This window comes from Thalia democratica, chromosome 3 (genome assembly GCF_965202585.1).
Source record: "Thalia democratica chromosome 3, ktThaDemo2.hap1.1, whole genome shotgun sequence".
Taxonomy (NCBI): Eukaryota; Metazoa; Chordata; class Thaliacea; order Salpida; family Salpidae; genus Thalia; species Thalia democratica.
The window spans coordinates 42,312,583-42,379,955 of NC_139167.1; the positions used below are offsets into that span (position 1 = coordinate 42,312,583).

General features: G+C 25.0%; 2 protein-coding genes across 3 annotated transcripts in view; one reads left to right on the forward strand and one right to left on the reverse strand.

Annotated features, from left to right (window-relative positions):
• The window catches only part of LOC145831823 (uncharacterized), a 12,519-nt gene extending 6,821 nt beyond the window's left edge, over positions 1-5,698 (reverse strand). Inside the window, exons 1-4 of the mRNA XM_082939164.1 lie at positions 5,526-5,698; positions 5,286-5,408; positions 3,921-4,021; positions 1-173 (exon numbers count right to left, since the gene is read on the reverse strand). The exon at positions 1-173 is cut by the window's left edge and continues 40 nt beyond it. Of these exons, the coding sequence (XP_082795290.1) occupies positions 1-173; positions 3,921-4,021; positions 5,286-5,408; positions 5,526-5,677 (549 nt within the window). The 5' untranslated portion in view covers positions 5,678-5,698. The remainder of the gene's footprint in view (positions 174-3,920; positions 4,022-5,285; positions 5,409-5,525) is intronic.
• A 24,754-nt stretch (positions 5,699-30,452) lies between these two features.
• Positions 30,453-59,613, forward strand: LOC145831738 (DNA helicase MCM8-like). Of its 2 annotated transcripts, none has more exons than XM_082939060.1 (17): positions 30,453-30,572; positions 32,105-32,267; positions 32,676-32,853; positions 36,407-36,515; positions 36,585-36,681; positions 37,481-37,681; positions 39,675-39,789; positions 41,446-41,574; positions 41,656-41,801; positions 42,163-42,377; positions 43,022-43,201; positions 46,236-46,385; positions 52,297-52,414; positions 55,637-55,774; positions 57,764-57,888; positions 58,663-58,831; positions 59,349-59,613. In XM_082939060.1, exons 1-17 carry the CDS (start codon positions 30,487-30,489, stop codon positions 59,511-59,513), a joined length of 2,484 nt encoding a protein of 827 aa, XP_082795186.1. In that variant the 5' UTR covers positions 30,453-30,486; the 3' UTR covers positions 59,514-59,613. The 2 variants fall into 2 exon arrangements, with proteins under 2 accessions (XP_082795186.1, XP_082795187.1); XM_082939061.1 differs by having other exon boundaries at positions 41,446-41,529.
• The last annotated feature ends 7,760 nt before the right edge of the window (positions 59,614-67,373 follow it).

Below are 67,373 nucleotides of genomic sequence, written 5' to 3' on the forward strand. Positions count from 1 at the left end.
AGTGCAACTAAATCCATTTGAAGGCCCTGCTTCCATTTTCATGTCACTATTGTTCACATGATTGTTTTGATGAAAAAAATTTACCGAGTTCGAAAAAAAACTTTCATCAATAATGCATGGTGAAAGATTTATTTTTGATGAAGAATTCGGTAATAAAAAGCTTTCACTGAATCCTATACATATAATTTTGATTGTAATTTTTGTACAATTTTATTTTTCCTAAAAAGATTTTTGTAAAGCATTGTAATAACTATTCTATTGTATAACTTTAAGAGTACTGGTTTTATAAAAGTCTAGTTTATACAGGACTTTTAAAACCGTTGTGTTAAGTAGTTTTAAAGTAATCGATGTATCAAATATTTTAAAAGAAAAATTTTATTATTGTAAGATTTTACTGTTGGCTTGTTTTAGCATAATTTTGAATCTGATTTTTTTTTACAGTAAACAGTAGTGCTGTTCTGGCATTAACTGTTGGTAAACTTTAAATTCTCATTTCAAACTTGATTATTATTTCATTTTATACTTATAAATGTTTTGATTTCAATATACTTTTATTTCAGTTTTTATTACTAAGATACTGTTCTGATAAGCCTTATTTGAAAGATAAATTAATAATAAATTAGTGTTTTTAAAAAACTAAGCAAGAGAAAAAAAATCATACAAATTTAACAACGAAATAGATTACAAGTATAAACTAGGTGGAACAGGTTTACAATTCGTTGAAAATAAATTAAACAAGAAGTCAAAATACAAAGAAATGTACAGGAAAAAATACACGGACTTCATGTTTAACTTTAGTATAACAGCATCTACAAAAGAGAAATTATTCTCAACTTTTGGTACCCCAACTGAGCAAAAATTTTATTGTCAAGTAATACAATGAACGAACAAATTAAAAAAAAAAATTTAGATACAGTTCAATAAAATATTTCTTACAAATTTCATTGGGTCTTTGAAAACAGGAATAAAAGGAATAAAACAATCTTATAAAGAACTAAGCAGTTTGAGGTAACATTTTAATACCATACTTATAAAATTTTGGTTACTTTTTTTCTGTTTTTTTTTTTATTACAAGTACTAAGTTTACGAACTTCTATACATTCATAATATATAAAAAAAGCTATTAATTTAGATTTATTGTTTTAAAATGAATTTTATCACTATTTAACGTATATAAAAACTGGTTTTTTATTTACAACCATTTTTAGTAGTATAATATCGAAAAATCTTCTTTAAGTACTAATTACAAAAAACCAATATGCTTCTTCTTAATATGAATATTAAGCTAAGTATTACGAACTTAGTTTAAATATATACAATATACATAAAACAAATTGTATCCTTAATATATAGTTATTTTATTTTGGCAACCAAAAGTATGTATTTTTTAATCTATATACTCTAAAAATCTATAATTATGACAAGTAGACTTCATAAAACTAAGCAGAAAGTTAATCTAAGTTTGTTTTAATATAAATTATTATTTTATATATATATATATATTTAACTTATTTAACTACAAAAAAGTGGTGAAGTGATACTACTAATATGCTTTTATTATTTATTTTTACTTTTAAAATATTCTTATTTAAAAATCCAACTTCAAGCTTTTCTAAAAAAAACTATTTTTCAAAAGTCAATTTATTATTCATTTGAAATACTTCAAAAAATAAGAACTAGACTATAATTTTTTGGGTCATAAAATTAAGTTGTTAAAAATACTGCTAAGTACAAAACGAAATATTATCATAATTCAGAAATTTAAGTAGGGGCTTAAATTCAAAAAAGACATAAAATTATTTTAATAGTGATGTGATGTTTTAACTAAAAAAGATCTATAACTTTCAATTGTATTGTAGCCTGATCACTAAATGAATAATTCATATTGGTTGAAAATTAAACATTATATGTCTTGAAAGAAACGTATAATGTTAAAATAAAAACTATTTGTATAAAACAATAGTTTAATTATCATTTTAAGACCAACAATTAAATCAAACCAAAGATAAACAACAGTCAAAACATTTTAGTAGATGAATACTTATAAAATAAAACCAAAACTTCCGTAATTTAAGCATTAAAAACAACTTGACTTTATCATTATTAACTTTCATTGCTTTAAACTATAAACACTTAATATTGAAAAAAACTGTCTTAAATTTATAGTTTTTGTACTTGTTTCGTATCAACTAATTTTCTTCTCAACTTATAATAAATTATAAATAAAATACTTAAACCTGGTTATTAAATTAAAACTGAGAAAATATTAAATATTTAAATATGTAAATACTGACAATGAACTTTTACTCATGTTGACATCAAAAAATCAATGACATCAAAAGATATTTTTTATTTGTTTTTAGAATTATAATTGGCAAATACTTCACAACTCCTGTCATTTTTATTATTACAGGTTTATCTTAAAATTTCATTAAAAGTCATTTATAGTTCTGCTGTAAGTGCTTGTAAGTGTCTACAAATTTATAAAAATATAAATTTAACAGTGTGGCCACTTGTGTTTGAAAAATTTCTTCCAGGTCTTTGAAAGTACACGTTGTTGGGTCTGTTTTTAAATTAAAATTAGTTTGAGTTAAAAAATTGTGCTAAATAGTACAAAAACATTGAAAATATTCTGTAAAGCTACTTTTAAATGTGTTTTTAAGAGAAAACCTTTTGACGATGACAATCTTTTTTATCTATAAGGTATGCTTTCTGAGTCAAATCGAATTTTTACTAACTAACATGTAAAATTCTAGGTTTTTTTACCCCAGATTGTCAAATACCAGGTTTTTCCAGGATTCAAAGTTTTGTGGCCAACCTGAATTAAAGAAATTTACCATAGTTTTTTGTTTAAATAGCATTTATTTATAATGTTTAACAGATGATTTGTTCTAAAATATCAATTTCAAAAAATTGATAAACAAGCTGCTTAAAATTAAATAAATAAAACTTTTTACTTCTATTGGATCAAAAATTTCAACCCACCTAGATTCAAAAAAAAGTAAACTCATTAAATCTGATTTATTTTCGTACCAAAAAAAAACGATAAATAAACAAATAAATAACTTGCTTACATCAATCTTTTAAAGTTGTAAAATTTTTAAATTTACAGCGTCCCTGAAATAATTAAATTAGATAATTTTACCACATATTAGAAACACATAAACACTTAAGAAAAAGAAAATGTATAAACTGTATGTAAAAGTAATGTATAGTTGTATGTTTTAAAACAACAAACTTAATTACTAAAAAAAGTCTACAAACAATTAATAATAAGATAAAACCATAAAATAATAAATAATTATACTGAACGTATAAATAAAACTAATTAGCACTAGAAACGCAGTATTTAACAAACTCAATATTTAAAAAGATTACTGTTATTATAATCCAATAAAATTATTTTATAAATTTATTTCATTATGAAGGGCATAGCGAAGTAAAACACTTTACTTCATTTTATTTTAAATTCCAGTTTTATTTTCAGGTTTTAAAGTTATTTTTTCAAAGTTCCAGGTTTTTTTTAACCTAAATTGTCAAATAAATTTGAATGATTGGTCAAAAATTTTTGTCATAAATATTTTTTGTTACATAAAGGAAGTTAATTTTAATTAATTTGTCATTTTTTGGTGTCATTCTGTTTAAGAGAGTGCTCTAACTTTACAATGAGCCGTGATTTAACTATTGAGTTAAAAAAAAATTTTAAAGAGTAATCTATCCAAGAAGAAGATTGAGAATTAATATTTTATTATTTCAAAAACTCAATTACACTCTTTTTCCGCAAAGCTGATTTTCAAATTGTAAATCTATAATAAAATTGTAATAGAAAAATGACAAGTAATATAACATTTATGTTAATTAAGTTATATGTTGATAAAACTTAAGTTTAAAATGGAGTAAAAAACATTATTATAACCTACCATTAATTTGGTTTACTGTATTAGAAGTGTTATTATTTGTATTGTACTGGCTATTTCCAAAAAATTTTTGCACCTCATTGCTTGGTATTTTATTGTCCTTTCTGAAGTACAATTTATAAACAGTTTTAACATCATATTTTAATAAACATTGTTTGATATTACACTCTATTAGCTTTAATAAATATATAATATACAAACTGAACAAAATTTTACTATAACATTTAAACTGAACCGTGCAACCACTAACAAGAACCCATGCAACATTCTGCCACCTGGTTCCATATAAGCCGCAATAAACATTGTTTCAGCCAAACCAACTGTGCTTAAGTACTTTTGGATTGAAACGTTTATTTGTGGGTCAATTCGAAAAATTAACTGACTAAATCGACAAACTCAACGACTTCTTTGTAGCATTTTTCCTGAATGACCCACAAAGGAACTCTTTAGTGGAAAAATATTTAAACACATTTGGTTTGACTGTTACAAGACTGTAATAATTTTTTCATGTTTTTAACAAAATTTCAGATTTTTTGCAATTAAATTAATTATCATAGTCTATATTTTCTGCCAAATTTTCAACTTCTAAAAATTTTCATAAGTCTAGGTTTTTTGAAACCCAGACACATTTATTCATATAATGCTACCTTGTCAAAATATAATTTATGCTTTTACACATAATATAAAAACTGCTTTAGTTTTTGAACATATTTTGAAAAAAGGGATTGTCAAGTTTTTAGAGTTTCTTCCAGGCTTCTAAAAAACATACGTTTTTGGGTCTATTTTTAGTTTTAAGCTAAGTTTAAGGTTAAAAACAATGTCAAGTAGTATAAAAACATTGAAAAGATACTGTTAAGCTACTACTTTAAATGTGTTTTTCAATAAACTTTTTTTTGATGATGACAAAAATTTACATCTTAATTTTTGTTTTAGATTATTACTTCTTTACATGTAAAAACTGTTTAAAATTCCAGGCTTTTTAGTGATTTTTGTTTAAAACTCAAATTAATGATGATTTAGCCTATATTGTCAAATTCCAGGGTTTTCCAGGATTCCAGGTTTTTTGGCAACCCTGTATACATTATGCATATTTTTAAGTATAACTAAACTTAGAGTAACAAAAGGACTATATTGAATTTTTTTAGAACATTTAGATTACATCTTTAACAAGCTAAGTAACTTTGTTATTAAACAAAAAAAAATTTTTTTTAATTTGAAGGCAGCAACTGTATATTTTAATATGTCTAATAGTAATGCTAATATTATGGTTGATCACCTTATTTTTTAGAAATGAACTATTATTGTTTTATTAATACATAAACAATTTATATCATTATCAAAAATACTAAACAAATTAAATAAACTAACTTTAATTTATTTAAAAGCTGATTATTTTTTAGCTTCAGGTACTCATTCTTTTGTCTAAGATCTTTCATTTGATTTGACAAGCTATCCAATGTTCTTCTAAATGTCATACCGTCTGATAACAAGCTAAAATACAAAAAAAAGATTTTTTTCACTTATCCAGGGCATTTTTCCAATATTCCATTCAATTAAGTATAAATGATTTAATTTCTTTTTACAAAAATATCAACAAAGACTGCTCACCCAAACTCACGTTCAAGATTCTGATTTTTCGAGCTTAACACTTTATTAACATCTAATAATTCTTTGATAATTTGTTTGTGCTTTTTATTATCATTTTCAAGCATCACATTTCTGTCATAAATTTTTTTAAAACATCTTTTTAAATTTTCCATTGAAGTTTCAGCTTGACTTTGAAGTAGTTTAGTAGAAAATTTTTGCTGCTGAATCCATTGATTAGAAGCTAAAAAAAGACTTATGATTTATTCATAGACAATATAAATATACTTTACAAAACTAATATATAACATTTGTTTTAGTGATGATGTTTTCTTCAAAGTATGTAACTTTTTTTAAATACATTTTTATATGTCCTAACAACAACAAAATTATAAGAAATAAAACTAGTGAAACCATAAAAACAAATTCAGCTAAAATAAAAATCAAGGGTTTAAAAACATAAAAAAAACAAGAAACTTTTATTGTTTTAATTAAATTTATTGCCTAAAATGAATGTTTTTTTTTAAACATTTTTTTATCTGAAACTTATTGTTTTTTGTTTACAAATTTTCAAATTTTAAGTAACTTTTTATAGTCATCACAAAAAATTTTTTTAATGTTCTACTTAATAATTGGCCGAGTGCACAATACTTTGTTTTTACTTATATTCTGTGAAAAAATGTTAAAGTACTGAAGAACAACAGACTTATTGTTTGTCTTTCACTTAACTTTATTATTAATAGTTGATAAAAGTTCACTTTTTTATCATGGATTTTATGTTTATTTTTATTAAACTTCATAATAATCCAAAAAAATGTTTGTGAACATTTTATAGAGTTAACTTTATAGTATTGGTTACAACATCATACTAAGTACTTGCTATAAACAGTTAAAGGTTAAAGGCTTTCATAAAGATTTCAAAATACTTGATTTAAATGCTTTTACTAAAAGTATAAAATCTACAGTTAAAACTTTTACAACTTGTTGTAATGGACATAAATGAAATACAATGTTAGTAAAATAAAACTGAGGATTTTTAATGAATCTTAGTACTATCTTAAACTAACAAATAAGTCTTGCACACTAATTCTTTAAACTTTTTTGACTTTAAAAGTTTAATTTTTGCTTTTAAACTTACTTCAAACGGTAAATGTAGTTACTTCATTAAAAAATAGATTAATTTTATTATAAAAAACATAAATGTAACATAAAATTGGATCAGCACTAAGCAAAAAAGTAAAATTAAAAATTCCAGTTCTTTTTTATGACTGTTTTTTTCAATTTTGCTAAAAGATATCTAGGGTTTTTTTTTTTAATTTTAGTTATTTAGGGAAATTCAGTGTATTTGGAACCCTGAATACAAATAATACCACTTTTTTATCTTTTGTGGGAGAAACATCCTTGTAGTTGATTAACGGTCAATAAATTCAGTACAGGATACTTTGTTTAGCTAATTGTTTAGAAGTTTTACTATTATTAAGTCCAGCTAATGTAATAAAAAATTTCTTTTACCAGACTTTTTTTTATACTTATCTTTTTCTTAAGAATAAAAAATACTTTGTTTTGTTTTAACTTTGCTAATAGTACAGTTAATTTGATTTAGTATGGCTTTTAATAAATTTGAAAGTTTATTACTTTCAAACAGTAAATAGTGATGATAATCATCTTATTAATCAAATTTAAGTTGTACAAACTAAATTTTACAATTGTCATACTTTTTTATTTTGGCTTAATTTTTTTTTACTTCCTAAGTGTTTTACCAATTAGAATGGGCCAACTATAATCGAAAGTAAATTGCTATTGTTACACGGTATATTATAGTGTAAATTAAGTAGAAAAAGATTAGAGTAAATTATGTGAGAGATTACATTAAAAATTACTTTTATTAGTGCTTGGTTTTGAAAATTGTATTCCACTGGAAGTGTGAATCAAGTCAAATGTCATTTGGAACTAGCTTTTTTTTTTAATTAGTAGTTTTCTGAAAAATAAAATTAAAATGATTAAAAATAAAGTATTTTTTGCTTAAAAAGCTGTAATTATGAAAATTTATTATAACGTTAGTTTAAAAGTTAGGTCTGATCCATCCTAAATACTATAATAGGATTTTTCAAAAAATGACAACTATGAAATTTAAAGAAGTTGATATATAAAATTTAATATATAAAAGTTTATATTTATTCTTTCAAAAATTTATTTTACAAACTAAGTTTCGGTCAAAGACCTCTTCAGTGCTTAAATAAATCTTATTCAAATAGAATTCTATTTGAATAAGATTTATTTAAGCACTGAAGAGGTCTTTGACCGAAACTTAGTTTGTAAAATAAATTTTTGAAAGAATAAATATATTACTTCTCCTCCAGCAGTTGAGATCTCTCTATTTGTTTTCTTAAAACCAAAACATATTATATAAAAGTTTATATAATATATAAAGTTAATATAACTGTTCAAAATATAGGTTTAATCAATTGCTAACAAAAGATCCTAGTGAAATAATTTCACTGGAATATTAATAAAACAAATTGTACAGTAATCTTCCTTTATTGTACCAACATATGTATCTGTGTGTTAACAAATCAACACACTTCAACTGGGTTCTGTAAAAAGATAATTACTGTAATGTAAGAATAGAAGCATAGAATAAATATTACAAATATTACATAGTTTATAACAGTCGGATTTAATATTAGGTATTTTATCTATTATTAACTATTATCCGTAGAAAATATTTTATTTTAATGAAAACATGTATGCACCTACTTTATTCTATGGTTCTATTCTTACATTACATTAATTATTTTTTTACAGAACCCAGTTGAAGTGTGTTGATTTGTTAACACACAGAAACATATGTTGGTACAATAAAGGAAGATTACTGTACAATTTATTTTATTTAAGTTAATATATAAAAAAACATAGACCATATAAGTGTATATACACAATATACATACATCTATATAAACCTTTGATTTTAAAACTTTAGTAATACTAAGAGAAAATGGTCCAAGTGATTGTGTGTGTGATTTTTTACAATCTTTGAAGGTTTTCTAGATTAATGACCAAAAAATGTTCAAAAAATACTTAATTTCTTTTTAACTTTAGCAAAAAATGTGAAAATTCAGTTAAATTACTAACTATAATTAATGAACAAAACTTTAACTATTTTTTTCAAATCTAAAATTAATTATTTTATTTTAACCTTTTTTGGTATTTTTTTAGTATATCAAAATTTTATCTAATCTTTTGAATGACCTGCGCCAAATGGCATTACTTTGGTTGCAAACATAATACTTTTATAAAGTTTTCAGCTCTAAATGCATTTTAAACTTGGCTTTTTGACCACAAATTTTCACTAAAAAAAAAGTTTATTTTTCCTTTAATTCCAGTCAGAGGCTAACTATGGGACAACATAGAACATTAAGCAATACACTGGTTTTGGTCAATGAATTAAGTTTTCAAAAACAGATGTAGAAAGCATAAACATTCTTTTAATGGAATAAGAGGGTCCAAATTATTTTTTTACAAGTTGTTATTATTTAGAATAGTCTAACTTTAACCTGATAACAAAACCAGAAAAATTTTTGAGATTTAAGTGATCTTTAGGATCTTTTTGGACGGCACTAAGAAAGTTAAAGGCAAAAAAAAACACTAATTAACTAAAAATCTAAATTCTTCTTCTTTTTTTACTAATTGTTTATAAAATTTTAAACTTATTATTTTTAAATTTTAAACTAAATACTTTTCTTTAATTACTAAAAGATGTTTTTTGAACAACTTTTGTTTACCTTTTTCATAATCCGATGTTATGATTTTTATTTCAACACTTAACAAATAATCTTAAGACCTTTTAATGATGTTTGTTGATACAAAGAGTATAAGCAACATTTTAGAACTCATTAAATTTGAAGAAAACATGTATACACCTACTTTATTCTATGCTTCTATTCTTTCATTACAGTAATTATTTTTTTACAGAACCCAGTTGAAGTGTGTTGATTCGTTAACACACAGAAACATATGTTGGTACAATAAAGGAAGATTACTGTACAATTTGTTTTATTAATATTCCAGTTAAGTTACTTCACTTGGATCTTTTGTTAGCAAACGATTTAACCTATATTTTTGAACAGTTATCTTCCATTACTTATTCAAACTTTTTCAGAATTATTTTAACAAATAATCATTATTTAAAATCTGATATAATAGTGAAACTCTATTTTGTTTGTAATAGTCTGTGAGCATAAAATATAATTCGTCTTTTTAAAGATACTTAAGTTCAGAACTTTAACAAAGTTTAACTCAAAGTAAATTACAATATCAATTTATATGGTGACATTTTGGTACTTTTATTATCAAAATTATTTAGTTTACTTCTATAGAATAGAGTTGAATGTTTCACAGTCTTTACGTCTATTTTATATAGCTTATAGCATATAATGAAAACTTTATTCCAGTAGATCAAAAAAAATTAAGATATTAAAAGAGGCATTTTAAATACAGGGTTACCAACAGTTTTTGAGAAACTTCTAGGATTTTCAAAAGTAGAATTTTTTTTGGTCTATTTCAATGTAAAGTTAGGTGTGAGTTTAAAAATTGAGACTAGTATAAAAACATTAAAAAAATACTGTAAAACTACTTGAAATGTGATTTTCAATAAAAAAATTTTGATGATGAAAAACTTTTTTAAACTATATGATAGGTCTTCTATGCCAAATTAAAACTTTACTGCTTAACATGTAAAAATGTTCAAAATTATAGGTTTTTCAAGGTTTTGAATCCACCCTGAGTTAGACTGATGCTTTTCTATCATAAAAAGAAACACAGAAAAAAAATTTCTAGTAGTGGGCAACAGGTCAACCATAACTTGATATTTCATTAGGTACTCAATGCTAAAACCTTTTAAATAACTTTTGAAGGTTATTTAAAACCTACACAAACCTATGTAAGAGCTTCTACTTAAAATTTCTGGCTAGCCTGACATCCTGAGTTGATGTCTAAGGCAGTGGTCTTATAAGTGTTCACCAGTGCACACTAAACTTATTTTGGGGTGCATGTATTGTAAACTATCTAAAATCTTGAAACTTACACTTGATATTCTAATTTTTTGTTTAAATGTCTTATAATAAAAATAATTTAATATTGAACAACTTAACATTTTTAAGATGAAAAGCAAAATAAAAAATAAAGTTTAGTCAGGCTTAGCAAAACATTTGTAAAAAAAAACTACATGTAACAATACCTTATAACAAATAATATTTTTCTAAAAAATGTAATATTTTTCAAAAAGTCAAAAAAATTCTCAATTCAAATAAAAAACAAAAGGAGGAGTTCAGTAAGACTTCGCTTCGAATAGACAGAATTAACAAATATATCAAAAATATTTAATAGTTCAGTAATTATAAGCTAAGATAAAAAAGGTCAAACAAAAACTTTAAAAAAGATTTAACTATTTTAAAAACTCAATTTTTATTTTGATTAAAAAAAAATTAATCTAAAATATATATAATCTTTTAAAAACGAAAAAAAAAAAATAGTCAGACTTAGTTTTCAATATACAGAATATACAAGTAAATCTTAATATATATAATAGTCCACTGTTGTAAACTTACAAAACTAAAGTTTGTTATAAAACCTCTAAAAAAATTATAATAATAAAAATTATAAATAAAAACATCTAAAAACTTTTTTAAACCAAAACAAAAAGTTTAAAGTTAAAAAATTAAAACTGTTTATTAGAGTATATCATGGTTGCCACTGATCAAGCTGAGAAAAATTTCCTGACTTTTACAAAAATTTTCTTGACTTTTCTAAATCAAACTCTTAAATTAAAATTAATCTAAAATATATAATCTAACACTTGAAACTCTATAAAGCTTTCAATCTAATTTTAATACAGGTTAAAAACAAGAGTTTTTTGCTTAAACTTCCAGTACATCACTTAAACCTTCTGTGTATGATTGATGTTTGTAATAAACAGCTCTAACAGCAAAATACTTGCATTATTACCTTATAAACACAGCTTGTCTAAAAAAAAGACACAATTATTCAGCATTTCCTAGCATAAATGAATCTAGATAAACAAACAACATATAAGGAACCTTTACAATTAAAATCTTGAATTAATAACAAACTTTCACAACTAAAATCTTAAAACAACAACAAATTTTTACATTTGAAACCTTAAAACAATAAAGAACACAGTTTTTTAGAATTTCCTAGCATAAATGTATCTAAATAAACGAAAGGACATATACGGAACTTTTACAATTAAAACCTTAAATCAATAAGGAACTTTCACAACTCAAACCTTAAAACAATAACGAACTTTTACACTTAAAACATTAAAACAATAAAGAACTTAATCAAATACTGTTGTTTTAAATGTATGTACGAAAATTTATTTTCTCTGTTTTTTTATTAGGACTTCAACCTCTTTATCTAAGTAGATATGGTTTCCTTCATCTGAACTGCATTCCGTTTCATTTGCTTGACAGTTAAAATCATTTGACTCATTTTATTTAAATCGCTCTCATCTGCTGCCCCTACACTTGTTGAAGAGAATATTTTCTCTAAATCAAGCCACAACTTGTGGGCTTCATTTCTTTTCTTTTAGCACTCATTTATTTTACTTTCATTTATAAAATATTTCCTCTTATCATTTAATATAAAATTTGTAACAAATAAATATACTCTTATTTACTTTAAAAACTTAAGTAAGTTTACAAAAAAACAAATAATAAGAAAACTTAATCTTGGCATACACCTCTCTTATAACTCATTTTATAAATTTAAACAACTTTGAAAAAAATATAAAGAGGTAAAGTATACACATTAACTTGTTACATAAAATACTAAACTAACTGCTTAGTTATAAAGAACTCAATTATTTACTTAAACAAAAAACACTTTGATTCCAAAATTATGCTAGATAAACTTTTGTGTATATATTACAGTTTCACTATGGAAGTGTCCTTGCTACAGATCATCAATACTAAAAAGGTTACAAAATCTGCTTGTTCAAGTAGGGTAGTTGTTCAATATCTTAATAGAAAATTTTTGCAGTTTTGTAAAGGATGTTTTACTAATTTATACCAGATTAAGGCATTGGAAATAAAATTAAATAATTTTGTAAATTTTGGAATTTTTTTCTGACTTTATAGGACTTTTATTAATGTTTACTGTTTGAAGGCTTTGGAAAACAAGAAATTTTGTTAATTTAAACTGACAAAATCTGACTTTTTTTTTATATTATCAAATTTCCTGACTTTTCCTGACTTTTTTTCAAAACCCCCCATTTTTACTTGACTTTTCCTGACTTTTGTCATTTTTTTAAATTTTTTCTGACTTTGCCGACCAAGTGGCAACCCTGGTGTATAAATAAAAACTATTTTTAATAAACTTTTTTTATTTTAATATGTAGTTTTCTTTAGCTTGTTAAACTATTGATTTTTTTATGGTAAAAAAACATCAGTCTCAAACTCCACCACTTGCAACATAAACTTTTCTGGGCTGTTGATGATAAAGAGCAGAAAAAATAAGTCTTAGGCGTTTTTTATTGTAGTTTTTGGAGAGTTCTTGATGGAGGGGGCCATAGCTCTTAAATTTGTTTAAGGGGGCCTTTTGAAATAAGGTTTTGGAAACCCTGCACTAAATATTACAGTAAATTTGAAAACTATACTGGATATTCCCACATTTAGGTATACATAACTTTAATTTTGCAATTTAGGGTGCACATATTTTGATTAGCTCAAAGACTACTGGTCTAAGGCAACAACAGAGTTATTAGATCTACAGATGTTAAGTATCAAATAACTTTTAAATATGCAGGTATATAAAATTGAAAAAAATAAAAATACAATTTTTTTGTAATTATAAGTGCATAGAAAAAATGTATGTAACTTGGATTTTGGTGCTATCCTACCTCTATGTCTGTCATCATTTCTTACCAATGATTAATACTAGTAAAAATACTACAACACTCCAGTTCTATTGAGCATAGTTATGGGTTTACATTTTTTGCAGTATATTATAGTGTGTTGCTTTTTCTTCTTTAAAAATACTTGCTAAATTTACCCTCAAACATTTAATGTTTAATAATAAAGTAGGTTATGTTTTTCAAAGAAAAGTCTAGTTTTCAAAACTTTGAAAACGTATTGATAGTTAAATTTAGAAAGAGAATATACAATTTTAATTAAAAAATATGATTTAATTAGTAAAAATGGCCGATTTCAGATAATATAACAAAGTTATCAGGTACTTTTCAAAAAAGGGGATTTTATCTTTAAGAAATTGCGAATAGTTTAAGTGTGCAAACACGATCGTCAATTCGTTTGGACACAACAAATTTTCACCGCTTTATTTTTACTATAAATCATTAATTTTAAAAAGGCAAAAGAACTTTCCGAAAATGAGAGCTCTAAAATAGTAAATAAACGTTTGTTTTGATTTTAAACTTTAGGCTCAAAAAGTTTATATAGCAATTTACTACTAAAACTGGCAAAATATAGTGGACTTCATCCGGCCCGGCTCCAGTAGAGGCAAAGTGTTTCTTTGCTTCAAAATAACTTAAGAAAGTTTAATAAAATGAGCATTTATAAGAAACCGAAAGAAAGCGCTAAAGTCTAAGGAATAAAATTTCAGGGTTATCGAGTCGTGCACAACCCATCCGAGGTCGCAAATCAATGATTTAATATTAAACTAATATAATGATTTAATCCAATATTTTTTGACTTTTGTAACAATTATATTTAAAGTAACATAAACCAACAAAAAAATTTTTGAATAATATAGAAAATATGTAACTAAGCTACATACATATAGTTTTAACAATAAAATAATCAAAAAGTCTAAGTAATTGATGCATTTGAAATTAATTAAAACAAATACATTAATTTTGTTAAATAAATTTTCTTTAAAAATATTTTGATAAACAAAAATTTGTTTAAGTTATACACTTAACAGCCTAAAATGTTTGTTGAGGTTTTAATGTTTTATAATTTATTTAACATTTTGGTTTTATTATGTTAACAGAATATTATTATTATTTTTACTGAACGATAAAAAGCGCTCAAAAAGCTTGGTCTAAGGACTTGATTTACGAGAAAAATCTTTCAGGGTTATTTAGTTGTACAGGTACACCACATTTTTACCACCTTATAGGAACTAATAAAAATAAATTGTAAAAAAATAGAGTTTTAAGCTTAAACAACTAAATAAAAAAAGATTAAAAATTGCTTTATAATTGATTTAAAGTATATCGGTAGTGCTTAATAAACAATGTTTTATTTATAATGCTTTACAAATAAAGTTGTTTTTAAACGGTACTTAGTACAAACAAGCATCTTCTATTTATTTACAAACTTTAGTTTTAGAAAATATAAATTATCAAGCATTTATTTAAAATGGTTTAGATGAGAACTATTGTATTAAAAAATACAAACTTTAAAACATTATTAATAATGACTACTTTCTATAAGTTTAAAATACCTAATAAATAATTTTTTATTACAAACTAATACTCAGGCCAATTAAAAGAGTTTCTATTTAAAACAAAGTGTTTTATTTGCCATGTAAGAGGTTCTGTCTCAAGATATTAATTTTAAAGCTAAAAAATATTGGAAAATTATTATTAGTTTAACTTTATGAAGAGAAAATAAAAGTTATATGTAAAATGCAAGAAGATAAGTCTTTTTGAACATATCAAACAAGTTAAGGTATAATTAAAAAAGACTTGTAACATTTTCAGTAAAATAGTATCAAACAAGTTTAAAAATAAATATAGTTTTTTAAAGCTTTAAAGAAGAAAGGAATAATAAAGTAAAAATTTACGTAGTGTCTCACACTTTTGCAAAGGCCTTTTTTAAAAATTATTTCCTAAATATAAGCAAAAAAAGTTTTCTTAAATTTTCAAAGTGCTTTCTTTAAATTTACAAAATAAGTATGCGTGTAAGACCAAAACAGTTTTTGTGAGCTAAAATTTTGAAATACATACATGCTTTTTTAAACTCATGATAAGACTTATAAATCTTAAAAAAGTAGCTTTTGGATCTTAATTAACTTTTTTGTACGTAGTCAATGCAAATCTCTTTATAAGTTTGCAACAAGGGCGTGTTTTGACTAGTTTCCTGTGAACACCCTGAAAAAAAAAGGAAAAACATATCTTAGAATATCACTAAAAACGTTTTTTGTTGACTTTGTTTTGGTTATTTGATAAACTTTGAATAATGAATGTTGAATTTATAACACTGAAAGATTAAAAAGTTGTATTAGAAAAAAATGCTCGGTTTTGCTCAGCAGAAAAAGATTTTAAATAAAATTTTAAGTGTGACGTATTAATAGGTAAAATTTTTAAAGTAGCATTTTTTTCTAGGAAACTTTTTACTAAGATGCTCTTATTTCCTATTATAAATTGTTACTTAGTGTAAATAACTTTTGATTAAGTATTGTTTTTGAACTAGTAAGTACAATTTTACTTAAAAAATGTCAAATATAATCACTAAAGTTATATTTTACTTAGTTTATTATATATAATAATGTTGTGTGAAGCTTTTGTGTTATGTTGTTATATAATAATGTAGCGATTTTACTTAAAAAATTATATTATTTATTATGTGTCAACCAACTGGGTTTAAACCTTGAAAAATTTAATTCAGAAAATTTTCAAAATCATCTTTAGACGACTACACCACCTGGCAATTTATTTTTTTATCAGTTAATGGTATTTTAATACTTTATTTAAGTTGTTTTATTTTTATATATCTGTTGGCTACAAAGTTGATTCTTGATTTTTTTTAAATTTTCAACTCACAGGAATTTCAAAACCATAATTAGAATCCCTGCACCATCAGGCAAACATTTAAAAAAAAATTAAAGATATTTTTTATTATAGACTAAATTACTTGAAAAAAAAATTTTTTATCACAAATAGATTTATAAATGTAAAGAGTTTAAAATTTAAAAGAAATATTTGTAAGAATTCTACCTATACTAACATTTAAATCAAAATTGAAATTCTCTTTAAATTTTATTTTAATGTTATGAACTAAAAAATTGTATATCAAAATTCAAATATGTTATTTAAAACAAAAATATTACAGACATAACTAACTTGCTTTACAATAAATTAACTTTTTTTTCAGGAAACAGTATTATAAAATAATTTAAACTAGAATAAATTTTTATAAATATATTTTAATTTAATTGTATAAGTCTAAACATTTTTTTAGTGAAATTTCGATTTTTATAGATTAAATTACTTGAAAAAAATTATTTTTGTTATAAATAGAAGTATAAATGCAAAGAGTTTATAATTTAAGAGAAAAGTTTTTAAGAACTCTATCTATACTAACATTTAATTCAAAATTAAAATTCACATTATAAAAATTTATTCTAGTTTTAATTATTTTATAATATTGTTTCCTGATAAAAAATTTATTTTTTATATAGAAAGTTAGTTATATCTGTGATATTTTTATTTTAAATAACAGATTTGAATTATGATACACAATTTGTAAGTTTATAACTTTTTTCTGGTTCTTTTAGTTTTAATTTATCCAAATTTAGTATAGTATAATGAATAAATAAATTTAATATTTTTCTTTTACTACCTATTTGTTTTTTTTTCTAAGCAGAAAAAAAGCATTTTAAACACAGAGTTTTTCGGCCAGTTATTGCGTACTTAACTGGCAGTGCATACCTAAAATTGCGTACTTAAGCGGCAAATAAAAAAAAAAAAATTGTGAACCCCCTTTAAAAAAAGTCTAGACACGCCTCTGGTTTGCAATAAATATGTTAGGTATTATAATTTTAGAAAGTAATTCTTTTAGATTATACAAAATAGATAAATAAGCCTTTTAAAAGCTTTTTTTATTTGAGTTTACTTTCGATTGAAAATTTCTTTAGTAATTTAAGGTTTTTTAGGTAAAAAAAGGTACTATTGTAAACTAATTTAATTTAAACTTCCTTTAAATAGCAATGCTGATTAATTTAAAACTTTTTTATTAAATATTTAAACAAAAACTCTGATAAATAATATTGAAATTTAATTGTTTTAAATGAACAGCAATCTATTAGGTTGTAATACTAAAATAATTCGCTGTAAAAAGTTGTAACTTAATTAAATTTTGTGAATTTGATTTTACATATTTATAAGTACTTAAGTTTAGTTTTTGTTACGGTAGTTTAGAAAAGTTGTTCAATTAAGCAAAAACTAAATAAGCTTACATAGTACAATGTATTTGATTTTACTGATAAAAGTTGAATAACAAAGCTTGTTTTTAATTTTATAATAATCCAGCCAATTTTTTTGTATGTTATCCATAAAACAATGTTAAAACTATTCTTTTAAATGTTTAAACTATTCTAATAATTTATTGTAATATTTAAATGCAAATTTAATTTACTGCAGTTCTATCAAAAACAAAACAAAAATATAAACTTGAAAATCGACTGCGTTAAAAATTTTGAGTTCAGTTCAGACAACTCTAACTTGACTAATTCAAACAAAAATTTTTTTTAACGATTTATCTAAGTTATTATAAGACTGTCGAAACAGCGATAAGTTCTACACTATACCTCCAAAATGGGTTGGGTTGGGTATAACTTATGCACGAGGGGACACTTTTGCACGGCGACTATTTTGCACGTAGGGTCACTTTTTCATGGCGTCACTTTTGCACAAAGTACGCATTTAAAGAGGTACGAACCTGCGTAAAGTACACACCTACTTAAAGTAAACACCCACGAAAAGTACGCACCAACGTTAAGCACGCACCAACGTAAAGTACACACTCGCGTAATGTACATCATAAAAGTTTTCTGTTTTATTTATTTCGATATTTAGTGCGTACTTTACGCGTATTTAACACGTAAATAATGCGGGTGTGCACTTTGTGCGGGACCCTACCTATTTAAATGATTACTTTGTTGAAACTTGAAGCTGTGCACAAGTGATCCTGCGTGCAAAAAATTCCCCTCGTTTTAAAGTGACACTCGTGCAAAAGAGTCGCCGTGCAATAGTATCCATTCGTAAAAATGACCTTTGGTACAAAATGAGTAGGACTCATGTTTTTAGATTTTTGACAAGAAAACTTTAACATTTTATTTTAAACAATTAAATTTATGAGGAAAAGCATGATCTTAACATAGCTTTATAGTTAATTTTATTTTGAACTATTTTGGTAAATTTTTTAAATAAACTTGAAAAAAAACATAGTTTAATTAAAGATAATAAAGTAATATTATTGTTTTGGGTAAAAAATAGAATTGTCTCGAAACTTTAAATTAAGGTACATAGTTTTTCATAAGTTAAAGGTGTGTTGCGTATCTTATCAATTTTCTGTATAGTACTTTTAAGAGTTTAGACTGATATACAAAAATTTATAAAACTTTGACTAAAGCAAGTTTTAAATGTTGTAATATGTTTAAAAATTTTAAATAAAAGTTTTTGTGTTTCTGTTACAAACCAATTACGCTCACAATAGTGAACTTTAAAGCTAAACTATTACAAACGATGTATCGTACTTTGTAGAATAATAATAATCTAGTTACAGTAAATATATTTAAATTTTTGTGCTTTAAAATTACAGTTTTCTTTTGATTTTTATTGTTGTTTCTCTGATGCTATAAATCAATTTAAAAAAAGGCAAACTGGAAAGTTTTAAAGTACCTAAGTTAAAACTAATTTCAAAAAATTCAAAAATATATACAGGCACATGTTAACCAAGATACTAAATAATTGCATTTTTAACTTTACCACATATCTTTTCTTAAAACTTTAAAATCAATTACACTATTAAAGCACGCAAAACTGTCTTTAAATCATAAACTATTGAAAGGCTATAATAATACAAAGTAATCGATTTAAAACTGAATGTAATTTTTTTATGGTAAACAACATCAGTCTCAAACTCTACCCCTTGCAAGAATAAACATTTTCTGGGCAGTATTATAAATTGTTCCAACACTTTAGAGTCTCTTGCTTTGACAAATCTCTGAGCTGAACTTGAAAGATTGAAATTCAGTGATTAATACATATATTGAAGAAAGAGTTGAGAAATATGAGAAAAATTTAAATAAAACTTTTCCTGCTTTCTTTTATAATTTGTTAACAACTAGCGTTTTGAGATAACTTAAAAGTTCTGAGAAGCCCATTTTTATATAGAGAAACCTGTTAAATAGCTGTAAAGTAGTTGCCAAATGGCAATTAGGCCAAGCCAAACATATATTCTTCATTGCACTTGATTTTCTTGGATTTCTCTTATTAATCACAATTTTCCCAAAAAAGTACTCTATAGGATGAATTTGTAAAAACTGTAATAAAACACTTGAATTCTCAAAGAATTAAGTTTGAAAATAACAGTTTTTCCTAGTACTTCATCGATTTTTTAATATTAATTTTAGATTCTATTTGAGTAGATTTATTTAATCAACTGAAAATCTCTTTGAATTTTCTAAACCACTGAAACATTGGTTTTGTATTAAAATTAAAAAAAAAAGAAGTTATATTGTTTTCCTTATTTATAAGTTGAGAACACTAAGCTGAAGTTTGAACGATATATAAATATTGGATATATACAATATATAACTGTCTTCTTATCTTCCACGACAAACCTTCATTTTATGTTCTTTTGTTTTAATAAATTATATTTACGTTCTTGTAAGTCGTCTTAGATGACCAAATAATTTGCAAACTAAATAAACCAATATTGACGTCACAATCGACTTATAAAAACGAAAAACCCGTATAAATCGTAAATCTACGTCTTACCTTCTTCGACAAACCTTCATTTTATGTTCTTTTGTTTTAATAAATTATAATTACGTTTTTGTAAGTCGTCATAGATGACCAAATAATTTGCAAACTAAATAAACCAATATTGACGTCACAATCGACTTATAAAAACGAAAAACCCGTATAAATCGTAAATCTACGTCTTACCTTCTTCGACAAACCTTTATTTTATGTTCTTTTGTTTTAATAAATTATAATTACGTTCTTGTAAGTCGTCTTAGATGACCAAATAATTTGCAAACTAAATAAACCAATATTGACGTCATAATCGACTTATAAAAACGAAAAACCCGTATAAATCGTAAATCTACGTCTTACCTTCTTCGACAAACCTTCATTTTATGTTCTTTTGTTTTAATAAATTATAATTACGTTCTTGTAAGTCGTCTTAGATGACCAAATAATTTGCAAACTAAATAAACTAATATTGACGTCACAACCGACTTATAAAAATGAAAAACCCGTATAAATCGTAAATCTACGTCTTACCTTCTTCGACAAACCTTTATTTTATGTTCTTTTGTTTTAATAAATTATAATTACGTTCTTGTAAGTCGTCTTAGATGACCAAATAATTTGCAAACTAAATAAACCAATATTGACGTCATAATCGACTTAAAAAAACGAAAAACCCGTATAAATCGTAAATCTACGTCTTACCTTCTTCGACAAACCTTCATTTTATGTTCTTTTGTTTTAATAAATTATAATTACGTTCTTGTAAGTCGTCTTAGATGACCAAATAATTTGCAAACTAAATAAACCAATATTGACGTCACAATCGACTTATAAAAACGAAAAACCCGTATAAATCGTAAATCTACGTCTTAACTTCTTCGACAAACCTTTATTTTATGTTCTTTTGTTTTAATAAATTATAATTACGTTCACGAAGTCGTCTTAGATGACCAAATAATTTGCAAACTAAATAAACCAATATTGACGTCATAATCGACTTAAAAAAACGAAAAACCCGTATAAATCGTAAATCTACGTCTTACCTTCTTCGACAAACCTTTATTTTATGTTCTTTTGTTTTAATAAATTATAATTACGTTCTTATAAGTCGTCTTAGATGACCAAATAATTTGCAAACTAAATAAACCAATATTGACGTCATAATCGACTTATAAAAACGAAAAACCCGTATAAATCGTAAATCTACGTCTTACCTTCTTCGACAAACCTTTATTTTATGTTCTTTTGTTTTAATAAATTATAATTATGTTCTTGTTAGTCGTCTTAAATGACCAAGTAATTTGCAAACTAAATAAACCAATATTGACGTCATAATCGACTTATAAAAACGAAAAACCCGTATAAATCGTAAATCTACGTCTTACCTTCTTCGACAAACTTTTATTTTATGTTCTTTTGTTTTAATAAATTATAATTATGTTCTTGTAAGTCGTCTTAAATGACCAAGTAATTTGCAAACTAAATAAACCAATATTGACGTCACAATCGACTTATAAAAACGAAAAACCCGTATAAATCGTAAATCTACGTCTTAACTTCTTCGACAAACCTTTATTTTATGTTCTTTTGTTTTAATAAATTATAATTACGTTCACGAAGTCGTCTTAGATGACCAAATAATTTGCAAACTAAATAAACCAATATTGACGTCATAATCGACTTAAAAAAACGAAAAACCCGTATAAATCGTAAATCTACGTCTTACCTTCTTCGACAAACCTTTATTTTATGTTCTTTTGTTTTAATAAATTATAATTACGTTCTTATAAGTCGTCTTAGATGACCAAATAATTTGCAAACTAAATAAACCAATATTGACGTCATAATCGACTTATAAAAACGAAAAACCCGTATAAATCGTAAATCTACGTCTTACCTTCTTCGACAAACCTTTATTTTATGTTCTTTTGTTTTAATAAATTATAATTACGTTCTTATAAGTCGTCTTAGATGACCAAATAATTTGCAAACTAAATAAACCAATATTGACGTCATAATCGACTTATAAAAACGAAAAACCCGTATAAATCGTAAATCTACGTCTTACCTTCTTCGACAAACCTTTATTTTATGTTCTTTTGTTTTAATAAATTATAATTATGTTCTTGTTAGTCGTCTTAAATGACCAAGTAATTTGCAAACTAAATAAACCAATATTGACGTCATAATCGACTTATAAAAACGAAAAACCCGTATAAATCGTAAATCTACGTCTTACCTTCTTCGACAAACTTTTATTTTATGTTCTTTTGTTTTAATAAATTATAATTATGTTCTTGTAAGTCGTCTTAAATGACCAAGTAATTTGCAAACTAAATAAACCAATATTGACGTCACAATCGACTTATAAAAACGAAAAACCCGTATAAATCGTAAATCTACGTCTTAACTTCTTCGACAAACCTTTATTTTATGTTCTTTTGTTTTAATAAATTATAATTACGTTCACGAAGTCGTCTTAGATGACCAAATAATTTGCAAACTAAATAAACCAATATTGACGTCATAATCGACTTAAAAAAACGAAAAACCCGTATAAATCGTAAATCTACGTCTTACCTTCTTCGACAAACCTTTATTTTATGTTCTTTTGTTTTAATAAATTATAATTACGTTCTTATAAGTCGTCTTAGATGACCAAATAATTTGCAAACTAAATAAACCAATATTGACGTCATAATCGACTTATAAAAACGAAAAACCCGTATAAATCGTAAATCTACGTCTTACCTTCTTCGACAAACCTTTATTTTATGTTCTTTTGTTTTAAAAAATTATAATTATGTTCTTGTTAGTCGTCTTAAATGACCAAGTAATTTGCAAACTAAATAAACCAATATTGACGTCATAATCGACTTATAAAAACGAAAAACCCGTATAAATCGTAAATCTACGTCTTACCTTCTTCGACAAACTTTTATTTTATGTTCTTTTGTTTTAATAAATTATAATTATGTTCTTGTAAGTCGTCTTAAATGACCAAGTAATTTGCAAACTAAATAAACCAATATTGACGTCACAATCGACTTATAAAAACGAAAAACCCGTATAAATCGTAAATCTACGTCTTACCTTCTTCGACAAACCTTTATTTTATGTTCTTTTGTTTTAATAAATTATAATTATGTTCTTGTAAGTCGTCATAGATGACCAAGTAATTTGCAAACTAAATAAACCAATATTGACGTCATAATCGACTTATAAAAACGAAAAACCCGTATAAATCGTAAATCTACGTCTTACCTTCTTCGACAAACCTTCATTTTATGTTCTTTTGTTTTAATAAATTATAATTACGTTTTTGTAAGTCGTCTTAGATGACCAAATAATTTGCAAACTAAATAAACCAATATTGACGTCACAATCGACTTATAAAAACGAAAAACCCGTATAAATCGTAAATCTACGTCTTACCTTCTTCGACAAACCTTCATTTTATGTTCTTTTGTTTTAATAAATTATAATTATGTTCTTGTAAGTCGTCATAGATGACCAAGTAATTTGCAAACTGAATAAACCAATATTGACGTCATAATCGACTTATAAAAACGAAAAACCCGTATAAGTCGTAAATCTACGTCTTAACTTCTTCGACAAACCTTTATTTTATGTTGTTTTGTTTTAATAAATTTTAATTTTGTTCTTGTAAGTCGTCTTAGATGACCAGGTAATTTGCAAACTAAACAAACCAATATTGACGTCATAATCGACTTATAAAAACGAAAAACCCGTATAAATCGTAAATATAAGCTGCCAAAACTGTAGTTAAACGATTAAAAAACATATTTAACGATTAATTAAGATTGAACACCATACAAATAAAATAATTAACTTAGATAAGTAGGAGCAAATAAAAACACGTTTTTCTGTACTGTACTTTTAGACCTTATCAAAAACCCCTGAGATACTACTGCGTTTTTTAAATATTATTTCAACATAAATTGATAAAATTTTTTATGTTTCATCCATGAAGGTTTTACTTTAAGTACTTAAATAATCAGAGAGCTTCTAAAAAGGCGTTTTAGACTTTTGTACTTTATTGAACCACTTAAGATTCTGATACGTTTTTCATACCTTTTTAACATAAACTTAATGAAATTTTACAGTTTTATTTATCTAACCTTTATAAAAGTATAGCGATAAAAACGTGTATAAAATAACAAGTTTTAAACAATTTTAATCGGTATGTTACGACCTAAGATAAAAAGAACGTTGAATTTTATAGACAAACTTAATGAAATATAATGAAAATATAATGCAAAAAAGAAATCCACTTGAAATTATTTTACATTAAGTTAAATTAAATTAAAAGAAATTAAAAATTATAATCTTCATGAAAAGAATCTTCATCACCATTTTTCAAATAACCGCAATGTCCACAAAACCACTTAAAATTCTTAAAAGACTCGAATGGAGAATCATTGTAATGAAGGCAATTGAAATGGAACCACTTTTTACAATTCTCACATCCCAACTAAAAATTAAAGTTTGAGTAGTTAATCAATAAGAACGTTAGTAAAAAACAACTATTGATATTCTATATATTAGTTCGGACTGACAGCAATACAAAATTAATAAAAGTTCACTAACCCACTTTACCTTTTCGTTCTTCTTTTTCTTACGCAACGCAGGCTCATCTCTTCTACATTTGTAGCATTTAACTTGATTCACGACTGATTTAACTTGATTCACGAAATTTCCTTACATTTTGGAAAGATAATTTTTTTTGGACAGTGATTTTCATCAACATTAACCTTTTAAAAAGTTATAAAACAATAAGTCAGCACCATTCTTTTTTAAAAGTTTTTGTCGTAATTTTGATTAAATAGTAAAGCTCTGAATTTGTTTTATATAATCCTAAAAATTTGTAATACTTTTATTAATAAATAAATAAATGTGAACAATTATTTGTATTTACTTGGTTACTATTCTTAGGCAAAGAATTTGTCTCTTCTACCACTATAGCTTGTTTATCATGTATACTTGTGACTGTTTCCATATTATTTTTTTGAGTAGTAGAAGAATGATCATATTTTTTAGAATTTTTTACATCAGCTTGCTCTACAACTAAAGTTTTTTGAAAGCTTTTTTGGTTTTTTACTGAGTTCTTAAACTCATTTATTTCCTTTGTTAATAGCTCTTTGTTTTTTATCCACAGCCTCTTGAGATTTTTTAGTTTATTTACTTTAATATTTCTTGACTTAAAATTTCCTTTGTAAATACTAGTCAAGAATTTTTCAAAAGCAGAACCCTCATTTACTTTCAGTTGTTCTAAAAAGTTTGATTTAATTGCAGCTTCTACAATTCTAGACCTGTTAGACTCAAACAGAAGTTGAATGTTAGTTTTCTTTTGTACCATTGCTATATTCAATATTTAATATATTCTGAAAAAAATTTTCAGTGTTGGGTTGTATGCAAATTTCATTTAATTTATATTGAGTTGAGTTGGTGGTTTTTTGTTAAAATATGTAGAAATGTTTAATTTTTTTCACTGTTTTAAAACCTAAATTTGAACACGAGTGTGGAAGTTAGCTTGGGGCTTAATCTAAGTGTTACTTTACTGTTGGGATTTGACATAATTATAACTTTACCTTAGACTAAGTATAACTAGATATCAATACTACTATAAATAACCAGACACAACAATTGTGTGGGTTTCTCTATTAAACCAACTTCAATGAACACAAAACCAATTGTAAAAATCACAAGAAATATTAAATATGTAATTTGTGTACTAAAAAACTGTATGATAACCACTATAAAAAACTCAATAATATTTTAAGAAATACTTAATATTAAATGCAAAACCAAGTGATGAAAAATACAAGAACTATTAAAGTATGTCACTTATGTGAAAAATGCATTATATCTAACTACTGTAAAAAATACTTTTAATAAATCACTTGTTGAAAATAAATCAAAAGAGCTATTAAAATGTACAGTAAGATAATTACTAAACTTTCTTTAAATAATAATCTTTAAATATAACAAATACATTTATAAATATATTTACTAAAACTTTATAAAACAATTCAATAACATATTCAATTTTCTTTTTTTAAATAGTCTCTGCAGCTCCTGGCGGTACTGTCAACACAGCTTAGTCTCGTATCCCTTATCAGCTTGTGACCAAAAACATTACATAAAAAATTTCGTCAGTCAGTTTCATAAAAGAGAGATGCGCTCTCATTCTCTTTATTCTCTTTACTTCATAAAAGAAAAGCGCGCTCTCATTCTCTTTATTATCTTTCTCACTTTTTGTTTCTACAGACTTTTCCCGGGCAAGAAATTTAAGTGCTCTTAATTAATAACAGCAATAACTCTTAATTTTCTCTTAGAAACAAAACGGTTTTCAAGTGAAACTAGGAATAACGTTACAAAATTATTTTTTAATTCTTTAATATTTATACCCTTAACCATAATCCTCCTTACCCTAACTATTTTAATATTTTTATTACTCTTAACCCTAATCAACTTTACCCAGACATATTAAAAATATTTAAAACATAATGTTTTTATAATTCTTTTATGCTGACTCAGCAAATATTAGGAGATTTCCGTCGCATCAACACAAAGAATTATTAAAACTCCTTTTTTATTAAGGCAAAGCCTTTTTTCATGTTATAAGTCGATTATGACGTACTTTTGGTTTATTTAATTTGCAACTTAAGTGCCGTTACAAGATGACATATCAGAACATAATTTCAAAGAAGATAATTGATATTACTATTGTTGTTTTGTTTTTTTATTAGAAGCATAATTTTAACATTACTTATCTTTTTATTTTCATTTGTAAAAGTTAAGTTCAGTTATGGTAGAATTCACTTTTTTAAACTTATTAAAAAATTATGCAATGGTAAATTTATCTATTAGATTGTGAAATTATTTTTGCTGTTCAATTGATATTATAAGATAAAACTAAAAACAACACTTTTAGCACAAAATACTTATAAAACTGAATGTTAAGATATTTTAGCGTATTACATTTTTACATTCTTTAAAGTTGTTGTAACGTATCATTCAAGTACTCAATTGTTTGCTATATGTATTGATTACTTTCTTTGCAAGTTTGTTTAAAGTGTAATCTATTTTTTAGTTCTTATGTTACTAAACAAGTTTTTAAGTACATTTTTACACACAAAATTCAGTTTATTTTCGTTTAATTTTTTTTTCTTTAATTTCGTTTAATTGATTATTTTATCACTTTAGATTTAAATAATTAAATGATAAAAAATTAAATCTAATAGCCCGTAAGATATTTTATAAGGATGTGGTGTACGAATGATTAACGAAAATTTACTTTAAAACCAGGTCATTAGACTAAACTTTTTGAGCGCTTTTTTTATTGTTTAATTAACAATAATTAAAGCATAATAACATAAAATAAAGGTTTGTCGTGGAAGGTAAGACGTAGATTTACGATTTATACGTCGATTATGACGTCAATATTTGTTTATTTAGTTTGCAATGTACTTGGTCATCTAAGACGACTTACAAGAACATAAAATAAAGGTTTGTCGAAGAAGGTAAGACGTAGATTTACGATTTATACGGGTTTTTCGTTTTTATAAGTCGATTATGACGTCAATGTTGGTTTATTTAGTTTGAAAATTACTTGGTCATCTAAGACGACTTACAAGTACATAATTATAATTTATTAAAACAAAAGAACATAAAATAAAGGTTTGTCGAAGAAGTTAAGACGTAGATTTACGATTTATACGGGTTTTTCGTTTTTATAAGTCGATTGTGACGTCAATATTGGTTTATTTAGTTTGCAAATTATTTGGTCATCTAAGACGACTTACAAGAACGTAATTATAATTTATTAAAACAAAAGAACATAAAATGAAGGTTTGTCGAAGAAGGTAAGACGTAGATTTACGATTTATACGGGTTTTTCGTTTTTATAAGTCGATTGTGACGTCAATATTGGTTTATTTAGTTTGCAAATTATTTGGTCATCTAAGACGACTTACAAGAACGTAATTAAAATTTATTAAAACAAAAGAACATAAAATGAAGGTTTGTCGAAGAAGGTAAGACGTAGATTTACGATTTATACGGGTTTTTCGTTTTTATAAGTCGATTGTGACGTCAATATTGGTTTATTTAGTTTGCAAATTATTTGGTCATCTAAGACGACTTACAAGAACGTAATTAAAATTTATTAAAACAAAAGAACATAAAATGAAGGTTTGTCGAAGAAGGTAAGAAGACAGTTATATATTGTATATATCCGATATTTATATATCGTTCAAACTTCAGCTTAGTGTTGAGAACTTTTATTGTAATCTTAAAGTTAAACTTTTTTATGATAAATTTCATTTTTGTCTAATAAAGTATGATATTAAGATTGTGAGTTTAAAAGGAAACCAATTAGAATTGTAAACTATTATAAACTTATAAAAAGGTATAAAGTTTTTTTTAGAATTTATAAATGTAACAATACCAAGTTTAATAAATTTTACATATTAAATCAGAACTTCTAATTCTAAAACTAAACAAGCAATCATTTACAATTCGTGTTTTAGTATTTTTTTAAACTGAAAAATCCTTTACAACATGATAGAAAATATTTCAGAAAATCAAAATATTTTCAATTTGAAAATTTAAGTATGTATTGTTTATTTGTAAATATTTTTCAACTTCGAATATTTAACAAATAAATACCGTTTTGTATTAGAGATAAAAGCACCCTTTAAATATTTTTTATTTATTTTACTCTCTAAGGTAAAAAATTTAAAGAAGAGGATATTATTTAAAAATTAAGCTCATTTTATTTTTAATACCTTCATCTTTCAACTATTTTACATTACTATTATGTATATTAGTAGTTTTACTTTTCATATTTTATAATTCTTTATAGTTAATTTTATATTAATTAAGTTGGAAATTGCATGGCTAAGTTGTTTTAAAAATTCTTGCTTAGAAGAACGTACTTATTTTCATTTCACATACAATAGATTGTGTTAGCTGAATAAGTTTTTATAAACTATTACTAAAAATTTATTTCAATAATTTAAAATGACAAATAAAAAAAAAACTAGCTCTTTTAGATAAAATTATTTAACGAAAAATGATAATAAAATATAGTTTTTCAAAAATAAATAAATGTTTAAAATTTTTAGTGTGAATCCTGCATATTGTCATGATTGTTTTACAGTTTTGAGATTTCATATTTGATGTTTTCTATGGTTTTAGTACATATACTTTTTTGTAAAACTGGGTTATTAATTTTACATAAAGAAACATCATTAGTTCTCAATAAATTAAGTATTTTAATGTTATATTCCAACAAGCTTGTTTTGTTTGCAGATCTATTAGATAACATTATTAGCAATTAATTACTTTTGAACTTTTTTATTTATTTTTTTTTGTAAATATCATTTGCTTTTAAATAAATACAATGATGAAAATATTTGAAATAGTTTTACATTTTGTTTTTTTTCTGCTCATATGATATTTGTAGTAATCTGCTATTATTGTAGTTATAATAGAACATAGGAAATTATGTACCATATAAATAAATTATTAACTTCTAACATATAAAGTGCGCTTAAACATGATCTGTCTCAAAATATAATAAAAACACTGATAGTTTAAGCTTAACTTCTAGAAAGGTCATTTTTTAATCTATTTCTTTGTTATTTGAAATTTGTTCAAAAGTTCAACATGAGCCTCTATAAATTATTTTCAAATTAAATAATAAAAAGTTAAATAAATTAATTAAAACAACTAAATAATTACACAATGTTTTTTAGTTACAAATTACATGTTGAAAACTTTGTAGAATTAAAAATTTAAATCTTTGTTTTTTTTAAATATCAAATGATCTAACTACAACTCACTAGGTAATAATTTGTTTAGCAGAATAAAAGTTTTAGTTAATTTTATGAACATCAATAAAAGTATTTCAACCTGAAAATTTAAGTATTATAAAAATTATTATGGACATAAATACAGTTAAAAAAGTTATTCTAAAAATAGTTATACTAATTGACATTTTATAAAGCTTTGTTTTTAAGATATTTTTCACTCAAAAATGTTTATAAATGTGAAAGTTTTAACTGTCTATGAGCTAGTAGAAAAAAAAAATGATTTGAGGTAAAATTTTTTTTAAACAATAAAATTATTTATAAACCATAGTAGGTTATTAGTTTCAACTTTTTATACTTTTAAATAGGTTTTATATTTAATTAGTTTTGCCAAAACTTTATGATGAATAGCAATACAAATGGCATACATAAAAAAGGTGGCTATAAAAAAGTTTTCATGAGGAAAAGAAATTCTAATGCAAAAAGGTTGTGTTTAATAAACTGATTAAGAGTTGACAAACTTTTTGATAAGTTTTTACTTTACTGATAATAAAATTAAAGTATTTAAAATAGAATGTATATTTTATGTATTAAGTTATTTTTTGTTAAGTTAGTAAAAAACAACATTAGCTTAAACTTAGATTTCACACAATTTTTGTCATTAGACAAGGGTGTCAGAGAATCAGACTAGTTAAAAACTTTGAATAAAATCAGGCTGACTCAGACTTGTTTTAATTTTTTGCAAATCTCAGGCCAGTTTAGGTTTCTTTTCTAAATCTCAGGTTGTTTTCTATGACATTGAAATTAATCTTTTTTTTTATTGTGTCCTTTTCTTATGTGAAATTGTTTTTAAGTGTTCAATCTTAGTTATTATTTTCTTCAGTTTTTTGCTTTTAGTGATTAAAAAAAATTCTTGTAAAATAAGATCAATTCAGGGTAGTTTTCAATCAATCAGACTGACTTTTTTGACTCAAAAAGTGGCAACTTTAATTAGAAAATGCAAAACAATATAACCACAGAAAAAAAGAAGAAAATTTTATGTTAAAAAGTTCTAGAACTATAAATTCTTAATTTTACAGAAAGTTTATAAAACTAAGGTGATGTAGCTAGTGGTTTGCAAAGTCAGTATAATTTTTTGTTTTGTTTAATATATATTGCATAAATTTTATATAAAAACTAGGGAAGTTTTTTTTTTCAATGAATATAGAATAAAACGTGTTATTTATTTTATAAACCTGAAAAAAAAATTACTTCACGTTTTTCAGGCTTGATGCTTTATGTACCAAGTCTTCCATAGAGTAATGTTTCTACGCAAAAAATTAATAACATTAAGTAATGATCTAATAGTCAATTTACATAATTCACTGCACTTTTAAAAGTTTTATTTCTTTTTGATAACTGTTTTAAAGCATATAGTTTGCAGAATAATTATATAAAAAAGTATTATGTGATTAAAATATACTTTATATCATTTGCATTTAAGCAAAAAGTATCTATATGTTTTATATATATCTGTGGTATATATTCCGATAAACATAGCTTATCAGGATCTCCAGGATTTAACGCTTTTTAATGTTACATTTTATATGTTTTATTATTATTTTTTTCAATCACTAGAAGGTTTATGAAATAAGTACTTGAGTTTTGTAACCAGTTTTATGACAATTTGTTTTGGTAATGAATAGCAATAATTTTAACTCATCTGTATAGTTTTAACTGTGTAAATATATGCAATTATATCAACAGTTACAGCTTATTGATACCGTCTGTCTATTTATTTTTTATCTTAATTTTTTATTACTTAATGTAATTAGAGAAAATACTAAAGTAATATTATTAGTTTAAAATGTTATATTTAGAGACATTTAACCTAATTCAGAAATGATATTTAATATTTAGGTCTAATTCACTATTTTGATGTTTCAAAAAATTCTGTTTTTATGTAATAAGTACATAAATAAATTATAAGTACATACAGCTTTATAATCAACAATACACAAATACTTTTTTTTACTCAGTTGGAAAAATAACTACAAAAGATTACCTACTTTAGAACCTGAAGTAAATCAAAAAATAAATTTAGAACTAGATACAAACAATTTTTGTCCTTACAAAACTTGGCGCCATTACTTTCCATTTGAAGACTACAATGCCCAATCTGCCACAGCTAATACCATAAATGTAAATTCATTTGTAATTTGTAAAATTTTATACATAATTAAATTATTTGTCTTTTATGGAAACTTTCTTAATGTTTAAGAATTTTATTCACTTTATGATATACTACAAAGGTTTTTTCAAACACTAAATCAGGGTTTCCTAAAGTGGGCAATGTTCTCCTTTTAGGGGCAACTTTGACTATCAGGGGGCGTTAACTAGTTAGGCGGTAAAAAAGTAAATGGGTAATTAACTTGTAAAGGGGCGATATCTAATAAATGGGGCAATTGTTTTTGAGTTTCTGCCTAGGAAGTATTTATGAAAATGAAATTGGGAAACCTTGATCTCTATCTAAGTTTATTAAGTTTTCAACCAGTTTTTTGGTTAGAAGTATGCTAACTTAAGTTTCTGTTTTTTTTCTCTTAAATGAAGGTATTTCTGAATTATATGGTTCATTATTTTTCTACAAATAACTTGGATGAAATATCTCAAAGAGGATGTATCCATTTAGACTGCAATGAACTTATTCTCTATCTTCAAAACTACAATTACCTTCCTAATTTTGTTGAGGTCCTACGTGATTCTCCAGAAAATATAATAGGTTGTATAGGTTAGTTAGAAAAATGTTATTATTATATTAATAGTAAAATGAGAAGTATGTAGAAAAAGAAGACTTGTATAAATAATCATGGAAGATTATAAGTTTATAGCTATTAATATTATTCATTGATTTAAATTAAGGGTACAGGGGAGTAATTCATATTTTTAGTGTTATTTCATACATAAACACTAAGCTACCTATTTAGTGTTTGTTAATTTTACAAATTAATTTTGTGAGTCTCAAAGGTTCCTGATAAAAAAAGTAAACTAAAAAGAAAAAAAAAACATTTTTTACTATACTCTATCTTCTCTTACAATTTTTGAAAGATATTTTTACAATTTTTTTCAGTTTGTTTTTTTTAATTGTAAAAATTTGTCAGAAGGCATTTATAATTTTTTCTCTGCAATTTTTATTAAAAAAATGTTTAAAAAATATAACAAAACAAATTTTTTACCTTAAATTTATTTGAGATCTTTCAAAGTAAGTCTTATAAAAAAATATATCTTTCTAAATTAAACTGAATTGAAATCGAAATAAGATTATAATGTAGTTCAAAGTATTAAAATATAAAATATAATCAAATGTAAAAACTAACTAAATGCTTATGCTGCAGAACTTTGCTGGACTAATAAAACTTGTTAGGTTAAAATCAAACTGAAATAAACCAGCGTAAAAATGAAAATACAACTACACTTAAAAAAAAAGTTACGAGAAACTAGTTACTTTAAAATTACTTAATATAAAGATTTAAAAAGGCCAGAAGAGAACTTTTCAGTTTTATTTAGAGCAGAGAACTCTTTTCAGCTACATATTCTAGAAGCTTTATGCATGCAATCTTTAAGGCCCAGTTTATGTAAGCAGAAAAAGTTCGTATACCAAACTAGGTAAAGGTTAATTTATTCATAAGAAAAAGTAAATGATTTGTTTAACAAATTAAATTTTATTGGTGTTACATCGGTATAATAAAAAATTTAAGAAGAGGTCTTATAAAGGTCTTTAATAGGGGTAGTCAAATATGTGTCAAATTTGCACGAAGGACCAGTTTTGTATGAGGAGTCAGTTTTGCTTGGTTTCACTTTTGCACAAATCAAATTTTATTTATTTTTTTACTATCAATGTTACCCCTAACCTTTACCCTTGGTTGGTATTTTTCTCTTATTAATATTTATTTTTTATTTTGTTTTATTTATTTTTCTTTTTTTACTATCACTGTTACCTCTAACCCTTACTCCTTGGTTGGTAATTTATTATTTTTTTTTAATCCTTATGCGAAATTGACCCTCCGTGCAAAAGTAACACTTTGTGAAAAAAGTGTCTTTGTGCATATTTAACCAGTCCCCTTTTAATAGTAACTTTATGTGCAGTGACTTTAAAAAAATAAGGTTCTGGTTTTTAAGCAGAAATGTCCTTTGTAAAGAACTGTATGGAAAATGCTACATTGGGTAAATCATAATTAAAATACATTTATATTCTTTTTCTCAAGTTTAATTTAATAAACAGTATTTTTAAGGTGCCATTTATTAAAACACTTTTAAATTAAAAATTGACCAGAAAGTCAAATTAAAAGGATTGTTATGGAAAAAAAAAAGCCAGGTTATTTTATGTTTATCTTGTATATCTGGAAGTTTATGTATTTATGTTAAAGAATATGTTGTTGAAATAATTTTAAGTAGTCTTTTTCTGATTTTTGCAGACTTGAATCACTTTTGTAAGTATTAAAGATGAAGATTACATACTTTGATAAGCTTCTAACTTAAAATGCTAACTAAAAATGACTAAGATACTTACTACTAAATACTTTAAACACTATTCAATTATACTAACTAATTTAAAACTAACTTAAAATTCTTTTGGTATGAGATTTCTAACTTTAACACTTTAAATTTTTTTATTTTTTGAAATGTAATTATAGACTTATTTGAAATCTTAACTTAAAATTTCTTTTTTATTTGTAGTCTTTAAATTCAAAACCTAAGAGAACATAGGTTATAATTGTGTTAAAATTTCTTTGAGAATGATATTAATAGTTATCATGTTTTACAGATTATTTCTATGAAACTGACTATATAAAGTTTAAAAAATAATTTGAAACTAATTTTATTTAAGAATCATGTTGAATTTATTTGAAATTTGCTTAGAACTCTTACAGTGGGCTAAAAAGGGGAATCAAGGGAAAGTTACCTTTTTGGTAACCAATAGAAAAAATATATACATAGCTGAATAAAGCTGGATTTTTTTCCAAAACTGGTTTTGTTTCTTTTCTACTTCAAGCATTTCAATGTTGTTATAGTTTAAATCCAAAAAATGATTTTTTTTTAGTATAAAAAGACTTAAAATGTTAAAAGTTTATTTCAAATAATGGCTTCAAACACTTATAACAATTCCTACATAGATGTACGTTTTTTTTACCAAATTTAATATTAAAAAATAAAAAAGAGATAAATTTATTGAAAATTTATAATGTAGAAGTAAATTTGTTGAAAAAAAAACTCTAGTCCAAAAAAATATTGATAGATAATCTTTGAATTATTGCCTGCAAAAACCCCTAAGAGCAAAAAGTCCATAGAAACAACTTCTTGTAAATTTGTTTTTAGTTTACTATTATTTGTAATCTAACCTAAAAAATCAGTTAAGGTTTTCATTTAGTTTTTTGAGTTTATATAGCCCTAAATATATAGCCCTAAATATATTTAATGTCCTAAAAGCTTTGTTTAACTAAACACGTAAAAAGCTTTTAGTTAAACACAATTTATATTATTTTTTGGGAACTCTTTACCAAGTTCAAGTAAAATTGTATAAAATTAGCCTTATAACATAAAGGTATTTTTGGTAGTTTTGTGTAGTTTAAAGGTATAAGGGGTCAAATCACATTTTTCACAATTAAGTTTATTTTATTGAGTTTTAATTAAGCTATAAGTTACTTTTTACAGAATTTTAAAACTCAAAATAGTTTCTGAGATATAGCCGGTCAAAGTCGTAGACTACAATAGGTTTCTTATGGGAGGCACAAACTAAAACAGAAAATAACTAGAAACCACTAAAAAATCTATCTCCTCCTACGTTTTTTGAGATAACTAGTTTTTGGAGTGTAATTATGCAGTAGTTTTGAAAAATTTTCAGTTTTGAAAGAGATTAGCTGCAATCAACTTACTTAAGTGAAGTTTCAGCAGAAAAAAAGACAAAAAATCCAATTCTTTTCAACATGGACACATTTGGTTTGATTTTATACCCACAAAAAAGCCAATATTTATTGCCAGCCCACTGTGCCTTTTTGTTAAAGTCTTAGCTTTAAAAAAAGTTGATTAAATTTATGAGTTGTTTTTAAGTGGTTGAAATTTATCTATATAACTAATGTCTATATAGTTTTTATTAAGATTTATTATCTCCCTAAAACAGCCAAGACTGTAAAATCTAATCAAAGATTAGTTTTTAACAACTTTTTTTTTGAAGTTTTGGCTGTTACATAATCTGAAAACTTAAAAAAAATAGTATTGGTAGAAATTTAAAAAACAAGTCAAATTTTTAAAATAACTTTTAAGTAGAATTATGATTTTTTGTTTAGGTCTGTCAGCAAACCATTACATTAAGAAATTTTACAAAAACAAAGCAGCCAACTCACATTTATTAGAAAACACACTCTACCAAGCTTTAGCAGATGTTCCTATAATAAGGTTTTTTTTTAAATTTTTAGTTATTTTTTCTTTAATAGTTAAATTTCTTTAAATAGTTATGCATTTTAGGGCTAGACTGTACAATTTTGATACTGTAACACCATTAAAGAATTTGAAAGCTAGACAAGTTGGAAAGTTTGTTACTGTCAGTGGTACTCTGGTTAAGGCTAGTGTTAAAAATATTTTAAAAAATAAAGTATTAATTAACTTTATATAAATTCTAAATTAAGGGTGGGCAACTTTTCTGGTCTAGAAGACAGATTTAGCAGAAGAATTAATTTGCAGGTCAGAGTTTACAAAAAGTCTTTGAGGGCTTGCGTGAATTAAAAAAAAGTACTATAAAGTTTAAAATACAGCTTTATAAAAAATGTAATAAAGTAATCTTTTAATAAGCACTAAAGCTACTGAAATTAAGAGAACATTTAGAAATATTTATTTTGAAAAAATTCAACAATATTATTATTGCTAATTTTTTTAAGCTAAAAACATGTCATGAGCTAGAAATTTCTGTTTGGAAAGATCAAGCCAAGAGCTGAAAGTTGCCTACCTCTATGCTACGAGTGTAGATATATGTTATTAGTGGTGATGGTAATTTAGTGATAGTAATTTATACCTCATAATCTTAAGATATTTTTGAAAAGAACGTAACATTAAATAATCAGCTTAAAATTGTATACAAACTTATTCTTTAAAAACATTGCTGCTTTATTTTATATTCAGTTCAAACAGTATATATTTGATATCGGTACAAAATTAAAAATAAGTTTAATTTTTTTAAAGGTAGTGAGATAACAAATAAAAAATTGTTTTTAGTTTAAAAGTAACATTCTGTTATAATGTTTTATTAAAGTTAAGCATTACAATTGTTAATTTAATAATGACGTGGTAGTTTTTAAAAAAAATAAGTAGTGTTTGTTTTCATTTCATCAGTTGATATATTAACACTTTAAATCATATTTATTTAGGTGAGCAATGTAAAACCAGTTTGCACAACTATGGCGTTCAGGTGCATTCAATGTATGAAGGTGCAAGCACTGCTGTTAATAGATTGCAGATACATGACACCTGAAAAGTGCACTAATAAAAGTTGCAGGTGCACCAAGTTTGAACCCTTAAGAGAACACCCACTAACTGAAATAACTGACTGGCAGACTATAAAATTACAGGTTTAATTGATAATAAATTGTTATAACTTAAAAAGAAGGATACTTAGATTACGTTAAGGTACTACAGATGTACATAAAAACTATTTTAAATAATAAGGTTAAATGCTAAATTAATTTATTACTTTTATTTATTTATATTTAATTAAACTTAATATACTTTATATTTAAAGACTACAAGTACTTCTTAAAAAGAAGGATACTTAGATTACGTTAAGGTACTACAGATGTACATAAAAACTATTTTAAATAATCAGGTTAATTGCTAAATTACTTTATTACTTTTATTTATTTATATTTAATTAAACTTAATATACTTTATATTTAAAGACTACAAGTACACATTATTATAATAACTTCTTTTGCAAGCAAAGTTACAATTACTATATATGTCAGTATAATCAAAATATTTAAACATCAATTAAACCAGATACTGACCAGAATAGTACACCAGAATCATCTAAATCATAACAATTTTCTTTATTTGTAAATATAACTACTTTTAAACTTAGTTTCGCTGATATCTAAACTAAAGTGTATTTATTTTATAACGCTCTACAAAATAAGTTTTTAGATAGAAATATGTTCGTTGTTTTTATTTATTTTTCAAATAATTTTAATATTGTTTAAAAGTTTAAAGTTTGTTTTCAAATTTACATTAATAACATTTCATACCTTTTGCAAGTTTATAACATAAAATTATATCAGTTTTTCTAAATTTTAACTTAAAACTTAAAATGTATACATCTTGTGAATAAATTTAGATAAACTTGTATAATTTAGTAGTATTTTTAAACATATGTTTATAATAAATACATTTAGTACCTAAACAAATAAACTTTAAATGCTTCTGAATGTACCTTAACCTCTTAAAAGCTCTTTAGAGCTGTTCATGTATTATGGGCAGATAATGGTCGTCAACCTAATTTAGTATTTGCGTACAAAAGCAGTTGTTTTGAATATCTTGGGTTTAGCATCTTTATTTATTAGATTTACTTGAAAAATCTCATTCCGGTCTAACTTGTTAAAATAATTCTTAGCAGCCTGAGTAATTTGTAAAAGATGAAATATAAAAACTAATAAAACTCTATAAGCAAACCTAAAATTAAATAATTATTTAATAAACTCTAATGTCTACTAAAAATCAATTTAAGAACAAATATAAAAAATTTGTTTTTAATAATCTCAATTTTGTTTGATTTAAACTAGTTATTTTCAGGCCAAAAGTACATGGGTCCAACGATTTCTATTGCTGTATATTTACACACTTTCAATAAAATGTTTGCTTTCAAATCTCAGCATTGCATTAAAAAGTTCAAAAATTTAGATTAGTCTTTAGTACATTTTTTGTATTTAAACTTATATATTTACTATCTACATATTCTTAAGGGTAAGCAACGTCTCAGTTGGTTGGCCAGATAAGGATAGGTTTAGTCTTTGGCTCGCCGAAGCATTTTAGTTTTATTTATTTCACAAAATTTTCTCAACTACCCAATTTGTTTTTAAAGAATTTTTTTTTTTGGTTTTATTTCAAACCTCAAATATCTAGTTTAAGTTTTGAATTTCCTATAAATATTATTTTTGGCTTTTTTATTTGATCTTCATCTAAAGCCTCAGGATACATACTAAAAGTTATATTAATTTTCAGCAATTTTACATTTTATGCCCGCGGGCCGAATTTTGCAGACCCCTAGTAATAAAAGTTTTAAAATTTAGTTTAGCAGACCAGATTTACATTCTTGCGGGCTGCACTTTACCTTTCACTTTCACATCCTTAATATTTATTTTTTTTCTTAAACAAGAGCTATAATGTTTAAATATAGATATTTTTAGAAATTAGTGTTATTAATTAAAAAAAGTGTATATATTACACTTCTTTTTACATGTACCATCTAAACTTGTGAATTTAAGCAATTTATCATATATTAATTTGATCTATTTATATGCTCAACTTTTAAGTTTGCTTGCTTTAAAACCATGTTTCAAAAAAAAAAAGGAAAAACTGTCTGAAGATCAAAGGGAAGCAGGTAGAATGCCACGAACAATAGAAATTGAGCTGAGTAGAGATCTTACAGACACTGCTTCACCTGGAGATGTCGTTACTATCACAGGTGTAATAAGTTTTTTTTGTATTACTTATTTACGGTATAAAGAAGTTAAAAAGAACTAAAAACAGCTTTATAATGATTTTTGCTAACTTAGTTAAGTCGGACTTGTTATAGTTTTTAGTAAAAGCCAAATTCGAATTTTTTATTGACTCAGACTATTTTGGATTTTTTTTTTGTAAAATGTTTTGTGTTTATTATAATGCTGACCAAGTATTTATTTGAATAATGTTAAATTTATGTTGATATTTAAACTTTGTCATTTTTGTTTATTTCACTGTTTTGAAGCACAAATATACTTTTCGACACATTAATGGTTTTAGAATGCCCGAAAATAAGAACTTTAATTACAGATATTATTTATTTAGACTGAAGTTTTATATGAAGTCAAAACATATCCTTTAGATATAAAAATATTTTATTAGTTTTCAAAAAAAAAAACATTATGTAGATACTTAATTTTTTTTTTCTTAGTAAAAAAAAGTTTTTTAAGTGACCCTTCAGTAGAAAAAAAGTATTTTTATATGACAACTCTATTTCCGATAATACAGATACTTCAACTTCTAATTTGTAGTTTTCAACGGATCATATCTCAAAAAAAAGTTAGCGGTCTAGACAATTTAAATAAAAATGTACTAAATAGTAGATAGTTTATTTTCACTCAGAATTTTCATAACTTAAATTCTTAGTTAAAATTTTGTTTACTCAAAATGTATTTAGCGAAAAATGTTGAAAAAATGTTAATTAAAAGATGATACTTTTGTTTAGGAAGAAGTTTTAAATTTTGTTTTAGGTATTTCTTTCGGTTTATAGTACTATCTAGTAAGTCAACTTTGTAAAGGTTTAAAAATATCAATTTTAGCTATTAGTTATTCGTAATCCTTTCTGTGTAATACATTTTTTCTAGTTTTAAACTTTTTTCACTGTTACAAAATGAAATTTAAAAATAGTTTGTTTGTAAGACAACTGTTATTATTTTTATATCTTATAAATGATTCTTTCTCAATTTCTAACTTAAATACTTGTAGCAAAAATATTTTTAACATACTTGTATTATGGAAGTAGGATGCTGGAATGTATTTTTAGAGAATGTAGGAATCGTAAGTTGTTGATTGTATTTAAACTGCTTTTATAAACTGAATTTTGAACGTTATATATGTTTGTATTAGGTATTTTATATTACTGAGTCTCACTGTTTAGTTATATTTTTACTGTCTATGAAAAGTGTAAGTAAAGTCTGTGTAACTTTATTAAGACTTTTAAAATAAATTCGTACTACTTCATATTTTTTTTAAACTTTAATATTTACACTTTTTCGCTTTCTCCATCTTACTTAACGTAATTTTTGTCAAAAAAAAAGAAGAGTCACATTAGAATGCTGAATAATTTTTAAACTTAATACTCTTATAAGTTTTTATTACTAGTTACATTTAAACGGATTAAGGACTCGTTAAAAGTATAATTTTGGCAAATAAAGCATTCTGTACAAACCTGCTTTGAAATCAGTTTTATTATTCTTAAGACTCATTGTGGACAATAAATATGACTTTGGCACACTTTAGAAAAACAAATTAAGGTTTTTCTGTGTAAGAATATTAATACAGCTATGAGGAGCTATACATAGGTACTCTTGTAATATATAGTATTTACTTTTTTTTATAGGTATAGTTAAAGTTGTAAATGCTGAAGAAGGAAAGATGATAAAAAAATCAAAAAATAGTTCAATGTACTTACTATACATTGAAGGTAACCATGTAGTAAATGCAAGAGCAAGTTCAAATTCTACACGAGGTTTTTGTTCTAGTTCTCTTTAAATTGAAAACTCTTTGTAATGATTAGTTCAAAATATTATTTTAATGCGTAGTATTATAGGTGATAGAAGAAATGCAACAGAAGCAAACTTAAATTTTTCTGCTTCTGAAATAGAAGGAATTAAAGATATAGAGAGTCAACCAAATTTGTTTTCCCTCCTGACCTGCTCGCTTTGCCCTACAATATATGGCCACAACATGGTTAAAGTAAAATATTAGTTTTTTTTATTACTAAACCTTTAGGAAAATACATTTAACCACAATTGTTTTCATTTAATTCTTTGTAACTTAAATTAATAGCTCTTATAATTAAAAAAAAAAAACTTTTTAAAAATTTAATATAAAAAACATCCTTCATAGCTATTAGATACTGTTTACAGTTGACTTAGTACTGAATTTAAAAGATAAGCAAAATCTTAAATTAAACAAAAACATGTATTCTTTATCATACATTACTAATCGAATATTGCTAGCTATTAGTCGAATAAGTGAGAAAGTTTTTTTTGGCAAATAAAATTTGCTATAACTAAACTGTTGTATGTGTATTTGATCTTTTAGTTAACGACAGGCAGGCATTTTGTTGTGCCTATTTGGAGGTGGTCATAAAGACACGCTAGACACAAATCGAGTCGAAGTGCGTTCAAACAGCCACGTTTTGGTGGTTGGAGATCCGGGTCTTGGTAAAAGTCAGTTGTTGCAAGCGGTCAGCAGGTTGGCGCCTCGTGGCGTGTACGTGTGCGGAAATACGTCTAGCAACAGCGGACTCACTGTTACGCTCACAAGGTAAGTTTGTGGCAATTTTTTTTTAAATTTTCCATTGTTCAAAATTTTAAATCATGTTAAATTAAAACAACTGTTTTATTTAGTTATAGGTTTACTACAATTCAAAATTCGAAAAAGAATTAGTTATAAATATGAAATTACTTTTCGATGATAAGTTTATAAAGTTGAAAAAAAAAACATTCAGGCATATTATAGCATAGGAAGTTTTTTATTGACACACTAGCCTGGATAGATTTAATTTAGAGTTTTAATTATTTTTTAGTGGATTGGAATCTTTACTTTTTACAGTAATAATTTTAACAGTTTATCTTTACTTTGTTTTTGTGGGTCATTAAAAATTATGACCTGAAAACAATTCGCATGCTATAACACTTACGTTGAAAATGATGCTTTTTTGATTAATAATGTAAGATGGTTCATTAAGTAAGTATTTCAATTATCTAATTTGACATAGTTTATTTTTAACTGTTTTTTATGTTTAGTTTTCCTTTAATTCGAGAACCACCTTAATTTTCTATCAATCTTGTTCAATGTGAATTACAGTACAATTGTTTTGTTTCAAATAAACTTAGCATAGCTACCAAACTTTATGTGTTTTTAATACAATTACGAATTGGCTTCAACACAAAAATATGAATATCTAGAGATTCTGGATCGGGTGATACTGGTTTAGAGGCAGGAGCTTTGGTTTTAGCAGACCAGGGCATCTGCTGCATAGACGAGTTCGACAAAATGTCTCAACAGCATCAAGCTTTGTTGGAAGCCATGGAACAACAAAGCATTAGTATTGCGAAAGGAGGCGTTGTTTGCAGCATGCCAGCCAGGTTAGTGTAAAGAAAACTTGATCGTTGATTTGTATGAGTACGATGTACTTCTTTCAATTTTTTTTTACATTCTAGTCAATTGAAAATAATTTTCAGTATTTTTTAGAATTTGTTATTTAGTTATTTAATTGAATAACTTTTTTATGTGCATGAGTTATTTAATAACCTTTTTAGAAGCTAGTCAAAACTTGTATAGTTTTTTATTAAAGATACTTTATATTTTACGACAGTTTTTTAAGTATTAGTTTTTATTTATAATAAAAATTGTATATGCATTTTTAAAATCAAAAAAAAAAATTTTCAAGTGTTTTATTCCTGTCTTAATTTTTTTTTTGTTATTTATAAACACTTTAGCAATTATTTAAATATGGCTTGTGTTTACAGTGTTAATTGACTTAGAACTGCAAGTAATGTAATATTATTTTATTGCGTGTCTAACTTTTGAAAAAATTAATTTGTTTTTGCGAAAATTAAAAAAAAAAGTTCTAAGAACCAAAAAAATCATAATAAATTATAACATAGATGCTTAATTTGACAACTAAACTGTGACAACTCAGACTAGGACTTAAAACTACTACACTAGAATTCTGAATTTTTAGTGAACGACAATTCAAACTGTGACAAATTAAATTACGACTGTTAAACTATGAAAATTCGAATTTCAATAAGCTAATTTTATGACTATTAAATTACGCTAACTCAAGTTCTGAATTTACAGTAACGACGTTTCAAATTTATAATTACGGCAATTAAACCTGTAACATCTCCAATTAATTTTGACAACACAAATTAAAAATTTATAAACTACAACAATACAAATTACGACAATACAAATTTTTAAATTTCTAAACTTTTTGTTTCAAACTTCGATAAATAAAATTTGAAATTCAAGTTTAAAAAGTTGAATGCCCGAGATAAATTTTGACTTTTCAAATTACGACAACTTAAATATCTATATGATTTTTATAACAACAATTTAACTTTTGTTTTATTAAGTAACACTTTTTTTTTGGTAATTTTTAAACACTTTGTACTTAATTAACGAAACCTGGGTTTAATGACAACATTTTAATTTTGATCGGTGTTTTAATTTCAGTGGAATTTATCCTTATTTAATAATTATCATTAACCACTATTTTAATATACTTAAGTTTTATACTTTATTAAATTAATAAAATTTTTAAAAACATTTTAAAATAAAAGTATAAGATTTTCTTTAAGTGTTAAAATTATTGTAAAAATTAAAAGATATTAATTGCAAGCTATAATGAAATTTTGATAAACATATTAGTATTTAAATCCTTTCTAATAAATGTTATTAATTAAAAATTTTCAAATAAACAGATTAAAAAAGCTAAAAAAAAATACTTGAATAAGAAAAAAATAATTATCATTTTGAAAACATATACTACTCAATTTGTGTGTTGCTATAAGCAATTGGAGTTGTTTTTAACTTAGTTTGTCTAAAAACAGGAGTCAGCAAACTGCGGCCCCTAATTCAAAAATCTTTGGCCCGTAGTGAACTTTTTAGATAATTTTTTTTTTAAACAATAAATACAAAGTTTTTGTGGTGAAAACTCAAGTTTAGGCTCTTATTTTAATGTATTTAATATACTAGTGCTTATTATATCGTGTTTTTGGTTTAAGATAGTTTTTTGTTGATAACTTCAATAGTTTTAAATAACTCCGACCTGCTAGCAACTTTTTATAAGAAAAATGACCCGTTAAAAGGCTGATGACCCCTGGTCAAAAATAAAACAATAGTTGGAATCACCCAAACCGATCTAATTAAAAAAAATATTTGAAGCATACTTAAAACACTTATAGACAATGAAAAATACTTTAAGTCATTAAATAAAAAGGTAGAAATACAACAATTGAAAAAGGAGAAGTTTAACTAAATTTGATCATAACGACTAAAGTTAACCTGTCTGTATCGCAATTAATTATTATTTCAAGTTGTAATTTAATTTGTCGTTGATTTATTGTCAAAATTTATAATATCAGAATTTAGATGATATAATTTGATTTCAATAAATATATAATTCGGACATAAAAAGTCAGGTTCTAAGTTTTCGTATTTCAACATTTAAAACACCACGTTTAAATACATAGTCTTAAATACAAGTGTTTAAATTTCAGTTTTCTTTATTTGAGTTGTTGGGATTTTTAATAACGAAATTGACATTGTCATAGTTTATTTACCTTTGAACAGTCATAGTTTAAAATGTCAGAATGTGAATTGTCGTGCTCAATTTTTTTATGGTAAAATGTTTTTAGAGATTTTAAAAGCTAGTAAGCAAATAAAAAACAAAAATTTAAGTTTAATGAAAAATCTTTACGACTCATACTTAAAACATTTATGACAAATATAGTTATAAAAATAGACTTTTGATTAATACAGAACAAAAACCGCAAACTTGTATATGCACAAAAGTTTTGATGGATTGGTATCTGCTTTATTGCAAAAAATTAATCTCTATTCTAAACTAAGCTTGAGAAAGACTTTTAGGAAGATACTTGTTTATAATAAAATACACCCTATTTTGCTTTATAAAAGATCTAAAATATTCGTTACTCATTTTAGCTCTATCTAGTTTTGTAATTTATATATTTAAATACTTTTAATTATTATACAAAGTATATGTTTTAATGTATGATAAAAATATTTATTTATCGTACTTAATTTATTAAAACTTAACCTTTTACTCTATATTAATTCAACAACACAATATTACTGGGACATTAACTACTAATTAAAAACAAGTAATGACCAATTAAACTAAACTTAACTCGGTAGCAAGGTTTTACTGAATAAAAATAGGGAAGCACCTTAAGGTCTGATAAATTAATTATTAAAAATTTGCTGGTATTATATTTCAACGCATTAGTTTTCTTAACATTTTTCATTTAAAATATTGTTAATATGCACTTACGAAATATAGTTTTTTAACATTACATATCTATAATTTAAATTTGATAACATATGTTTTATTTTTGTTGTAATTAGAATTAAATATAAGTATGAAATCAGATGTTCAGTTGTAGCAGCAGCAAATCCAGTGAAAGGTCACTACAATAAAGCAAAAACTGTTTCTGAAAATTTAAAGATGTCTGGACCTTTACTCTCAAGATTTGATTTAGTTTATATTTTGCTGGACACTCCCAACCAAATTAAAGACAAGTTTGTTTTATACTTTCCGTATGTATATGAATAACAGTTAAAAACAGTAATTATTACTTATTGAAATTCAAAACTAAATTCTTAAAAATCTAGTAAATATGGTAATATCTAGTAATATTTTATTATCATTTTTCGTTAAATAATTTTATCTAAAAGAGCTATTTTTTTTTAACTTGTCATTTTAAATTATTAAATAAATTTTTAGTAATAGTTTATAAAAACTTATTCAGCTAACACAATCTATTGTTTGTGAAATGAAAATAAGTACGTTCTTCTAAGCAAGAATTGTTAAAACAACTTAGCCATGCAATTTCCAACTTAATTGATATAAAATTAACAATAAAAAATTATAAAATATGAAAAGTAAAACTACTAATATACATAATAGTAATGTAAAATAGTTGAAAGATGAAGGTCTTAAAAATAAAATGAGCTTAATTTTTAAATAATATCCTCTTCTTTAAATTTTTTACCTTATAAAGTAAAAATAAATTTAAAAAAATTTAAAGGGTGCTTTTATCTCTAATACAAAACGGTATTTATTTGATTAATATTCGAAGTTGAAAAATATTTACAAATAAACATTACATACTTAAATTTTCAAATTGAAAATATTTTGATTTTCTGAAATATTTACTGTCATGTTGTAAAATATTTTTCAGTTTAAAAAAATACTAAAACAAGGAATTGTAAATGGTTGCTTGTTTAGTTTTAGAATTAGAAGTTCTGATTTAATATGTAAAATTTATTAAACTTGGTATTGTTATATTTATAAATTCTAAAAGAAACTTTTTACCTTTTTATAAGTTTATAATAGTTTACAATTCTAATTGGTTTCCTTTTAAACTCACAATCTTAATATCATACTTTATTAGACAAAAATGAAATTTATCATAAAAAAGTTTACACTTTTAACTTTAATCAACAAAATCGGCGAAAGTCTGCAGAACAAGTCCGGACTTTCGTTTGCCGTGAGACAAGCTCAAATTTAACAAAAGGGTTGATCATGCCAATTCGATCATCAGACCACAAGTTTCGGTAGACTGAGACCGGTTTCGTCCTTATTAGGACTCATCAGTCCTAATAAGGACGAAACCGGTCTCAGTCTACCGAAACTTGTGGTCTGATGATCGAATTGGCATGATCAACACTTTTAACTTTAAGATTACAATAAAAGTTCTCAACTTATAAATAAGGAAAACAATATAACTTCTGTTTTTTTTAATTTTAATACAAAACCAATGTTTCAGTGGTTTAGAAAATTTAAAGAGATTTTCAGTTGATTAAATAAATCTACTCAAATAGAATCTAAAATTAATATTAAAAAATCGATGAAGTACTAGGAAAAACTGTTATTTTCAAATTTAATTCTTTGAGAATTCAAGTGTTTTATTACAGTTTTTACAAATTCATCCTATAAAGTACTTTTTTGGGAAAATTGTGATTAATAAGAGAAATCCAAGAAAATCAAGTGCAATGAAGAATATATATTTGGCTTGGCCTAATTGCCATTTGGCAACTACTTTACAGCTATTTAAGAGTTTTCTCTATATAAAATTGCCTTCTCAGAACTTTCAAGTTATCTCAAAACGCTAGTTGTTATCAAATTATAAAAGAAAGCAGGACAAGTTTTATTTAAATTTTTCTCATATTTCTCAACTCTTTCTTCAATATATGTATTAATCACTGAATTTCAATCTTTCAAGTTCAGCTCAGAGAGTTGTCAAAGCAAGAGACTCTAAAGTGTTGGAACAATTTATAATACTGCCCAGAAAATGTTTATTCTTGCAAGGGGTAGAGTTTGAGACTGATGTTGTTTACCATAAAAAAATTACATTCAGTTTTAAATCAATTACTTTGTATTATTATAGCGTTTCAATAGTTTATAATTTAAAGACAGTTTTGCGTGCTTTATTAGTGTAATTGATTTTAAAGTTTTAAGAAAAGATATGTGGTAAAGTTAAAAATACAATTTTTTAGTATCTTGGTTAACATGTGCCTGTATATATTTTTGAATTTTTAAAATTAGTTTTAACTTAGGTACTTTAAAACTTTCCAGTTTGCCTTTTTTAAAATTGATTTATAGCATCAGAGAAACAACAATAAAAATCAAAAGAAAACTGTAATTTTAAAGCACAAAAATTTAAATATATTTACTGTAACCAGATTATTATTATTCTACAAAGTACGATATATCGTTTGTAATAGTTTAGCTTTAAAGTTCACTATTGTGAGCGTAATTGGTTTGTGACAGAAACACAAAAACTTTTATTTAAAATTTTTAAACATATTACAACATTTAAAACTTGCTTTATTCAAAGTTTTATAAATTTTTGTATTACAGTCTAAACTCTTAAAAGTACTATACAGAAAATCGATAAGATACGCAACACACCTTTAACTTATGAAAAACTATGTACCTTAATTTAAAGTTTCGAGACAAGTCCTTTTTTTACCCAAAACAATAATATTATTTAATTATCTTTAATTAAACTATGTTTTTTTTCAAGTTTATTTAAAAAATTTACCAAAATAGTTCAAAATAAAATTAACTATAAAGCTATGTTAAGATCATGCTTTTCCTCATAAATTTAATTGTTTAAAATAAAATGTTAAAGTTTTCTTGTCAAAAAATCTAAAAATATGAGTCCTACTCATTTTGTACCAAAGGTCAATTTTACGAATGGATACTTTTGCACGGCGACTCTTTTGCACGAGCGTCACTTTAAAACGAGGGGACTTTTTTGCACGCAGGATCACTTATGCACAGCTTCAATTTTCAACAAAGTAGTCAATAAGCAGAAAATATGTCTCTTTATTATTAAATATTCACAAAAAAGCTAGCAAGGTTTATGCAAAGTTATTTTGTGCAAAAAAATACTTTTGTTACTTATAAAAATACTTTGAAACTTCTTTTTGCTAAATATTATAACTTTAATTTTCAAAACATTTTAAGTTTTGTTTCAAAAGGTAAAACAAAAGTTTCAACTAGTTATTATTTAACATTAAACTTTTGAGGCGTTTTTTATAAACTGTCTATCTACACCGTAACTTTTAAACTTAATTATTATTTTTGATTTTAAAATCTCAAAATAGTATTAGCATACTGTTTTTGGATATTAAGGGTACATATTTGATTTCCAATATTTTTGTACTTTTAGTTAGTTAACAGTAAAGACTTAAAAAACAGACTAAAGTATATTCTCTTATTAACTTCTTTATTACTTTGATATAGTATCTAGTCTAGAATAATTCGCTGTAAACTATTTTCAATAGTCGTTAGCAACATATGATATAAATTTTTCAATTAGTTAAAAAAAAGTTTACTGTGTATATTTCGAGATAAGTTTTGACTAAATACTTTAAAAAAGTGTATTTAAGTCTGATCAGAACTTTTTAAATTTTAGTTTTGTTGCTTTTGATTAAGCTTTTAGTATACTTATAAAATATTCATTAAAACTTATTTTTAACTGAAAGCTAGTTATCTACCAGATCCTAGTTTAAAATTAGATAATGTTATGGATCCGGTATATAACTGAGTATGCTTTACTCGTTTTTGCTTCATCAAGGTTTTATACCAAAGTTATTACTACATTGCTTAGAAAATTCAAGAGTGTAAAAGTGTTTACGGCTTTTTAAAGCCTGATTAGTTAATAACAAAGCATTTTTTATTTTTTTTATTTTACAGTTTTAAAATGAGAAAAGTTTTAATATTTTTTTATAATAGTATCTTTTCGCATTATCTCCTTCTGTGTATTCTGAAAGATTACTTTCTAAAGCTGGTAACTTTTACGAGCAAAAGCGTATTCGAAAGCTTCCAAGGACTGGAGAAAAGTTTTTATTTCTCCATCGCTATTTGAAAAAACTAGAATATTTTTATTTGTATTTTAAGAGTGTAAGGATGTGTTTCACATTTGTAGTTGGTTTTATAATTTTAAACAGCTGCAAAATTTAATGTTCTACTTCGTTTTTGTAACAATATAAATTTAATTTTAAATTAAACGTAAAAATTTAATTATATTTGTATTTTGTTTCCTATTTTAGCAATTACAAAAGTCGAATTATAATTTATTTTCGCAGCATAAAAATAACGGAAATATAAGTTTAAATGTATCTTGAAATTATAAAAAAAAGACCAAACTTAGATCGTATGCTTATAGCTTGGATCTTTTTATTTCTTAGCGACTTATATTTTTGTTCGTTTTCAAATCATTGTATTTCAATAATATCAATGTATTTATTTATTAGCACGTTTAAAAAACATTATTCTTTTAAATATTTTTTTGTAGTATGACTTATTTAGAACCTTGTTTTAACCAATTGGGTTATTTTATTGGTTTTTATGTTTTATGTCTTAACTACGTGGTCTCCAGTAACTTACTGACTGCTATACTTACGAGAAGTAAATAATATACAAACAGTATAAGTTACAAAACTATTTCTTAAGTTATGAATAAAACACACTTTGAATAAATGCAATTTAATTTATTTTCAATAATAATTCTTAGTTCTGAAGAAAGAAACTATTAAATCACGACACAAATAAAATCTATAAAAAGTATCAACAATCGTAAAGTTACATAAATACTAACATCAACTCCGCGATGTAGACGTTTTCTTGATTCTCGATAATTGAAGTAAAACGTTAAACTTATTCGTAACTAGATCATACCGCGGAATAACTTTGCAACTAACCTTTATTTGAAAGACAAAGGCAAATTTATACGCATTAAAATAAAATTAAATCCTTTAAGTAAACAATATTGTTTATTGTTTTAGAAAATTGTTTTAAGAGTTATAAAAATTGTTTTGGAAAAGCTTGTTTTGAAAATAATGAAAAATGTTTTGGAAAAGCTTTTATTGTTGCAAAAAATTCCATATTTATTCACAAGCTTTAAAATACTAAAATGAAATGTTAGTTTCATTACATTGTTATTGCTGATTACTGTTCCTTATTAACTTTGTGCTTCAGAGAGTAATTTAATTTACTAACTAGTTATCAGTCTAAGTTGTTGATGAAAAACTTTCAAAATCGGCTTAATAATTAAGAACGCTACAGATTCGTACTGTCGAAAATTTTAAAACTACTGGTATAATTGAAAAAAAGTTCAATATTAGAAAATATAAAGTATCATGCAATCAATTTTTTGTTTTTAAAACTTTATTTTATAGCATACCAGGCACGTAGCTTGGTAGGTTTTTGCAATTCTGCAAAAAATATACTTATGTGCGAAAAAAACTTTCTTTTTTCACCCTGAAAAGACTCTGCTTTCTTTTTATTTAGTATTCATTTATACTTAGTTATGCAATCCTGACAGATAATTTTCGACACGTATGTACTCTTTAGCATTTTTATTGTTGTAAAAATTAAACAACTTAAATACATCTAAAATGTATACATTTAGCGCATTAAAAATTTTATTTTCAAAAAGCTGCATTGCAAAATTGACTCTAATGGAAGCTGTAGCTTTTTCTTCAAAAATCAAAGTCATATAATTTTATGTTACAAAAGTTTGCATAATTTACTGTTGTTTCTATTGACTACGTTAAATGTTTGATTTTGAAAACAATATAAATGTTTTTAAGATAAATTGTGATTTTCTTATACTTATTTTCAACGAAAGTTTTTTGGGTTTACATAAGTGGCAACACATAAAGAGTCATAGGGGGTCTGGAGCAAAATCAATTGACTTGTATACAGTTATCACTTATACTTCAACATTCCATTTTTGAACTATTAACATAACTGCATATTTTCATATTGAATTCAATAACATTAGAGGTAGTTTAAATTGCTGTGTTCCCGCTAGGACGCGTCATTTCAGATGTTTTAATTTTTGCAGATTCGTAACTTTTTTGAGCTAGCTACGTCCCTGTAACATACTATGAAATCTATTTCATAATTTTTTAGGTTATTATCTGATCACGTCATGTCGCTACATACTGGAAGAAAGAAAACTAATTTGGAAAAAGATTTAGTTGCAATTACCACTGGGGCCGGACTTTCTCAGAATACTGTTGATAAAATGGTTGTTTTTTTTTCGTTTTTACTGAAGTTAATTTTTGTTATATCTTGTTTTATTGTTTTCTTTTAAGATAACTTTAATGAAAATATCGGCGAAAGTCTACATAGCCTAGGGCTGGACTTTCGTATGCCGTGAGACAGGTATAACTTTAAGCTATATACTTCTTTTAGCTTGTAATATTTTAATTCAATAATAGTATATTTTTTAAATGCTTTTGTAATTATGTTTAATCTTTGTATAGTGTAGCAATATGATAAATAAATCCTAATATAATAATTTTTACTCATGAAGTAATTTAGTTTTATAATACGGTAAGTGACATATATGTTAATATTATAATCCTCGGATATCACATTTTTCTTTGATAACACATATTGCGTTTGTTAGATCTTGTATTCAGCTCAGGATTACTTGCTCGAGTATGTTTACTAGAACCCGAAGCCTTTTCAACTGTTTGTGCATGCGTTTCATGCTTGGTAATCATTCTAGATATACTACTAGCTGACAAAAATTTGAGTTTCTTACTACTAGTACTCACAGGGATTAGTTCTACCGATAATGAAAAACTAGGTATCATTCACTAAATCTTAATTTGATAACCTTAATATAGTCTAATCGACTGAATAAGTATTAAAATATAACTTTTAATTTCACTTAGTTAATTAGTAGATAGTAAACAATTGATGGTCAAACGCATTCAATGTTTATTTTAAAGCGTTAAAAATCGCAATAAGAAAAGTAAACTCCAGTTTATGCAATTCAAAACTTGTAGGTCGCTTAAAAGGGCGCATATGAACTAGATATATTTGAACTGCTTTCTCAATAAGTTGTGCTGAAATAAATGTTCAGATTCGAAGAAGCAATAATTTTACGCATAACTAGGAGAGTATGTTATTTTGCATTGTTTTCTAATATATACCTTCTAAAAATGTTCAAAATTGTGTTTTAAGGTCACAAATTTTTTTTTGTTGGGTTAGGTTATCTCTAAAGCTTGCGGCACAGACCTTTTTGAAAAAAAAACAATGTAAACTGAATGGAAGCTATAAAATGCGACTTTTGAGTGTTTAGTTTAATTTTTTTTACAAGTGGCAATCATCACAAAATCATCATATGTAAATTTAAGACTGCTTAAAGAAAGTTTTATAGAGGCACTTCTTGATTGAAAAACCTATTATTTACAAAGAATTATGAAAAATACAGAAACTAACATTTTATTTCAAGCGTTGGTTTTCTCTTAATGTAGGCAATTGTGTATATAAACAGTTGTGTGATGCGTCTAAACTAGGGGTGGGCAACGTAAATAATAGACGGGCCGGATCCAAAAAAAATTAGTCCTCAGCGGGCCGAAGCATTTCGAGTAAGTGATTTACCTGATTCAGTTGGATCCTTTTTTAGATCCGGATCTTTATTCAAAAATGTTATCCGGATCCGGCTTAATACTAATTTTAGACAAGGTTTTGTATTTGAATAGAACTTATTTCGAAAGACTTGGATACGGATGGATGCTAATTGATCTAGTGTTTTAAAATTTTGAATCAATTTATTAACTACCAAGGTTCTCAAGTACAAAATTTTTAATTAATTTTTATTAAGTACTCATAATTCTATATCTATTACAACTCTAGACCGAATTAATACTAGTTAGTTTTATAAAAACAATAATTTACTTACTAAAAGCTACTCGAGCCTAATATTTCAAATTAAAACATTGAAAATTTTTAACTATTCGAAATTATATAATTTTGATAATCCTTGGCTCGAGGCTACATTAATGATATTTTTCAGAAGTTAAGTAACATTACAATATTAAACTACTATCTTTTAATTTAAAAAACTTGTACAGATTCATTCAAAATTTTGTTAGATTGTAAACTGTTATTACAAACATGCACAAATAAATTTCCTAAACAAATCATACTTGAAGTTAATGAGATATTGTTATCATTAAATTTAACCATTTAATTAATCAAAAATTCCTTAATTAAAAATCAATAGCAGAAAAGAGTGCAACGTGTCTCTGTCCTAGTCTCAACTGAAATGAATATTCTAGTGAAATGTAAAGTTGAGCAGTTTTACTTAAAGTAGGTGTAAATGTTAGTAAAAACTACTTTTTTTCTATAAGAACAACTCACTACAATTCTGGGAAAGACATCAATTTTTTATGAAAATCATTATGATAGGTAAGATCATCAAATTTAGTTCAGCAAACAATTTTTTTGGATAACTTGAGAAAGAATTAATTCAACTGACTTGAAACAGAACACGGTACTATAACAAAAAAATTTTTTTTATTACTAAAAAAATTAAAAGCCATTTTTTAAAACGTTTGCAGATTAAAGTTATACAATTTATTTTGTGAAAATAATTTAAAAAAGGTTTTGTTCAAATTTTGTAATGTTTACATTGGCTTGTAGGATTTATATAAATTTTGAAAATGCCTAGCGGGCCGGATCATCCACTCGCGGTCCGGATAAATTTTGTCCGCGGGCCGTATTCCATTTAATTTTAAAAAACGTTTGGTGGCCGGTCATTTTGACTGCGGTCACCCCTAGTCTAAACTGTCAATGTTAATACGAATTATTTATTTATTTCAATTAATTATTTAATTTTGTTAACAAATTAATTTTAAAAACTTGCTTCGAAGAGTTTAAGTTAAAGCAGGAACATCGATAAGCTACGCACCAAGGCCAAAGTTAGTACCCTGTATTTTTCAACAATTTCTATCCTTTACATGCCGAACACCAGCTAATATTAATTTATTTTCAATAAGATAACGGTTTGTTCTAATTTATTTTTAAGATACTGTATTAAAAAAATGTTGTTTTTTTATTTGCGTTTAACTTAATTCGCTTGATAAAGTATATTGAATTTGTTTTAAAACCTTTTTCGTTCTACTTAATGCGTCGTACCTTACACGGGTGTGACCTCAAAAAGTATTTATGTTATCTAAGCGCCAGCAGTAATTATAAATTTAAAATATTCTTTTGATAAGGTAGAGAATACGTTTTTAGTTAAAACATTATTTTATCATAAACTAGTATAACTTATTTTATATCTCAGAACTTCTTTTAGATTTTTGTTTGATTGAAAGCAATTTAAAAGCTATAATAAAATTTGCGGTTTAGTATGAATTCAATAGTTATGATATTTCCTAAAAAACCCTTAAGATTAGTTTATATTGAAACTTTAACAAAACATTATTTTTTTTACTTTCATAAATTTTAGGGAAGTTTAGAATTGAGGTTGAATCAATTTTCATCACAAGCTAACTATGACCCTTTACCACACCAACTAATGTGGAAATATATCGCGTATGCAAGAAAAAATGTCAATAATATTAAGATATCAAAAGAAGCTTGTCAGGTTAAATGTTTTATAAAACCTGTAATTTTAAATAGTTTTATGGTTTTATGTACTTTTGCTAGATTAACATTTTTAAATTTGATAAAATTTAGATTTAAACGAGTTCAGCTTTAAGACTTTGGATATATCATCGCTTTGAATATTGTTTTACGTTACTTAACTTGATTTAGTAGTTGAAAACCTAAATTAAACTAAAAAAATCAAGGCTAAAAATTGTTTGTATGTTGTGTTTTTTTAGTACATACATCTTAATTTATTGTTTAAGCTGGTACTTTTAATTTTTTAGTGTTAAAAGTTCTAATCTCTGTTTAAGTCGTTATGATTACAAAAGTAGGTAGTGAGTTTAAGAAATGTTATACTAAACTGTAAATGATTAAATCATATGAACTTTTAATTAATTAGCAAAATTCGACTCGAACTTATAACTTCTATAGGTCTATAAAAGTTTTATATCTTATGAAGAAATATTTTTTTTTTCTGATACTTATAGACAAGAATATTAGTTATGTTAACTTAATATTTTTTTTAAACGTAACTATTGCATCTGTCTTACTTTACAATGTTTTCATGTGTTTTTTATTTTTTAAATTTATAAAAAAATTGGTTGCACCAACTTGATTTTCTACAAAGATTCTATAACCTCTGAAAGCCGTCATAGTTTTTGTTACTATTTTTTTATGTCCATCTACTTATTGTATTCAGGCAATTATTACTATGCAACCTTAAATCGTTACCACTGTATAAATTTGTTTTGTTATTATTATATGTTTGTAAAACATATATGTATAACAAAATAAATGAACATTTATAAGTATAATGTAAGCTTATTGTTATCACATGTACGCTGCTCTCTAGAGTTTTAATTATAACTGTTAATAAATTTTTATAGATTACATTGTAGAGTTGTTTTTACTATTTCTTAAAAACTTATAATATGTTTAATACAAAGGTTTAACGACAATTGTTAGGCTATTTTTTCCGCTAAACGGCTTGTACTACTTAGCTTGTTTGATAAATTTTTGATGTTTACTATTTGATTAGCATCAAATATGATTGAATAGTTATAAAACTATGATTAAAATAATGTTTGATTCAGTTTAATAATGTTTAAAATATTTTTATTTCAAAATTTTTAGATAAAGCATTTTTACAGATAAATATATTCTATATATTAGATAGTGAGACCTTTATTTTGTTCAAAAGTTGCAGTTTTTTTGGTGTTTTCAATTCGTTTTGGATATTTAAATAAACAATAAGTACTTATTCAGTATAGGATAAAATACAAATTTATACACTAGTTAATACGTAATTAAAATTATGCAGGGTTGTCACACACTTCATACTAGTTTTAAAATTTACAGGTTGACTCAAAGTAGTTTGATTTTTTTAAAGTTAGGCTACTTATTTAATCAAATTTAAGTGTAAATGACTTTATTCTGTTTTTAAATGTATATCAATTTTAATTTAACTTATTTTCTACCATTTATTTTTTAATCTTTCTGTTGATTTTTCTATATTTAGATAAAGTTTTTCGATGTGCGGCTACTTATACTTAAATTTTATTTTTGATTATACTGCTGAAGTCAACATTCATGATAATAATATAAACAGTTTAGTTTAAAATACCCAAAGTTAATTTTATAAAGTTATTGTAGCTTATTGAAAACTAATTAAAAATGTTTTCTTTGACTATAATTCTACTGATAGCTATAAATTTATTGTATGACGAAAATATATTTTTACATGCTTGCTCTTAGTGATTTATAAATTGAATACAAAATTATAAACAAGCCTGAGGTAAAAAAAATTGTTCCTGGAGCATAAAATTTTCTTTTAAACTACAGCTTACTCAGGCAAGGTTTTGGTCACAATCATTATGTGCATGCCTGCTGCATTGGTATAAATTTTAAGCACTTAATTTTACAAGTTTTATCATTTGAAACTATTGTTTTCTATAAAGTTTAATAAACGCTTATTACCTTTAAAAAGGTATTGAAAGAATTTTACTTGGAGTTGCGAAAAAAAGGTCGAAGCTCAAACTCTACACCTATAACTACCAGACAACTTGAATCTATGAAAAGGCTTACGCAAGCAAGGTGTAGATGTGAATTAAGGTTATTGCTGTTGAATTATAAAATAAATTAAGATTTATTAGCATGTCTCTTTTTTATTTTGACTAAAAATTTGTATTTTTTAAGTTTTGTATTCTATAAATTTAATAAAAATATTTATAAAATTTAGTATTTTATGTTTTATAAGTTATTATTTTTTGGAGAAGGGGCCAGTAAATTGCGGGCGGCGAGAGGAATGTGGCAAAACAAGCAAAAAAAAAACAAGCAAAAGTTTTTGACCCGCGTCTTTTTTTAGCTAAACACCAATTAATACAAAAGCAGCAAGCTTTAGTATTTTTATAAAAAACTTTCAATTATACTCGTTTATTGCTTGTGAATTTTATTACAAACATATGTTTAAATTTTAACAGAAAAAATATTGCGACCTGCAATGAAATTTTCCTTTAATGATACCCACGAAGAACTTTTTCAGTAAATCTGACCCTTTTCCCATAAACGGCCGACACTTTTTATTTAATTTTTTTGTTCTATAAATTTTTATTATTATATTATTTCGTTATTTTTTTTTAGTAAGCAAGTATCTTCAATTAATTACAAAAACACATTACAGTTTTAATTTTAAATTCTTAATAAAACGAAGTTTTGAAAAATCAACATGTATTACAGTTCGGTTATTACTTATAATCAACGTAGAGTAGCAATTAAAGTAGTAAATTTAGAGGTTTTCATTTATGTAAAGAAAAGCTTTCTTTTTAATAATCTTTACATTTTGAAACCACTTCGTATTTATATTCACGTATATAAATTGTTTTCAAGGAGTTTGGCAACAGCAAATGATGCTTTGGAAGTCGTTGAAATAATGAAGTATAGTTTGTATGCAACATATGCGGATGAGAATGACTGCTTGCAATTCAATAGAAATTTGCATGGAAGCGGTGTGAGTAGAAACAAAATGGTCAAAAACCTTCTAAATATATTAAACCAGGTTTGATTTTAATAGTTATGAGCTTTAAGAAACATATCCTTAATGAATCAAATAGTATGTGTAATGTTAAAAATTACTTTTATTATTACTTTATGCACCAAGTCCAAAACATATGTAAATCAGAGTTTGTTTTATAATATGTGTATGTTGCTCTACATATTCTATAAAGTATCGAGCACTTTAAACTAAATTTAAACAAAACATAATCTAATTATTAAAACGTATTGTCGTAAAGCTTGGAAAAAATTCAGTAATAAATCACTCTTAAAAACCAAGTATAAAAAATTATAAAGACTAAAGTAATAAAAATATATAAAGAAGTCATATAGATAGTCACTATACTTTTTGATATTAAGATCGAATTGAAAAAAAATATTTTTTTAGATTTATTTTAAACTAATTTTTAATTTAAAACAGTTAGATTAAAATAGTTACTTTTTTTTATAAAGTGCCTTGCTGATGCTATGGTTACAAATAACAAATGATGTAGTTTTGTTTTTTAATTTTTTTTTTATAGGAAAGTCAATACAAATCCAAGAGCTTGTTTAATTTTACTGAAATAAAAGAACTAGCCAAAAGAGCACTAATACCCTCTCATGAAGTAAGTGGTATTGTAGAAACACTTAATGATAGAGGGTTTATTCTAAAATCTGGACCACAGCTCTACAATCTGCGAAATTGATAAATTTGTTTGAATTTTACTACAAAACTATTTTATAAAACATAGCACCAAATTATTGCTTGTTCTTTTAATTTCCAGTTATTTCGTTTTATTGTATCTATAAAATAAATTTTGTTTATTCGTTCTTTATTTCTATACAGTATTTAGTACTTATTTAGCACGATATAAATTTGTACTTTTTATTTTCTTTTGTATATCAGGTTATATGTGTTAAATTTCAAGCATCTATTTTCTTAAAGTTACATTTTACAGGTCTCTTAAGTAAAAAATATATGTTAATTTATTTCAGAATATCACTAACTTAGCAACTAAGTCACCAACATTTAAAGTTTACAACCACATCCCTAATGTGGTGTATTCAGAATTCCCACACAGATCAAATCCTACCCGAATCTCACCCAAAACATTTTTTTTACTTTATATTGATCAGGTGGGGATTGTACGCGGGTTAGAACTGAGCGTATCCCCTTAATCTATAATGGTTTTGGCATAAACTTAAAAAAATAATAACATCTTGTAAAATTATTTTATTATTAATATTAGTGGTAATATTGTATTTAAATGCTTAATTTCATACATAAGTCAGTGAAGTACAGTTTTAAATAGTTAATCAAAAAAATTGCAGATGTTCAAAATATTCAAATCAATACAAAAAATATCATTCAAAAAAAACGTGCTCACAAGCCGCAGTTTGCCGACCCGTGGTCTAAAGTTTAGACTCTAAACCATGGTTTCCCAAACTTATTATCATAATTGCCCCCTAGGTAGAAATTTAAAAAAGTTACCATATTTATTAGATATCGCCCATTTAATTATAGATAAAATATTAGGTTTTTTGCTGTCTTACTATATATTGTGCCCTGATAGTTGAAGTTTTTCCAGAGAGCGGCGATATCTCCTACAAGAGAAACTATGTCCTAAGCACTCAAATTATACTTGAGCCAAAAATATAGTTTTTGTTTTTTAAGTCCAAAATCTTTTAACAACCTAAAGTTATTAAAACAGCACGCTAAAGATTAAAATTCTATAACTGCCTTAAAGTTCAAAATTTACCTTATTTTCGCCCTTTTACTAGTTATTCCGACATCTACTAGCTAAAATTGCCAACAAAAGGACAATACCGCCCTATTCGAAAACTCTGATCTAGTTGCTGAGACAAATTTATCAAATCTGTAATTAATTACCAAGTTAATCTGATATTAATTAACTATAGTATACGTCAATAATGCTATACAGTATACTACCGCTTAAGTACGCACTTTTTTTGGTACGCATCACGCCTTAAGTACGCACTTATCCAGAAAGACAAAGTAAAGGATGTTATACTAGAACTTATAAGAAATTCCAGTTTTTTTGCCTAAATTTTCAATCATCAAGTTTTTCCAGATTATTTTATGTTTCCAGGTAGAATGGCCAACCTGCTGAGTTAGCCTGAGACTTTCACAACTTTTAAACTAGGGTGAGTAATCCTGAGTAGTCTAAAGTAACCTGAGATTGTGAAAGTCCTGTTATTAAATGTTAATAAACTAAATACTTATGTAGTGGTTGCAGAAAAGTAAAAAGAATAATGATATTTGAGCTGTAATGCTATAAAATAAATAAATATAGATGACAAAGTTAAAAAACCTACAAATACAAAATAGATAAGTCATAAATTAATTTAAATGTACATACATCGATGTTTTGAAAACGTTTGGTAAACACATTGTAGTTTGGTACTTTTCCTCTAACAAAAAAAATGTAGCTTAATATTTTTTTTTAAATCATTGACTGACATTGACTTTCTATATTAAATGTATGTATTAATTATGTAGAAACTTTTTATAGAAAAAATAAATCATTTTAAAATTTATAAAAAAATTTACAAATTAGAGTTATGTATTAAATGTTATTTAAAATAAAAAGACTTGTTTGTTTGGCTTAATTATTTGGTGGCTAGTTGTAAGAAAGAAAACAAACAACTAAATTTCATAATATACTATGTCGTCAAAAAGTACGCACTACCCGTGCTAAGTACGCACTTTTTGGTCGGGTTCAATTTGCGTACTTAAGCGGTAGTGTACTGTAATTAACTATCGTGATACTAGTTTTTCATATTTTATGAAATTTAGTTGCTTTATAAAAGGATACGAATAAGTAAAAGTGCGTAGAGAATTACTTATCAAGTAATGAATTCTGTAGAAATCAGTATGTATTTTCATTCAACAAAAAATATTCGTTCACCAGGTCCTTAGGCCAAACTTTTTGAGGGCTTTTATATAGTTCAATAAACAATTTATAGTATTAAAAATTTAATTTTAAACCATAATATGATACAGTAAGCATCTATAGAGCATTACGAGTAATTAATTATTAAATGAAAATCTGATGGTAAGTCTTTACTTAAAACATTTTTTTAATTCGTTTAAAAAGTATTTAGCTTAAAAGTATCTCGCAGTTCACCAACCCCTCTGCTAAATTTATTAATTTTGTTTAAAACAGTTTGTATAAACTGTACGCTAGACTGTGTTTAATACGAAAATATAGATGTGATTTATGTACAGATTTTTATCAACTATACTAAATATAATAACAAGTTTTAAATACATAATTCGTCATCTGTACATATTACATTTTAAGAAGGTAAAGTATCATGAGCAACGAACTGAATTGTTTTTGAAGTATTAGTAATAACTTACAAGAGTTGCAAATAAGTTAAGTAAATCCTTTTTGTTATTTAGAACAAATAATAGAAATATATGTTTAGCTTTAAGTTATTGCTCTAAAGTAATTCTAATGGTACAACATTTAAGTGGTAGTCGACTTAAATGCCAAAACAACATTATAATTTACATGTTCCAAAATAATCTAAAATATAATTCTTAAAGTTATAAATAGTTTTAGTCAACATAAAATACTAACACAGTTATCTAAAAGTACTAAATCATCAAAGAAATTTAAACTATGTATTTTGTTAAAAATTTAAGTTATACGCTTTTTTTATAACGTAATTTATAAATACGTTTATAAATTATAATAATAATTTACGAATACATAATAAGTAAACGTAAAATTAAGAAAAAACATAATAAAAGATAAAATATGTTAAACTTCGTTATATATACTGACTTTTGTAACATATTGTGTTGAAAAAATAATTTAAAACAAACCGCCAAGGTGAGTAACACCAGCAGTTGCCTCAGAATACTGACATCAAACGTTCCTCCACCAACATCAAATATCAACACATGTTTTTCTTTTTTCAGCTGATATTTAAATAATTTCAAAAATAAAATCTGACGTAGAAGTAACTTAAAGTACACAAACTTAATGATTATAAATAACTTCAATATTGAAAAACATATACACTTAGTATTAATCAACTAAGAATTGTTTTTACTTATGTTACTCAAAATTTCATGGTCATTGTCTAAACCATACGCAAAAACAGCAGCTGTAGGCTCCTAAATTATGCGTAAAACACTGAGTCTAGATATTATGCCAGCATCCTTTGTTGCCTGCCTCTGAGAATCGTTGAAAAAAGCAGGCACTATTATCACAGCATCGCTGTGGCTTGCCGATATAAGCTTCGGCTGTCTGTTTCGTTTTGAGTAAAATCATGGAGTTAGTTTCTTCAAAAAAAAAACGATTTTGTTTCACTGTAAAGTATTTTTTAGAATATAAAGTAAACACACTTTAACTGCTTTTACACAAAAACATATATGTATATACAAAATGTACAAATTTGAATAAAATCTTAATATTTCAATAGAAGTATCTTAAAAGATTAGTTATTACTAAACTTAAGTATCTTAGTAAACTAAAGGTAAGTTTCATCTTCTTCGAAGCCACAAACGTGGCAACATTTAACATATTACAGACATATTAAAATAATTGTGGTTGAGAAATATAAACCTAGCAACTTATCTGACTAAACATAGTTCACATGTTAATATTATAGATGTAGCTTACTTCATTTTTTATTTAACCTTGTTTCGCTTTTTATCTGAACTTTTTGACGATGTTTAAAACTTAGGAGACTCAAATTATTTTGAAGATACAAGATATCAAAGATGTAAATTCAATAAGTTCCTTATGAAAGATGAGTATTAAAAATGATGTCAAGTTAAACAAAATATTGAAAAAAGAATACCAGACTAAATAACAGAAGTCTGAGAAATAAAAATAATTAATTGGTAATAAGCTTTTGTTACAAACATCGCTTACAAAAAAGTATACCATAGAAATAATCGTTCTAAAATACAATCAAATTTGCAACCTATTGTTTGCAGACTTAAATGGTAATTGTAATTAAATGACTTCAACAAAACAAATAATCAAAAATTATATTTTTTTTTATTAGTTCTAGCATCAACTTTAAATCAAAAAATCCGTAAAATTTTCAGACTGAATAACTAAACTATAAAACGCTGAATTCAAACATAAAATAAAAAGTGACTTGCCTCAGGTTGATTAAAAGATCATAATGCGACAGGAAGGCTTTAAAGCAAGGTTTTCCTAACTTTATTTTCATTAGTCTCTTTTGAAGAAATAAAAAAGCAAAGGCCCCCTCTAATAACATTTCTCATAAAACTACCCTAAGACCTTATATTTTGTTCTACATCACCAACTCCAGAAAGTCTAGTGTAAGTTTCAAATGAGGTAGCCTTATATACCCCTTTTGCAGCTTATGACCCCTTAACTTTCTAAGGAGCTCACTTTTGGAAGCCCTGATCAAATGTGTTAGTTTTATAAATACCTTTAAATACATCTTGCACCTTTTTTTTCGATATAAACTCCAGAATATCTGGTGCAAGTTTCAAACTATGCTCCTCAATGGCCCCTTTATTAGTCACAGCCCCCTTTGGTCTTTTTGAAGTTTATAGCCCCTAAATTTGTTGATGTATAATACTTAGCATGAAATCTTTAGTACATTATTTTCTCCTATACAGCAGCCATAAAATGTAAAAGGAAAATGGTAAGCTGTACGAAATTAATTCAAACACAAAATATTACAACTACTAATTTTCTAATTAAATTACCTTGATGAGTATATTTTATATCTTACCTTTAATATATAAGTAAAAAAGCTATAAAAATAATTTTATTTTAAGCACAAAAAAAAATTATTAATGAAGATTAGTTGAAGATAAAGATAGCTACAAAACATCCAAAATTAGGTAGAGAAACCTGCAAACTGATTTAAGAGAACATTAACAATACTAGATCAGAATATAGAATCCATCAACAAAATAAATTTTATCGATGAGCTCAAGCCGACAACATACAAAATATTTAACACAAAGATCCTAAAATATTAAGCTTGTAGTATTCCTGTAATTATAATATTTTTCACATCATTGTTTTTATGTTACAGTTTTTATGTGACTATGTTTTTTTTTCCAATTTTGTTAAATCATTTAGTCTTATAAGTTCTTTTTATAACTATGAAAATGCACCAACTCATTGGTTCAATGTTAGAGCACATAGAAAAAGTAGTCTTGTTGTAATTTAAAGGTTGTTTCCCTATTTTTTGCTGAGTCAGCAAATTTTTTTTTTATTCATAGTTTTTTATATTTAGTTATTAAAAATTTGTTTTTGATAAAACTATAATATGTTTGGGTAAAGTTGGTTAGGGATAAGTAAATAAAATAAAATGAAGTTAAAAAAAAATTTGCTGACTCAGTAATTATAAGGGAAAACCCCTTTAGATTACAATCAGACCCTAAAAAAAGGAGTCCTTTTGTTGATGCGACGGAAATCCCCTAATAATTGCTGAGTCAGCATAAACAAATTATAAAAATTTTATGTTCTAATTAGTTTTTGTTATGTTTGGGTAAGGTGGGTTAGGGTTAAGGGTATAAATTAAAAAAATTTTTTTTTTTTAATTGATGGTTCAGAAACACCTTTGCTTTAAAATTTCTAAAAAAATGTATACATTTTGGCTCTTTTTTAGTTCGTTTCATATATTTCAATAATAGATATAAATTCTTATTACTTTTTTAAATATACTTGAGTAAGTAAACTCATCTGATTTTTATTTTATAGAAACTTATTATTTTATGGTACATTGCACATTTTTCTTTTCAGCTTTTTCATGAAATAAGGTCTTTTTGCATGTTCAAAAAATATTTTATTTTAAGAAATCTAAAAAAGCTATGCAAATAAGACTATTTTATGAAACATATTAATTTTTCTAAATGCTTGACTAAACTTTGTTTTTGAGACATTAACTTAAACTGAAAAAAACTATCATTTATTTTATTTTATTTAGTTGTTGTTGTAGTCGCAGAAAAAAAAAATCATTTTATCATTATTTTAAAACTGTATTTGTTAAATGAACAATATATTATTTGTCTAGTGCAGGGGTCGGCAAACTGCGGCCCGCGGGCCAATTGCGGCCCGCAAAGGGTAAATCTGCGGCCCGCGAGCACGGTATTTTTTTGAATGGAATGCGGCCCGCGAAAGAAAATTTCGTGGCCCGCGAGTATGTAAATGTGGCCCGCTGAGCAAAAATATATTTCAAGTTGATTTTTTTTTGTAATTCGATATAATTTGATTAGTTTGGTTTTAAGTCTCTGTATAATATTTAAAAATAATTAGAAGAAATTACTGCTTTAGTTTAAAAATATTAAAAATACAGATTAGCATTCTAACAGGATATTTTTCTCAGTTTCATAATAACTTCTTTTTAACAACAGCAAGTATTTTTCTGAAAAAAGAGTGTAAAGAATGCTCGGATTTAATAAATTAGATATATAATAGCTATTTATTAAATAAACTAAATGCAAATGTTTTCCATTTTGTACAAAAGTATTGCACAGTAATTAACTAAAGTGTCATTTCTTTATAGCTTAGATATTCTTTTTCAATATTTTTTATACCTAAGTTTCCTTTATAGATTTTTTTTTTGTAAATGTTATATTTTAGTGTAAAAACATTTAACATAACATAGTAATAAGAAATAAGGTTTATTTGATTTTGGTTTTGACGCATTTTAATTTTTTAAAAGTTCTCTCTGCACTTTGAATTAATTTCTATGCACACCAACTTAAAAAGATGCTCATACTTTAAACCACTTTTTATTTAATACTATAGTTAGTTAAAGCTTAGTTTATGCTTAGTTTTCTAACATTGTTGTTTCTACATGTAATATCTAAATTATACACACACGTTTAAAACAATATGACATGAATTAATATAGTTTTTGTTAGGTACACATTTTCATTTTTCAAACATTTTTTTGTCAAACTTTTTATGCCTTGCATATCAATACACACAATTGCTGTTTTTTTTGAGCTACCTATTTAATATAAACTAGATTTAGGGATGGTAAGTTTATTAAGTTTGTACATTGTTAATCAAAATAGTTCAAATTCAAGCGAATAAACAACTAAACATTGTCACACACTCAGACTATCACTATTTGAAGACCTTAAATCTTGAGCCAACTAAGTCATTTTTTAAGTTTTTGGCTAGAATTGCTTTTTGTATACAAAAATATCAGGAATGTTTTTGTTGACTCAGGCTGACTTTTTAGCTTGAAAGAGTGGCAAATTGAACTTATGATGTATGTTTTGCTCAATCCACAGTGTTAGTTTGAGCTATAATATATGTTAAATTTTAAGTCTTGCAGCTTATATAATTTAAAATGCTATTTATATTTTTGTGTACATTTAAGTGTGAACAATCAGTGTTGCCAAAAAACTTGAATCCCGGAAAAGCTTTGAGTTTGAAAACTTATGCTTAAAAGTTCTGGAAAAAAACTTGAAATTGAGAATTTTTGAAAAAACCTGTAAAGTAATAAAATTTCGATTTGACACAAAAAACTTACCAAATAAATATTTTTCATTAGAAAATATATTAAAGTAGCTTAACAGT

Bases quoted from the DNA above. Each gene is read 5' to 3' on its own strand.
- LOC145831738 (XM_082939060.1), top strand. From the start codon at position 30,487: ATGATGAATAGCAATACAAATGGCATACATAAAAAAGGTGGCTATAAA. The intron at 32,268-32,675 runs GTAAATTCATTT...TCTTAAATGAAG, and splicing joins CCACAGCTAATACCATAAAT to GTATTTCTGAATTATATGGT. The intron at 46,386-52,296 runs GTTTGTTTTATA...ATAATTTTTTAG, and splicing joins CCCAACCAAATTAAAGACAA to GTTATTATCTGATCACGTCA.